Here is a 65,346-nt window from a genome sequence, read left to right as displayed (position 1 = left end):
CTCAGTCTGCATTGTGTCGTCCCTTTGCGTGCGGTCGATAAGTCCGCTATTACTGGGTGAAGCAGTACAGTAATTGTCTGTTAATATGTTGAACACGCAACGAAAACAATTGGGAGTCAGAGGAACTGTCTTGACCACGTGACAGTGTGGTGTTACGTTGGTTTGACCATTCCAGAAATAAAATAATAAAATGAAAAAAAAAAAAAAAAACATTCACCAGATTCCCAATGGACAACTCTAATGCTTTAATTTCATCAGCAGTGGCGTCTCTAGGGCGGACCAGAATGGGTACCAGCAGCAAAACCAACACAATACATCCTATTTCAATTCATGAACTCGAGCGTTTTTAAATCATAACTCGACATCATTCATATTATATGAGTTGCTTTTATTGTTCTTTAGGTTACAATGCAAACCGAGCCTGCTTGCTATCTGGGCAAGGCTGAACAAGTTTGTTACATCTAGAGTCTGACACATGTCACTCCAATATTTTAAATGGCCGATTTCGGCTTTAGGGCAACATTGACCGGGCTCCCTGACTTTCTACTGAGAGCGGTTAAAGACACTACAGTTTTGGTGGCTCTTCACACACAACAAACGCCCAATTTGAGTCACAGTTAGAGAAATTGTGTTTGGCTTTGGTAAAGCCTTTGGATTATGCAAAAGGCTTACAACACAATTGCCTTGGTAACATAATTGGTAGTCATAATCATGAATATTATTATTCACGATAAAATATTATTGATAGATTATTACTCTATATAAAGAGAAGACTATTATTTTGAGCCTGCATAGTGCTCCAGCAGTGCCCCCTAGTGGGGTCAGGCCCCACTGGCCCCAAGGGCAGAGACTGGTCATCAGTAATTCTATTTCTTGCTCCTTTTACTTGACCTTCATTTCCCCCTTCACTTGCATTTTCATTGCCATGTTTTCTTTCCCAGCTTCATTTTTACTCTGCCCGCTTTTCCTGCTCCCTCTATTTTACTTCACACGCACAATTTACCTTTGGCTTATTGTCAAAATAGTCTAAATTATATCCATGAATGCAAAGCATATTTTGATCATTTGAAAACTCAGTAAGCAGTGCATGTTCACACTTTAAAAGTGTTAAAAGTGTACCCATTATGCTTAGAAAAAGATATGGTTTAGGGAAAGGCATCACTAAATTCTTATAAATATCAAAACAAAAAATTATTAGAACTCCCACTCCTTTTTTTATTAAATGATAAAAGGTCTTTCTATTTGTATTGACTGAAAAATTGTGACTCTTATTCAAATTGGTCACAATCTTACCAGTTTCTCACCTGTTTTAAAATGGCATTATTGAATAAAATCAGCGAAACAAAAATCGTGTTTCGATGACGTTTTTTATTATTATTTTTTTTTAAAAACATATATATTTTTCCTTCTTAGCACCATGGGTACAATTTAATTTAGGAAAAAACAAAACAAAACTTCAAACTAAATTTCAGACCTCCAGAACTGAATAACACTAATATTATGCCTCAGTCATATGATCAAACTACATTTCTCTTACTTTTATTACAGCTTTTCATTCTAATTTCTTAACATTCCAGAAAAAGATCAAACTTGCGTTTATGGTAAATTGAGCATGCTCACTGAGGATATGCATCTTAATAGGTAAAGAAAACAAAACAAAAAGGAGCCCAATAGACATGTAGTCAATGGTCGATGTTGTCCATAGCTCGCATTAGTTCTGGTGTTGTAGGGGAGGGACTGGAACCAGCTGCTGTCTCCAACATATACACGCGCACACACGCACGCGCGCATGCACGCACACACACGCACATGGGCATACGCACACACACAAGAGATTGGACGACCATTTTTTCTATAGTTGATGTTATTGTAATGAAAATCTAGTCAAGTCATTTTTGAGTCAAAGTCGATTGATCAAGTAAACATATCTTCCTAATGGAGTTTGTCCTGGACTCATTTTCAAATACTGGTAGATTATGATAGCCATACACGCTGATGGCGAAAGAAATGGTGCAAGTTTCACACAGTTGTTGTCCGTGTATTGTTGGCCATAACCAGTAAAGGGATAATTGACCTATTTAGCAATTTTCAGCAATAAAAGAGCAATATTTTGTCCATAATTAATTTGATGACATCAATATTTTATGTACAATGTTTCCATGGACATATTTTTCATGTACATTCATTTCCTTTTTGTCAAATTTTCTCAAGTAACAACCAATCATGACATCACATGACCAAAACCTGAAAACGTATGCCTGTGATGTCATTTTCAGTCAACAGTAAGTAGCAAAAGGTGGTTTTTAAGGTATACATTGTACATAACTGAAAATGATAGAGCATCACTTTGTGACGCTGTGTCTGGTATGACCATGTTAGGGCTAGTGGTGAATGAAGAACCAACGCTCACAGGGCGAGCAGCTATTCTCACCACAACCAGCGTATTTCCATACTCTTGGACTCCCACGGACAAATGAAGTTGGTGTTGCAGGTTTGTCCCATCATAAGCCCCATTAGAATAGAATAGAATAGAATAGAATAGAATAGAATAGAATAGAATAGAATAGAATAGAATAGAAGTTATTGCTACCGAAGGATGGTACTAATATGGGCAAGGCCGAAAGGGGACATTTTTTTCTTTGGTCTCAGTTATAATGGAACAAAAAACATTAGTAATAATGACAATTATTTGTGAACGTGTGCGTTTTTGCCATTTCCGTTTACACTCTGCCAGGTGCCACCAACACACCAGGGAGGTCCCAGGGACCAAATGAGACAACTGGGGGCCAGTTCTAAAAATGGCACATCCCTGATGAAACAATGTGATTTTGTGGACTGCTATTATATGTTAAGCAAATACTTAAAGAACCTTTTGGTCATGGTAAAAAAAAAAAAAAAAAAAAAAAAAGACAAATTGCAAACATGGGAGGCAAACCATTATTAAAGGGACAATGTGTAAGATTTAGACCGTTTTTCATTATGGACAGCAGGAGGTGCTGAAATGACTATTGTCCATAGCGTGGCGGTCGGAGGAGTACCACCCCCCATGTAATATAATTTAATAATAACTAGACCTACGGTTATATTTATAACATACGGTTGGTCATTAAAACACATTTATTTTTAAGTTAAATCTTACACATTGTCCCTTCAAGCGACACTGGACCAGAGCAGAGGTCAGAAAACTATGAAGCCCAGAGACTCGATACCCTACTTGGAATATCCACATTTAACAATAGAATTGTAGAATGTTTCTACCAGTTGCAGTATTCTCTAATTTTTCCAGTGATATTGAGCTGTAAAAGCTTAACAATTATTACGTCAATATATAGTGCCAATACATACTGCTTAATCATTGTAAAAACGATTATTAGTCTTATTGTTGATACAATTAATATTATCACTTATATTCACTCTTACAGTGATGCGAGGTGTTTATATTGACAGAAAGGTACTGTACAGTAACCCGATTACTGGTGAGGACTGATTGGATGCTATGGTCATGTATTTGTAATCGTCATCTTTTCTCTTAATGATAAATAATTTGTCAAGTCAAGTTAATATCTTTATCACCTTTGTCACATAACTTGAACTTGTGACCGTTTCCTTTAAAAAAAAAAAATCCCCTTGAAGTAATTTGATTGATTGATGTATCAGTTTCTATGCAGTTGCTATGGTCCTTTAGTTTGCTTTATTTGTTATACAACACCTGCCCAGTTATAATAATAATAATAATAATAATATGATGATGATGATGATGAATTATGATGACGTGTTTTTGTTGATATGACATTAATTATGAACATGAATTACTGCCTTTTAACTATCAAATAGCAAATACTGAAGTTGCAAGGAGCTGCGTTGAGAATGGAATTAATGTTACTAACGGTACAGTGGGTGCTGCATTTATCTATTTTTTTTATTGTATACGGTGCTGTTTATGAGAAAACTTGTAATTTGCAAAATAGAATAAACCAGGGGTGGCTTGGTGGCATGGTTAGAACGTCCGCCTCACAGTTCAGAGTCCCAAGTTCAATTTCAGCTTGCTCCGGCCTCCCTGTGGGAAGTTTGCATGTTTTCCCCGAGCCTGCGTGGGTTCTCTTCGGGCACTCCGGCTTCCTCCCACATTCAAAAAACATGCATGATTATTGGACAATCCAACTCGCCCTTAGGTGTGTTTGTGAGTGTGAATGGTTGTTTATCTCGGTGTGCCCTGTGATTGGCTGTCAAGCAGTCCAGAGTGTCCCCCGCTTACTGCCCATAGACAGTTGGGATATGCACCAGCAAACCAGCGACCCAATAGTGAGGATAAGCGGCTGTAGAAAATGAAAAAAAAGGAAAATTAAACCTTCTAATACACCACTAATATAATTATATCAGTGAAGGAATGTTCTAAAAGCATGCAGACATTGGGGTTGCAGTGGAGTTGTCAATCATGTGAGGGGAAGTGTGCAGAATAAGTCAACAATTCTGGGTGGATGTGTTGGTGTTGGGGGTGGAGGGCAGCACGGCTCCCTGGGACGGCTCTCATAATTGGGAGGAACATCTGACTTTGTCCCGCACTGGCGGCAGATGGTGGGCTGCGGCGGGACCCAAAAGAGGGGGGGGGTTACACTGTCATTGTGTCCCGGCCACTGAGACAATAGGCTGAGGGGGAAGGAATCAGGGTTGGGCAAAACTTAACGAGAGGAAAAGGAGGAAATGAGACGGTCAGGGAGTGCTGTTATCTTGTAGTTTTTATTTCTTATTTTAACTCACATAAACACTTGCGTAAAATAAGTAGTAAGACTTTTGGACGTATTTTCAGCGTGTGGTGATCTGTTTTTTTTTTCTTTTCTTTCGTGTGAAAAGTATTATTGCACGGAATCAAGCGCATTTGTTCATGCATTTTGACCAATATTGTGCGTCTGGAGGTGTTTTGAGTGCGCAAAGTTACAAGGCTGACGGCGTGGATGCTGAATGTGGCCGCGGTCCAAATAACGGGACGCACTTTACACCAATGAAAGCATCCATCGCAACATATGGCACAGAGGCCCCTCCTTCTCCACGCTGCATCCTCGCTCATTCATGCTTCACGACAGTGGTTCACTGCAAGCCTCCTGGCCCTCGGACCAACTGTTAGGATACAGGGTGCTCGTTTGCACTGACAACCAAAAAAAAAAACTTGCACAGCAGATTGTGTCGCTGGAGTTTAGTTGCACCGAGCAGATTTTTTTCTGCATGGCGCTCTACTTGGATCATGATTGAGAACTGTGACGGAATCTATTTATTCACATCTTTGCACTTTTAAACTCAAGTGCGAGTGGATTCATATCGTGACACGCTCCAAAACATCACACTTTATTAGCAACTCGATCTCCCACAGCTCTTTTCCCCCCTTTCTTGCGGCGTGCGCCTCGGAGGAGCGCAGCCCCTATTTCGGGTTGTGTTTGCTCTAGCGCTTTGGCTCCCCGGCTGACTTTCTGAGTTTCCAAAAGTGCACCCGCCACTCAGGAGAGGGGTTAAATGTTCGGGATCCAGGAGCATTTGATGCGAGAAGTGAGCGGATTAAAAGAGAGAAGTCTTGGAGAGGAGATGGATCCAGTCCGCTCTTGGGTGCGAAACGTCGGCGTGGTGGATGCCAACGTCGCTGCGCAAAGGTAGGCATATTTTACATCATACATCATTATTTGTATTTGAATTATTGTTAGTTGGAGTAAAACGTCTTGCCTTATTTCTTTCACGGCAAGAGCCGTGAAAATCATGTTTTAAAATATAACCCATATCTTCTCTAAAAATTATGGGCCAAAATCCTGAAGATTTTTTTTTCAGAACAAGAAATACTTTTTGAATAATGGCAGCGTATGATAAATGTGCAACGGCAACTGATGAACACAAACGTATAGCTGCCAATATGACAGAAAAACGAAAAGTCGACTAGCTCTACAAACTGGAATATGAAACTCAAACGGCCTGCATATCTTTTTGGAACTTTTTATTCCTTACGGAAAAACGCGTTTTGACGCACCCCGTTGGAGGTAAAACAAATACATATAATCATAAAACAACAGAAACAACATTTTGATTCGGGGGGAAAAAAAACAAAACAGCTTTTCTTTGGTTTATATTCATCTTTTTCTCGTTCTATGTTTTAACACTTAATTTAGAGTAATATGAGTTTCTCTCCAAAATATTGAATAGAGGTGAAGAAAATGCATTTAAAGCAAAATCAAGCAAATTAAAGCAAATTAAATGCACGGTATAAAAAATGTTTACGGTAAAAATGATAACATATTTTTTAACCTTCATGTATTAAATGTTTTTAGACGTTAAAGGTTAAAACGAATATATTGTTAAATTGTTGCAGGAAAATGTATTTGTGTGAAATAAATCAAACAGAAGTATGCATTTTTCTTAAGGTTTATTTGGCAAATTATCATTATTTCACATTATTTTAATAAGATAACTAAAATATTGGATGCATTTGAATTCTGCAAGTTGAAAATTAGTTTTACTTTCTCCCCTCTTCCATGTTATTATATTTAACATATTTTATTATTTGTTATGTTTCACTTTGAGTTGGGAAAATCCGTTTTTAGAAAATTGACAATTTTGAATTCCTAAAAATATGATTTGGAAAAAATATGCGTTCATAAGTGAGAGCTGAATTTCTAATTTTGGAACTTCTTTATGAATGGCATATTGTGATGACTGAATATTAACATTTCTAAAGATTTGTTACTCACATCGACAGAAACTTCTATATGGAAGTAGAAGCTGTTTATAGACTAATGTTTGTGTGATATTTTAAGAATAATACTATAGGAAATCTTGGCTTTTATTTAAATTTAAAGTCCATCTTAGGCTTCATTTAAACACCTCTTAGTGTGACATAACTCGGATTAAAATTTCCTGTCAGTCTAATGGCTTGCACCTGCATGTATGTCCCATGCAGTGGAGTGGCCCTGTCCAGAGCTCACTTTGAGAAGCAACCTCCTTCCAATCTACGCAAGTCCAACTTCTTCCACTTTGTGCTGGCGCTCTATGACAGGCACGGGCAGCCCGTGGAAGTGGAGAGGACGGCCTTTGTGGACTTTGTGGAACACGACAAGGTGTGTGAGGGCTTCGTTCTTCAAGCATACTTACATGACAAGACACACGGACCCCTCAAGTGGCAACAAGAATACACCATAACAGATTTTATCCATACAAACCAGTTGCTCCTCTCGAGCTTCAGTGCCTGCATAAAACAGCTGACGGCTTCATGCTTACACCAACCTCTGTATACCCTCGGTGAGCTGATGATGTGGGATTGAAAAAGAATATCTAATGACTAATTAGCAGCTTGCCTCATTAGAAGGCCGGGGCCACCTCAATTTTTTTTTTATTTTTTCGTAAATGCAAATGATTCCCACTCCTGTTGAGTTATCCATAGAGAGCTAATCATCAAAGTCTCTTCTGAAAGCAACACTGTGGGGCAGAGGGCGAATTCTTCAGGTTGGCCAAGTAGGACATGGACGTGTGCAATTGGGTAAATTTGAAAATGGACTCTGCATGGCCTCATGTCCACCGTTGACAGACACTTGTGCCGCGTGTGAGCCCGTCATAGCTTCCGAGATCTTGTCGAGTCAAGTTTGCTGGGAATGTCAGGGATGGTGTGTGAGTTAATGCCAGGGTTGAAAGCTGTCAGTGTGTGCCAGTGGGTTCATTTTCTGCATGGTTACCCTGGCATCTGTTTTGACTTTGTAATTATGCAGAAGTAGAGGTGCCATGACAAAATCAACAACCCTCTGTTTATATTGAGAAAACCTAGAAAGGCAGTCGTCAATCTATCTGCCGATATTACACATTTGAGCCACCTCACTTGGCCAACTTATCTTCATGCATCTTAATTTGCCCTCTTCCTCTTTCTCTTTTTCCCAGTTGCTCTGCTCCCCCAGCTTTCTTGTTCTTCTCCCCTCGCTCTCATCTTTGAGATGCCTCCTGGGTTATTGGACCAGAGAGCATTCCTTTGAGACCACTTAGAAAGACCAGTAGAGGTAGAAGATGAGAAAGAAAGGGGGAGTAAGAGCGGAGGTGGGGGCTGGAGGCTGAAGTAGAAGCAGCGCGCAAAAGGAAGTTTTGCCGTCAAGGTCGACCGCTGCTCATTCTTACATGCACGATGGTCAAACACACTTGTCGCACACAGAACTTCTCCGGCAGCCAATCTCAGGACTACCGGAGTTTCTATGAGGCACGATAGCTCAGCCTCTCTTATGGGCCATGGTTAAGCGTTGAGCTTATGACAACAACACACACAATGTTGAGCCTTGTGATCTCAATGCCGCTCCCGGAGAAGGTCGAACTGCGGGATTTGGAGAGATTGGCTTTGTGTTTAATGGTGTCCCTAACGTGCTTAACTACATCCTCTGTGTTGTGTGGCTGTGGCGTGTGTATTTCCAAGGAGCAGACCGGGGAAAAGACTAACAACGGCACTCACTACAAACTCCAGCTCCTCTACAGCAACGGTAAGCGGCAGTGAGCACGGACCTTTAAATTGATCAGATGGGAATGTTTAAACGGTGAAGGTTAGTGTCGACTGTCGGAAATGGAAGCAGGCTCGGAGACCGTTTTCATCCCTCGACGTACAAGCCACATTATTGTACTCCGACTATGTTGCCCAAGTTCAAAAAATATGCCTTGCAGGGACTAAGTATGCACCCGTGAGATGGCCAGCCAAGTGACGAATGATTGTAGGCCTACGCACTTAAGTAAAATAAATGAAAGTGACTTTTTCTCCAAGTATGCTATTTCTTATTTCTTCCTATTTCTTCCAATAAGACTGGATAGGTATACAGTAGGCACAAGAACCCAAAATGCATTTAACTGTTTCATCACTTCCTATACAGGGTATACTAACCCAGTGATTAAAAATCAAAAAGGACTGCTTCACTTTGGCTTAATATTTTGGCAACAGCATGATAGCATCATTTGCCTTAAATACACGCTCACAAATTGCGGTGGAGTGTAGATCTCGTTGTTCACAGGGATAAGGGGTCACAGAGAGTGAAAAATTGCATATATACGTACATTCATTGAAAAATATAACTCCTCAAAATTATGAAAAAAAAAAAAAAAACTGCCAGTAAGCCCCTTCCAAGAAAAAAAAAATGTGAATCCACTTGCGTCAAACCAAGCCAAAGTAAGATCTACCCTGACTTACGACTGCTCCAACACAGAGGTTTTTCAAGTTATATGTGGTTGCTTGGTTAGTTTGTCAGGCCAAGTCCATGACGTCGCTCACTGAACTGTAAAAGAAGTTGTTTTTTTTCTAAATTGATTTTATTGAGATGACTGTAAAACCTTAATATGTATGAAGAAAATGCAAAGCTTAGTGTGGAAAATCAACACCATTTACAATCCACGGGCAAACGTTTACCCATTGAACACTTGTGTACGTACCTGACAGATCTCAGGGTTAAAATGATTGGATGTCTACTTGACTTTAATACCCTCCAGAGACATTTATCTCTTGAAATCAAATAATCACTAACCCCATGTGACATCAAATCTAAGAGGACTTATTTACAACCTGCCTGTCTGTTGCCATCGGCGGACCTTAACTCTGTGGAGCAGCGAACCGTCCGCCAACAAGGTGACACAGCCTTCAAATATACAAGTGTGTATGAAAAAAAAAATCTAGATTTGAACACCAAACTGCCTTGCCAGATTCGGCTAGTTTGAATGACACTTGTCCTAAAGGTTTCATACCGGTGTTTGTGAGCAAGAAAAGAAGCTTCATCTTTGTTGCCAAAATCTCTTTGTGAGAATTATTCACATCACTTGTCTTCTTTTCTTTCATAACAGTTGTCAGAGTAGAGCATACAGCTGCAAAAATGAGAATTAGCAAATTCATTTGCAAGTCCAACCTCAAAAAGCACAAGTAAAATAAATAACAGTAATACAGAGAATTGTTAGTTATTTTCGAGTCCGGTTACAACATGTTGCCATGCACGGACACTCCAGAACCCGGATATCTGATGATCTAATGACACCCTCAACCACACTCTCAATGTGTTTCCCACATCACATTAGAAATACATGTGGAAATTTGGCTCCCATGAGCCACCACTGCCCCTACTCTGCCATCGCAGTGGCACCCATGGGAGAGAAGATAAAAGGCATGTTCTCCAGCAACCCCCTTGTACAGCATCCGCACGCACGCACGCACACACACACACACGCACACACCAAGGGCACTTCCTCTTCATCCCCTTCCCCCATGTGATATCAAAGGCCTCTCAATAGCGACTACACATTTTGAAAGCGATACTCTCCAAAGTTGCTTAAATACAGTGTGTCTACTTCCCCATTAACCAATTTATTTTATTAGTCCTCTTTTTCATCTCTGGGATTTGCTGTCAAGATTTTTTTTTTTTTTTTTTTTTACAAAAGCAGCAGGTACGACTCTCAGGCTCCATTGACATGAACCTGGTCAAACTGGTTAGTGTTGTCCTACCTGATGTTGTGCACACTGCAGTTACATACTGCAAAGTCGCCAACGAGTCTTGGGAATATGTCATTGCACTTGATAAATTGTGAGAGCGCGGCTGTAAATTCTGTCCTCAAACAGAAGACAACTAATAATCATCAAACATGAAATAACTTCCAATCCCCTCAGAAACCATCGGAGAGAAAATATGAGATGCATGCCAATCGTATTTCTCCATGTTCCTTGGATGGAGTTCAATGTTGTGTAATTTTTTTATTTTTTTATTGCAGGGTTGACCATGGGGGATAAGATTTGAATCATAAATTGTTTCTTTCTAACTATCCCCAGTACAGTACAAAGAATGAGAGAGTTGATGTTTTATATCACTGTTTGGGTCAAGACAAATCTTCAATTATTATCTGGTGGTACACAGATTATTAGAGCAAAAATAAACATGTTTGTGTAGCTGTTTTAATTCCCCTTCCAATTTCCATTTCATTACATTTTCAACCGAAACAGTTTTCCTTAATTATTTTTGTACGCTTGGGATCAACTAGAGGAAGCTGTGTATATTGTCATCTTATGAAAGCTATATTGAAACAAGCGAATTGCGCCATTACATATTGAAAAAGATTCACAGTTGTTTTCCTGTACATGTATTGAGAACATAAGGAACATCTGAATGATCATTTTCTGTGCTGGCTACATAAATGTCACACTTTTTAAAAACGGCGTCTATAGTTATGAGTAAAAAAGGTCCGCTGCACCAAGATGTCAAACATCAACATCTGTTTTTGTGCAGGGGTCCGTACAGAGCAAGATCTCTACGCACGACTTATCGACTCAGTCACAAAACAGGTAAGTAAGCTTTGCTTTCCTGACGGAATTTAGTTTTCAAGGAAAGTACGCTAAAATGATTTTACATGAAACTGACATATCCTGTTGCTGGTTCCCCTTTTGTGTAGCCAATATCGTACGAGGGCCAAAACAAGAATCCCGAAATGTGCAGAGTTCTGCTCACGCATGAGGTCATGTGCAGGTGGGTGGTATGAACCTCTACCTATATCCCCTACACATATGCACACACATACTCAAATTTATAGAGAGCGGGATGTTTTGGGGATCTTCGGAGTTCAAAGGTTTTGAATGTCATGCCACGCAAAGCCCATTGGTGGGAAAAGCTGATCTTGAAATAAAATTTCAGAAACACAACTAAAAACGTCTTGCAGATTTGAAAACAGCACCGACGTATACTGTGTCCTATTTATCCTCAGTGAAGTGAAGTATCCTTGTAATATGCCCTTAATTTATTACTGAACTCTTATTTGTAAATTTATGAACATTTAATATCCCATTTGCCCTCAAACAATTAACGCTTATGTATTCATCCTTTTTGTTGACTGATTTTTACCATAGTAAAAATCATCCTCTTATCTCACGAGGGGCGAAAGTTGGGGAGTGTTTGCAAAAATGTCGCCAGAGGTCATCACAATGTCAACAGAGGTGGCCAATTATTCACCAAGAGTGTTTTAGTTGCAAGAGCGGAAAAAACAAAACAAAACACTTAATTAAAACTGTTTGTAAATGTTTGGCTACCTTTTGGCAACTTTTGGCAACCATTGGCAACACTTTGGCAAATGTTGGCAAACTTGAACACACCCTAATGAGATGTAAAGCGCCACTATGCTCAACTACACTCACCAAAGTTTGCCCCTCAGTGGAATAGTGGCTTTATGGTAATGTCAAACATCTTATTTACACTGATATATGTAGGTTTAATTTTTTTTTTTTTTTTTACAATGATATCCTCTACTGCATGTGGCCCCACTAGTCTGAACACGCTTTTGTGATTCATATTGCATTTGTGGAATATGATTAAGAAGAAATATGGACCTGTTTTTATCCATCGCAGTGGCGGCCATTTTACCACTTGCTGACAACTTCAAATGACATCACAGTTGTTCAGGGCTAAGGTGATAACCAATCAAAGCTCAACTTGTGAATATCGCATGACCAAACTCATAAAACAGGTAATCCATGATTGGTAGTTGACCTAAGTAACTCTGACGTCATTTTCAGCTGGCAGCCAGTGGCAAAATAGCTGGCACTGAAATGGATAAAAAATGGATGGACTTCATTTTCCAAAAAGGCAATATCCATGGGAACTCTGTGTTCAGACTGGTGGAGATGCAGAAAATGCATTTCCGTAAGGAAACCCTTTGACTTGATTTCCCCTTTAAAAATACTCACGCAAAATCAAGTATGACGCTCTAAATACAGTATCTTCATATATGTCCTAATGGATTTGCCTTGCCATCGGCCCATATCTGCAATTTTACCGTCTTGTATTTTTCACACGCTGCCAACAAATGGAAACCAGTAATATCTACCCTTTCGCTATAACCCTAAAGCAGTATGCCGCAACCAGCGCACTATGGTTGCGAGGGCGAGACGACAGCTGACATAACCAGAAGCGCTCAAGTGAACTGTTATCACAATTCCTTCATCAAATCGACACCCCGGGAACGAGCCGAGACAGCGTGTTTGAACTTGCTTGGCGTGCGATGAGTGACACATTCCGCAGATGTAGAGCCGCGATATAAGAAGTGTCAGCTTGACGACCCCACGTGTTATAGATAACAGGCTTTGGATAATCATGATATAATAATAGCGTGGTTTATAGAGGTAAATGGGTAAACATGGGTGTGCGCAGGGAGAGGAAGAGGAGAGATGAGTGGGCCGGTGACCCGGAGGTGGAGGGCAGCAGCAGGGAAAGGATGGGGGGCCGAGATGGAGTGGGCTCTGCCATTGTGCAGCCAGCAGATGCCCGAATGTGACTCACAGCTGGCTAATAACAGAGCCGAAGAGGCGGAGGGCAAGCGTCACAGCTGGGGAGTGAGGCCGTCTGACAGGGGGGCGGAGGGGGGCAGGGCAGGGCCAAGCTGGGACACGAGAGGGGTGAGGCGAGGTGTAGGGGTGGCAGATGGTAAAGGGTGGGGGCACTTTTGTTATGCAGCGAAGGGGACGTCGGGGGGGGGGACCAGCAGGCTCCTCGGACAGGGCTGCTGACGAATGGTCGTATGTGCATGTGTGTGCGTGCTCGAGGGGTGGGGTGGGGGGGCGTGAATTTGATTTCGGAATCAATGTGACAGATTGGTTGGCTGCCTTTTCACTTTTGAATGGTCTCTCACTGTTTGTAGGGTGTGTTGTTGTACCTTTTCTTCCTCTTCTATTCTTTTGTCCCCTCCTCCCCTCCCCTCTCATGCCTCTTTTGTGTTCTGTTGGATGTTGCTGGACTGCGGAGTCTGGGTCTGTGGACAAATGACGGCTCCCCCTGTTTAAATTGCTTATTTTCCTGCCTGACTTTTCCCTCTTGTTGTCTTTTCTGTCCCTTTAATTGCCCACTCAGCCGCTGTTGTGAGAAGAAGAGTTGTGGTAACCGAAATGAGACGCCCTCTGACCCAGTCATCATTGACAGGTAAGGAGCTCCAATACAGTACACAAAGCACTGACTCATACTTAAAAGCACATAGATTGTGCTTTTGTGTAGATATGGCTGCTCACAACCCGCTGTTGCATTTCCACGCTGTAAAACTTCATCAGGTTTGGGCCCTGTGTATGGTTGCGATGGCTAGAAGTTGACGTATTTGCTCAGGTTTATTTGTCATACTCGAAGAAGTGCATTGGCCGTGTTACTCAGAGCCAATACGAAGTGACGATTGCTTTGTGACTATAAAAACAGATCCGGTACAAGGCCGTTACAAAGATCAAAACCGCTCCTCAAGAATATTGAGCGACACAGTGTTCAAGGTATCCAATCAAAAATTTGTTTACTATTGCTGGCGGTAATTTTCAGTGGCGGAATTTGCGCTTTATCATTCTTTGTAGTGCACTGATAAAAAAATGATACATTGCAGGTCTAATTTTCTTAGCTCATATCTAATCCTAATGTAATGTTTCAATCTTTTAGTGAACTAACTAGAAAAAACTTTGTAGCTGAAAATTTTTACCGGTTGGGAGAACAGTATGATTGTAATTACGTGGTGCCTTGAGATACAAAAAAAACTTGTCGCTTGGTCGAATTATTTGCTTTGACTTATGAGCACAGACTTGATACCTGCTGTACTGCGGCAGTGAACTTACCGTAACTCACTTTACAGAAAAACACAGTTTGGCAAATCGGGAATGATTTTCCAAAAGGAGTTTGTTCAATTTATTGCTGCTATCAGTTAATTTTTTTCCGTCAAAGTAAACAACACGGGAGACGATTACTTTTTGTGTATTTAAAACAACCACAAATCTCAGCCTTTTGGTCAGCTAGCTAAATGCTCAAAATATGGTAGCATCTATGGTGCAGAGTTTTAACCCTTTAAGCAATGAATTGAAAACAAATGATGTACAGTAGCAATGCATGTTGACAGAAACTGAACAGTACCCACAATCATATTTTACCCTCTGTAAAGAGCCACTAATTAGAGTGCCATATCCTTGAGAAGGATTGCAACATTTCAATAAACAATATGTCCATCTGTCTTATCCTACCCCAGTTGGCTAAAGCGGTCATGCAAGAAAGAACAAACGAACAAAAAAAATAGCCATTCATTTGATGCAGTATGACAAAACTGTTTTGTTTTTACATCACCCTGATTATGCCACTACAGTACCTTTTTATAAAGTCAAATATTTTGAAATCTTTGTTTTCTTTATTAAACCACTTTTTTAACAGATTAATGCACATTCATTTAAACTGGAATAGGTGATTTAAAATTCCTATCTAAAACAAACTGTATTAAATGTCTTAATTCCAAGAAGAGCGTGAAATACCTTTCTGGCTTGTGCCAATCCAGAAGAGCCTTTTTCATAAAGCACTTGCATTGGAGCCTATTAGATTATGCAGGCGTGCCTAATAAAGTGTCCAGCGAGTGTGGAATTATGCTCAGTTCTCAACCTCCTTAGGAGCAGTTGCACCTGAGACCCCCCCCCCCCCCCCCCCCCCCCCATCCCCCCAACAAACATTAATCTTCACATGAGAAGCATGTGTATGTTTCATATCACGGCGCAGACTCACACATGCAGTCAATGTTCACCCTGACCACCACTTATCACACTTTAACCGCCGAGTAATCAGAGTGTGTGAAGGCCCTCACATCCGAGCGATTTGGACTTTTCACGCAGTCTGTCAGCGCAGTGATGAATGGTCATAAGCAGCAATACTTTGGTTGTGATGTCATCGACGCAACCTCCATCGGCTTTCCCTCCTGCTGCACCTCCTCTCCTTCCGTCTTTCCTTCATTCCCGCTTTCTCAAGAATTGTGGAGAAAACACTTACTTCATTTATGTCAAGGACCCTTTTCTTCCCCTTCTCAGTTCAAGCTGGCTGCCTGTTGACAGTATGTCTCATAGGAGTTCTGCTCAGGATATTTTTCATATCGTGGAAAAACTAGGCTGTTGTCTTTTCAATGTTCCCAGAATGCCTCAGAGCAGCTGCTTTTCTCATTTGCACATTATTCTCCCCATGTCCCATCCCATATACACTTCCCCCTTACATGTCTTAAACCTCAATTTTAAGTAACTTCACAGCTTGCTGCGGAGAGAGGGAACCAATCATGTATACAGTATTTCCATTGCGAGCGTTGCGGGATTTCAAGACGGATTTAAACTGAATCGTTGACCTCTGCTCCTTTCTAATCGCACAGGGAACATCCCATCCTGGTGGGGGTCTCTCCCTCTTGACTACCCCGCAAAATCCTCTCCTCTGGGAGCAGCCCATTAGGAGCTAGTTAATTTCTGATAAGACAAGAGAATATGGTGTGGTGTGTTTTATTTCCCCTCGTGCACATTCTCATTCCGCTGTATGTCTGGACGCCGCATGCTTGGTTGAAAACCAAAAAAAAAAAAAAAAAGAAAAGAAAAAAGAAAAGGAAAATGTTGGGAGTGTTTGAAGGCACAGAAATAGAGGTATGTTTCCACGTGAGTGTTTTTGGAACCTCAGCCATTTATTTACGCATATGAATGTATGTGGAATTGTATATGTGTCTCGGTGACCCCTACTCTGACCTTTTCCTCCAGTCACCGCTTGGATCTTAAATTATTCATGTGTGTGTGTTTGCGTGCATGTGTGTGGTGGACTGGTGGTGGTGCTGTGTGTGTGTGTGCAGAGGGTGCGGGGGTAAGTCTGTTTCTGTGGTTCCAGTAATCAGCCTCCTGCTTCCAGCCCCAACACCTGTTCTCCAATTAACATGCAATGCGTGGGGGCCGACTCGCGTCCATCGCCCCTGATGCTTTCGGCCCTTTTCTTCCTCCTTTTCCCTTGTCCCGTTCCCGCTTCTTATCTCCTGGACCCCAATATGTTCTTGTATATCAGTTCACCCCACTACCTAACTCCCTTTCTTTTTTTCCATTGAGTAAGCATCTCGGTAAACACCGCTCCCTTTTCTGTCGGCCTGTCTAATTTTGCCATAATTAGGCAGTGTCATTAGGACACCTACCCAAGCGCAAGGTAGTTTGCAATTCCCCAAATGGCCCAAACCCCCACTTTTTCTAATCTCCTTTCCATATTGTTTCAGTTTTCCCCTCTCCCCCTTCTCTTGCCGCCGCCGCCACCACACCTCCCGCCCCCTTCTCTCCCTAATCCCGAGTTGAGTGAAAGGAGAAAGAGATCACAGCCGATACACGAGGAGGGGTGAAAGGAAGGATAGAGGACGGAGGGAAGATGAGGGCACAAAGAGATGACTCTCGAGTTGTCCAAGGGAGAAGATGATTTAATAGGCCGCTGCCTGCTGTGTCTAATAGTTTTACATTTGTCTAATCTTAACTCGGGCCAACTCTTCTACACGCTTGTAAGTCCGCTATGACGTCTCTGTTTGGAGAGCAGCGCTTGTCTTTGACTGATAGACAGCGTCGCTCACTGATTGGTCCGAGGGCTGATCGATAGACAGATAGATAGACCGACTCCTTTGAACACATCACCATAAATCTTGCTAATTGTTCTCTCTGTGTTCTAAAAATGAATCATTCCTCACATCTTTTCTTTCTTAATTGAATTTGAGCCCCTTATGTAAGAAACTGTACATGCGGCGGTTACAGAAACAGAACAGATGCTTGCTAAAATGCCTGATTGTTCTAATATGTATCAAATACAGAGGGGGAAAATTAATGATGTAATGGGGCCACATCAGAAAGCAGAATGCGGACGTAGCGTAGATATGGCATCTATTCTTCTAATCGGAAGATACAAAATTAAAAGTGGTTAATGAAAATTCTAATATTAATTTTGCGCACCACACAGCACTGCATATTAGCTGTTCCTTCTCGGGACTCTTAATTCACACTATGTACAGAATACTTGTATGACTCTGTAGATGTGCATCCAGTATTATCAGGTTAAATGTTGATGCTCTTCCCTCCGCTGTGTAGGAAATGAGAATGGTGTTAACATGAGGACTTGTTTTTGCAAGTCTCTTTTTGGAAGAGTTTATAAAAGTTGCTAAATATGGCAAAAACTCTTGCCAAGTTGGAAAAACTGTGGACACAAGTTGTAGCTTTTGCTTGCTACCTTGCTTTCATAATAAAAGCACAATATAGTTCATGTCTTACTTTTCTACATGGTCACATTCTATAGGCGGACCAAACGTGACCCTCGGCCCATACTCTGCCCACATCTGATCTATCATGAGACTATTATGAATTATTCCTTTCTTTTTTTTTTAAAAGTAATGACATAAATCATCAAGTAAAAATAGGAAAATCCCTCTGGGGTCCAAGGCTTAAAAATAGTTTTCACCCCACCTTTGCGAAGCAGTGTTGCCAAACAAGGAGGGGTGCATTTCGGATTCCTTGCAAGTTAATCCCGGAGACTTGATGGAAGAGTATTTATTAAACAATAATCAATGTTGAAATCTTATATTTATCTATTTATTTCAAATATGTAATCAGCTGTTTTTATTACTTCAACTCATATTGTGTATTACAGCACAGTAAAATGTATTTCCTTCTCCAAAAACATTTTCAACGATGGAACAACAACGGGAGATGGTGCATCTTGCCCGTTAAACCTTTTGCGATGTCGCAGAAGTTGAGTCTCAGTTTTGCTATTCAATGTGTTCTGATGAGGTGCAAAATGCAATTTTTTGCCTTGCAAAGTGCAATGCAAATCGTTTTTATTCTGATGACCTGTCAGGGGGAGAATATAACACATTGAAAAGGTAAAAAATGATAACATTTCCAGTGTACAAAAAAAAAAAAACATTGTGAAAGCATTTTTTTGAATGGCAATTGTTATTTTTTAAACTCATATTCTTGCAAAACTCTTCGATTGTAAGGGATCACCGATCGACACAGCCCGATTCAGACCCCCTCACCCCTGGTCTGGACTTTGACTGTTCAAAACGTTTTTTCTTTTGCGGATGATGTGAATGCATCTTGGGATAAAATTCATCTTCGTTTTTAACGAGCAGACATTTGATTGCTCAGGGCCAGAATTGACTGGTATTTGGAAGTGTTCACAATCTCTCCCAGTCCCACTCCCAAGTCCCAGTTGCAGGTGAAGAAAAAAAATGTCTCAGACTTTCCTTAAAAGGAAAACATCTACATAGCCGTCAAAATTTAGTCCAAATTCATGGGTTTCCTCAAAGCATCTGTAATGCAAATATATCATAAGGGGCAATTAAACAAAAGCTCAACTTTTGGCCAAAACTCCAAAAGGTGTTTTTCGCATGAAACCTAACATTTAATAGTTTTTAACGAACTTCGTAAAATCAGCATAGTGTCACATTAACCAAAATCAATGCTGGAGCCTAAATGAATGAACACCAGTTACTTTTAAATTGAACCTTTGAAAGTTTGATAGCCAAAAGCTGTTTCTTTTTTTTTTTTTTTTTTTACCCAATTTGGCCACTTTTTATTTACAGTAGCCAAAACGTAAGGTCTCCCTTGCAGTTATTTTACACACACACTCACACATATACCTATATATCTATATATCTATTTATCTCTCTCTCTCTCTCTCTCTCTCTCTCTCTCTCTCTCTATATATATATATATATATATATATATATATATATATATATATATATATATATATATATATATATATATATATATATATATATATATATATATATATATATATTTGCATGTCCTCCTGTCAAAGGCTCCTTGGAATGAACCCGCCAGGATTTTTTTTAATGGCTGTATTATTGGCGCGATGACCTCTGAGCTCAAAGTTATATTGGTTGTGAGCCTAAGCTGACCTTTGTATTTATGAGTGCTGCGCTGGCTTCACAATGGAGACAAACAGATGTCAGTATTAGTATTAGTAAGAATGGCCTGTGTGCTTTGGATTGGAGAGGTCAGCATTCACTGGGAGGGCATGTGTGCTTTTATATTGGGCTAAAAAGCGGAGATCAATAGTTGGTCATAAGGAGTGTGTGCAGGGATCCATTGCGAGGCACCGGCCTTGTGTTGTGGGGGTAGGCGGGTGATCAATGGCAAGCACTATCTCGCTAATTGATCGTGTTTCTAAGAGCGGTCTTTTTTAACAAGCCGGCACTCTGAGAAAAAAAAGAATAATCAATAGGAATTTTCCAATCCTGTCAATATTGTTGTAGCCTCCCCCAGTCTCAAAATGAGCTCACCAAAGCTCATGTAAGGTCAGCAAATCTTTAAGTCTTCATTTTAAAAGTAAGAAAAATAGTACACAACAGGAGACATTTGATGTGTGTGATTTTTACAGGCTTGGTTCTGCTTTATAAGAGTTTCGCTTGCCATGTTGAGCAGTCATTATGTGTTTCATGGCTTGACTTCGGACGCTGGATTGCCAGTGGAATCCATTAGTCTTAATCTTAGCTTGTGGGTTGTATTGATCCATTTGTTGTCTTCTAGTTCTAGTTATGTACACGCACCACCATGTGTGTTTTGGACCAGTCCGGCTCTCCTTCTCCACAAAATTCATCTCTCTGACAAAATACCCCAGTGGACTGTTTATTAACGCCGATATTGTTTTCTAAATCATGGGTATATGCTCACAATGTGAATGTAAATCTGTTTTGGTTGGTGCGTAAATCTGCAGCCAACATTTCTTTCAATGGATTAACACTGTCTGGGTAGTTTGACAAAAAAGCTATTCAGATATCACTTATTGTTATATGTAAATGTCTTGCGGTGTCTCGGAGACCATCTGGTTCAATGACCGTGGCTCCACCTGCTTAAGCACGGCCGACGCGAACCAATTTAAGAAAACAAACTAGGCGTGATGAAGAGTGTTGCTTCTGAACTCTGATGTTTTCTCAGCAGTCATGATAGCGTACTCGTGGGCTTGAAACAGTGGGGCACACAGCTTCTTGACGCTTGCTTCAATCTCAAAGGAAAATACGATCATTCTTTGGGAAAGAACATTAAACTTTCATCCAAAGAATAAATGCAGCAACAGTTTTGGACTGTGTAGGAGGTCACATTCCTCCCATTTCCCAGATGTATACTGATGTACCACAATGCCCTGTAAGGTCAACATAGTACTAGCACTCCAAAGCTGAATGCGTGACACAACAATGTCATTGTGGGAGGTGGCGTGTCCTCTAGTCAAAGTAAAGTTTTTTTGTTTTTTTTTTAGCTTTCTCTACTGCAATCACTGTGGTAACGTCCAATTTGGAGAGACAGTACACCGTACAAAACTTTTAAATCTGTTCTGGATTTAAATATGCTGGTATGACAGTCCAACATTCCTCATGTACAAGTATACAAATCTAATGGTTTAACGCATCAAAACCACAATCTTTAAATATTTTCTTAACTTTAATGACCAATTAGCTGGCAATTCATCTTTAAGCACACAGTACATTTCCGTGTACATTTGACTCTAAAGTGATATAATTTGGTCCCAAACACAATAACATTCAAAAGTAAAAAGGTCTTTTTAAAAAAGGTAAAATTTTCAAGATACATTTAATTGTAAATTTTACCCTGTTTTAGACTGGTTGCAGTCTTTTTAGAGTTAAATTTGTAGGTGACTAATTCAAGGGGCCTGGATCAGCTGGGATCAGCCCCAACAAAGCCCAGCCCTGAATTCGCCAAGTAGGAGATTTTTGATTTTTGATTTTAATTTTTCAAGATAGGGCAATTGAGAACCGTTACTGGTTCGGAACCTTAAGATAGCATCAAACAACAGAGTGAAACAATAAAATAAATAGATGGGGTGGAACAAAAAACGTTTTAAAATAGATTTTTTGATGAAATAAAATAGATTCAAAGAAAGTGAGTGCATTGAATCCACTTGCTTTGAATTACTGCCGTTTGCAGTTGATCAAGATTTGTATCAAATCATTTTTTTATTGGAGAGACGAAAGAAGTAAGTGGTAAATACTAAATAATTTGTAGTTTCAAAACGTCAGGTATAAAAGTTTGTTAACCAGTAAAAAATAGTCAAAGAAAGAAACACACAATCGAGGAACAGTGGCATCTGTGGGTTTACCTTTGTGCTTATTGCTAGCAGTCACCCAACTGCCTTGACTTTCCAAAAATCATCTTTTTCTTCTCTTGATTCACACTTTCACATACACATTAATGGAACTTCTCCTTTGCATTTAATTCGTTGCAGTGATTAAACACACATAAAAGTCACAAAATTGAGAAATGTTATATCAGACGTTAGGATTGGTTGACTGCAAGACTTCTGTGTGCATAACCATCAATGCGCAATTCCATTTTGATTTTCTGAATATGAGCTCTTGACAAAGATTCAACTTTCAAATTGAAATTACAGCTGCTTCGAATGAACAAACATGTTTCCAAATCTCAGGTCTCATTGCTACAGTTTTTAGAATGGCCTCATAATCAATCAAGTGATGGATACTCTGTTGAATTTATGTCTGTTGTATATTTGGCATCTCAGCTATTCATTGTATTACTCACTGGAGAATTCAAAAATAGTTTGTGGAAAAAATATTTCTACCTCAACCATGGAGGTCTTGTTTTCACTATTATTAGTTTGCATGTGTCTTTATGATGGTTGGATGACATAAAACTTGCTGCTCTGATTCTCACCAAACATGGTGCGCAATACCTGGTATGAGTTAAGGGGAAAAAAAAATGTGTGTATATATATATATATATATATATATATATATATATATATATATATATATATTAAATTGTTGTTCAGTTTGCCTAAATAAAGTTTTTTAGTCAAATCCTTCTAATTATGTGCATACAGGAGCATTCTCTTACTTACAGTGTTGGTCGTCAAACAAAAACGCAGATACAGTATTTCTATGCACATATAAAGTCAGGTCCACCGGTCCCTCTGGTCCACTGTCACGGTGTCTCCCTGGTGGTCGAACCCCGGACTCTGTCTTCACACCCCCTGTCAGCAAGTCTATCAGACAAGGGTTGTGGGGTGGGGTGGGGTGGGGGGGGGGTTCAGCCTGGCGACAGGGCCCCGAGGCTCCAGTGCACACCACCTCACTCATACAGACTGGACCACTGAGCAGCTGGCACAGGACCATGGGATGCCTCCTCCCTGGGGGCGATGCAAAGGGAAGAAGGAGACAAAGACAGACAGGGAGAGACCATGCATAGTCCACAAAATCACTTTTCTCTTTGACAGGTACTGCCTGAGAGCGCCGGTCAGACTCAGACTGCTAAAAGTTTACGGACCTTTATGTCAGGCTCGAACAAGAGCGAAGGGAAGGTGTCGTCAGTGGTCTAATGTCAGAGTTAAGCTTCTCTGAAAATATGTGATTGTTGCAGTAGCAGTTTAGTAAATGTAGTGGTTTTGATGAAACCATGAAAAACTGGAGCCCTGTCATTGTTCTTATTTGCTCGCATATGCTCAGATTGGACACTACAACATGCACGTTTTATTGTTTACAATGGAAAAAAAATACAAAGAAAATACGAAAAAAAATCCATTTTGAGTGCTGATCATGTCATTACCCATTCAAAACTACAACAACAACAGCAAAAACTAATTCTATTCTTTACTTGAGTGGTTCTCAAATGGACATGTACATGTGCCTGAAGGCACTTCAAGGGGGTAAATCAGATTTTAGCAGGGTTTCCACTGCTATCAGCAAATCAAATTTAATGCTTTATTAATGCTGTGATAGTCGTGGTATATATTTTCTTCAAATTAAAAGCAAATTAATTGGAACATGAAGCAAATTATTGCTAAATTATATTAAAGTTACTCCTTTGCAAAACATTGTGAAGTTTTACATGGATGCGCTTTATCAACACTGACACACATTTCCAGCAAGATAAGTTAGTTGCTGAATAAAATATATAGGTCTAGAGCAGCGGTTGTTAATCTTGTACATACTGAACATGCACATTTTTTTTTTTTTTTTACGTAATATCTAGTTATCAACGCTAAAAAAAGATGAATTGAATATGATGAATTGAAAAACCGCATTTATAAGTTTTGTGTTTTTAGATATAAAGGATTTTTTTTTTAATGCTTACAGCTGTTTTTTTCTTTGACTGGCTCTTGACACAAATGATTATTGTCATCAACAAAAGTCAGTTTTCATATATAAGGCCATGAATGAAGAACACCTTACTCTCCCACTGTAATTTTTATGCTACTTGATTCATAGTGCTTCATGTTGCTGCATTTTTTGTGTGCGTTTACTTACATGTTGTTACAATTGCCATGCCAATTTTGACAAAGTACACTGATTCACTTGTAAACGTAGGGAGAAAAAGTAAAACGCTAGTAGAAAAATAAATACTGACCTAAAAAAACATAAACTTGTAAAACGTATTTAAATAGAGTTTAAAAAAAAATAGTGATGTTGTGTAAATATTCCATTAACTGTGTGTAGCTTCCCGAGAAGCAGGGGCAAGCACTCCCATTTATCTGACTCCTAATAGGGTTCACCTTTGCTTGAGCAGTGTGGAGATTAAAAGGGGGTGCTGAGAGGATCAGAAGAGGGCAGATTAGCATGATTTAGAGGGCACTTCAGATTGCAAGCAAGTGAGCGCTGTTGTTTTGCAGGCGTATATACTCTTCCGTTCTGTGGGTTTTGCGTTCAGGCAAAATTCTTAGCCTCAACCTTTTTTTTTTTTCTTGCAAGCTGGTCTTGTCATATGTGTAGCATAATCAGCCTCTTGTGTGTGCTTGTGTGTGTGTGTGCTCTGCCAAGTCATAGGCCAGTTAGCCGTGGTATTTAGGAACAAGGGTTGTTTTCTTTAGTTGGACACACACACAAGTGTGGTTGGAGTGTGTGTGCGTGTCCGCGTGTATTTTTGTGTGTTTGATGGAGCCTGGTCATCCTCCTGTGTAAAGGTCTTAAATTTCACTAATGACTTAACAATGCCCCCTGGTGCTGCACGGACCCGACAAGCCTCCCAAGTTAGTTTGTTTGTCTGTTTAGCTGCAACCTGGACAGACTATCTCTCTCAGGAGTCGAATTTCACATTTTTAAGGAAAACATTCAGGAATGCAAATATTTACACTTTAAAAAAACCTAAAAGAGTTTTATCTTGAGATTCCTGTCGGTTAATGCCAGAACTGATTACTGATTGCCGCCCTTTGTGCATGAAAAAAAAAAACCCTCGTATATATATATGTATGTAAAACCCTAACCCTAACACATGTTAAACTAAATAATAACTAATTTTATTGTAAAAGCAAATGAAGATTAAGAAATACTTTGTGTTTAGTTAACAAAGTACTATGCAAAGCAAAATGTCTTTCCTGAAAAGGAAATTGATAAAAGCTCCGACTTTTTTTTCATATGTTCATTTCAACTGTGTCTACAAAAGTCAGTTAGGTTGCTGTTGCTTGAAGAAGCAGGAGGGGTTACTCGATGGGATACTAAACTTATTTAGTCATTTTCGGCAGCAAAAAATAAATATAAATTGTCCGGAATCTCAATTACTTTTCACGTACACTTAGCACCTTTAAAATATAACGATTCCATTTTCTGTCAACTGAAAATGATACCACGTGAACTCGAAGCTTGTGTAACAAACAATCATGGTTCAGCTTGAATGTCACGAGCCCAGAAAACAAGTGTGTCTTAATTGGTTGTTACCTGAGACTTGAGCACATGTCATTTTCATTCAACGGCAAGTGGAATTTTTTTTTGAAGGTATTAATTGTACACGAAAAACAATTTAGTAATCCAATTATTTACAGATAAAATATAACCTTGGGATAGGCTTCAGCAATCCAAAATGGATGGATAGAAATGGAGGATTCTTTTGAAGTCAAGCGTTTTTTACGTTTGTCTGTACTGAATTGTGTATTTCAAGTAACAAAGTCAAATGTGACTTTTGGTAATGACTTCAGTTTTTCTTTCGTCATCAGGCTGTCAATTTTTCTAAACAGACATCAGTTCAAAACGATCAGTTGTGCACACTAATGGTGTGCCTGTAGAATCATCCCTCACGCAGCAGATGTTGCGTAGTGCTCTTCAAGGAGGAGACGCAAAATAAGCGTCCGAATTGAACTATCTGAATGTCACAATAAACCTTTGGGCGTGTGCGTGTGTTGGTAGCAGCCCTGATGAATCTGTCAGCGCTGAGGGCAGGGGGGGCACGCTCCTGCTGACAGGCTCCCAGCAGGCCTGCTGTGAGCCCCAAAAGTTGGCGCGCCCCCCCCAACAAGACCCAGCAGGCCCGACCGGCGCTCGCCTCCTCTTTTCCTCTCACGGTCCCGGCACGGACCCGGCACATTTGCTGCGTATTAGCCACAGACAGTAAATTACAGCACCCTGGACCTCTGAGCGATTCCATTCTCGTCTCTTCACACGTTTCCTCACCTCCCGTAGGACCATTAACCAGCACACCTCCTCGTCCATCCACCTCCCCGTCTTTCCTCTCATTTTGATCTGTTTTCCTCTCCTCTGTCTGTCAAACTCATCCTGGCTTTTTAGACACTTTCAACCCTGTCAGATTCCTCTCCCCTGTCTGTCTGTCTTCCTCCTCATCCTCCGCTCTTCTATTGTGTCACGCTACACGGCATTCCCCCCCTCACGCGTCTCCCCCTTCACTTTCTTACAAGCAGGTCCCTGTTGTGGAGACTTCACAGGTTTCCCATCCGAGCCCCTCCTTCCCCCCTTCTCTGGCTTTCAGGAAACAGATGTTGTTTGTCAGATCTTATCATTACTGGCTAATTAAGAAGACATCTCTTCTTCTGTCGCTTCTCCTCTTCTCTTTCCTCTCCTCTCTCACTTGGCGGCACCCATCCCGGATCCGCGCTTCCTCTCAGAGAAATGTTTGGGTCGAGCTTTGATTTACGCGTGGCGGCGGGGAAACTGATTAGCGGCTGATTGATATTGAAAAAGCCCGACTAGTGTTAGCGTATTGCACATGACCTTCTGGCATGTTCAAATCTGTTCAGCTGTAAAGGAGGCTCCGTGTCACCGTTTGACAGTTATGAGAGTATATTTTGAATGCTTGTCCCTCAGGAGGAAGCAAACATTCTGGGAGAGGTCAGGCCACTGATGGGACTTCTATTCCCTGTCCTGGTTGTGAATTCACGTTCTCCCGACTCGGAATATCTTTTCCTATCCATCTATTTGGCAGACCGACCGCTGTCCCACGCGGTGACACTCTTGGTTAAGCTCGGGCGGCTTCAAAGTGAATCCAAGTCAAATTAAAAGCATATTTACAGCAAGTAAAAGCATGAAGCAACTCGACGAGACACCTCATGTTTATCCTTCTTTTCCTCTCTGCTACACGTGCAAGTTTTACAGCACCACCAAGCTCTATAAATCAGGACTTGTGCTTTTAAATGTATGCTTTTGTCACAGTTCTCAAGTTTAGAGGTGGGTCGGACAATTCTGGGCTAAATCTGGAGGGACGGGGTCGGGCCGGAGCTTCAAGAATGCCAAAGTCGTTCGGCTCGCTGACCTTTGATTTTTCAAACAAAGTGTCCGAAGTTCTCAAAATAAATGTTTTATCGGGTACTACGGTTCAGGTGGAGGCAGAGTAGATCCTAGATACGGTCCATTTCACACAAATGATTTTTGCGCAAGTCAAAATCAGTGGAGTGTTTAGGTTTTCACAAGTACCAAGGAATACAAAACAAACAAACTTCAATCAAACTGGACATCGCACTTCGCTGCAGGTCAGAAGAACGATGTCAAGCAATGGAAATATAATGCTAGAAAATATATTACACAGGTATATCATCGTTATAACTGTAATTTAAAAAAATGAGAACAAACAATGCAATTAAATATATTTGTAGTAAATAAACAATTACCAAACATTTCAAGTTATGAGGTCAAAACAACAATCAAGTATTTCAATAGAAAACAAGGTGCATTGAATATGTCCCGTGTATTTTTTTTTTCTTTTCTCATGAATTCTTCTACAATTGAGTGTTCATAGATTTGCACAGTCCAGAGTTCAGAACTTTTTCTGCTGGGATTTTCGCATGTTCTTCTTGTCGCCATTTGGGTCAGAACATGCGCATTTGATAAACCGGAGACTCCAAATTTCCCATAGGTGTGAATTAGAGTTTACATTGGTACAAGAGCCTTTGTAATTTGTTCAGGGCAACCCTCCTCAAGAGCTCGATGTCACAGGGCTCGAAAGGTCTCCGTTTTGGTGGTTTCAAGCATGGACAGCCTTGTCCAAGTCAATAAAACACACATTTGATTTTGTGCAGAGCCCATGTGAAATGAGGAAAGAAATAACAAGGAGTCCTGTTGGCTGTGAGAAGCCGATGCCAGTGATATGGCTGTATGTTTTAAGAGGGGAGGTGTGTGTGTCGGAGGGGAGGTTGACTGGAAGGCTGGTGTGAAAGGTCCTGTGGTGGTATGCGACAGAGGGTGTATCAGTTCATTGAGGGTTTTCTGTGCCCCATTAGCAGTGTCAAAGGTCATGTGCCCCGGGTGTTAACCCTGGTGACCAGTCTAGCTTCCAGTCTGCCAGGGGACTCAGGTCCAGGGGTATTTATTACGGTGCCCCTCCTTCACCCCCCCAAACATAGCTCTCCACACAGAAGAAAACAAAACATCTCCAACCCTCCCCCTTGGCCGGTCCTCAGCCTGGGCACATGTACTAATTGGATGCATATACATACACTGATGCATGACGAGCCATCTGTAGACTTGTGTCTTTGCGTGAAACGAATCCCAGGTCAACATAGCGTTATCATGATTTACACCCAAAGTCATTGCTTGCAAAATAATTTGGGTCTGTTATCCACAACATTTCCACATGTATTGTGTAATTGTCACAAATGCGTCATGAATAGCGTGTACATTTATTGCTTGCAAGCCTATCTTGGTCTTGCATATTTTTCGGACTAACACACACATGTAGGTGGTCTATGTGGCCTTTGCTCATGTGATGCATGCGTATATATTTGTGGGCCTGCTAGATGACTTAGTGCTCCCTGTGTGTGAGTGTGGCAGAGGAAGGCCCACAGCATGTCAGTATGTTTTAATGCTTCACATCTGGTTTCCTAATTTCTCCCTCACCATGTCAGGACACCGCTTTTTTTTGTTTTTTTCTTGGTGGTGTGTAGGTTTGTGCGTGCATTTTTGTGTGCATTGAAGGTGGATATTGAATGAGTGATAACCTCGAGTACAAGACATTAAGAAATCTTCATTTTTTTCTGCTTTTTTCTGCATTATTTCTCTGCTATTTCATTTCTCTCTCTTCATTTACAGTGTTCCCTCACCACTTTGTGCTTCATGTTTCACGCCCTTGGTGCTTTGCGTTTTTTTTTTTTTTTCATTAAAAAAAAAAAAAAACTCTATTGTGGAGTAATGCAATGTGAAGGTTTCCTGCATGTCAATATGACACAAATGACCCCAGGGAAAATGCTTTGTTTTTGTTATGTGCAGTGAAATTGCACTAAAATAGAAATGTTCCTCTTTTTTCACTCTTTTTCTTTCAGGCACTTTGAAGCACTTGGTTATTTTTTTCTGTTTTAGACTAAGCTGTAACCCATACAAACGCTGTAATAAAATAATGATCAGTTTTTGAAAGTGGATTTATATTGTTATAATACAGGTTTAGGTATACCTATTCTATTTCTATAGATAATAATCTTATTAATAGTCTGCACGTTGAGTGGGGGGGTGTCTCTTTCCTTCAGGGGGCCTTGGTAAAATTTAATTGAGAAGCACTGCTCTAGAATGATATATAATACAGGGAGTTAACCGCAAAAATGGGCTGTTACAGCAAAATGAATGTTGTCTTCTTTTGAGAAAAAGAAGTCCCAGTAAAATTTGATTGAAGAATTTTGTGTCACAAAATAGTTTGCCATTTGAGTTTATTAATATTTTATCATGAATATCTCAAATGTATCTGACTACAAAAATAAAAATTAAAATGCTTTGATGGTGCAAAACTTCAACTCAGTACAAAAGGAGCACCTTAAGTAATTTCAATTGCAATTCACGCCTTATGGGGCTGTGGTAGGACAAAATCATCACTCATCAATCATCAATGATCTTTTTGTCTTGGAGGTTAACAGTGTTAGGATTAGATTTTATTTTCATCCCACTTAGTACAGCATAAAGTGGCCTTGTTACAGTTGTGTGCCTTGGACAGTTCATTTGTCACTGATGTAGGTGGCCATGTCACGAGAAAAAGTTACATGAAATGACTAAATCAAAATGTGATCAAAATATTAAGTTATTTACATTTTTACATGGTATCACCACATACATTTAGACAGTTTTTCACATACTCTAACAACATACTGTTGCTATATCTTTTTAATAGGAGGTTCTCTGCTCACATAAACACATAAACACAAGAGAGGAGCTTCCTTCTCATGTTTGTGACATAAGTTCCAATAAATACATTGAATTGACAGTATAAATAGACTTACAGAAAGAAATCCTGGATGATGAATAACTATATTTCGTGAGGAGGAGTGGTCATTTATGTTCATGGATTGCATTTGTCAGTGTCCAGCTCCTGTGACGACGTTGTAAACATATGTAAACATATTGAGCAACACAGTCATACCTAAATTTCTCACTTTCATGGTGAACCTGGTACACAATGACAATAAAGGCATACTTTCGCGTTCTATTCTACATCAGTCTTTCGGTTGATTTCGTGCTGGAAGGTAGTATTATGGTTTAGATTTTAAACTTTTTTGCAAAGCATTGTGCATTTATGTAAAGAAATCAAATTTGAGGTGAGGACCTCGGGCTTACTTGTTGATATCTTTACTGGGATGAGTTTGCTTCCTAGTCAGATGAAAAATTTAACTAATCTTTTATTTTGATATACTTTGATTACAATTTTAACCCTTTTGCTGTCGAGACATGAAAATATATACCATATTGGTATTCAAAATCTCAAAATCGATACTTTTGTCCCAAAAATTTAAAACTGCAATTTAGGCAAAACTTTAGCTGCCAACATGTGGACCCTTTGGCCAGAGTGGGCAACATATGTATTTATGAGTACTCTTATAGAAAAAAAAAAGTGAATAACATGTATTGTTATTCAAAACTAAATACATGTAAGAGGAATTTATGATTTATTTTTCTGATTCTAATCTTAATGCATCTTTCATAAATCAGGAAGTGCACTAGCTAACCTGGAGCACAATTTACTTGGATACATTTTTTTCACCTTATGGCCTATAGAATTAAAAAAAAAAAAAATGTCAGGCCCTATCTGTCCATTTACAACAGCTCCAGCTGTTGTGTCGTGCTTCAGGATTTTGTTAGCACTTCACAGACCAACCTGCCTGGTGTTCTATTTTTTTCTTTGGTCCATGTTAACACAAGTGGGGATTGCAAACCAAGGAACGAAGACCCCGGTGAGTAGAATAAAGTAAGGCTCCTATAATTCTTTGCATCACATGCCTCAACAGTTGCTCCAACTTGTAAACTTTCATTTACAATGAACAAAGAGGATGATTAGACTTTTATGTGAAAATGCAGTTATGTCAACAACCTTTAGTGTTGATGAATACCTATGAAAACTTTGTTGGAGGTCATGTGATGCTTAGGTGCACCGCTATTAAGGCCATATGGAATACATAGTAGGTTGCCAATATGTGCAACAGATGCGGCAATGGATGGGAATGTAAAACAGAAATGAGGAGAAAAATAGCAAATTCACACTTACACTTCTATTGGGTGATTGTTAGAATTTAAGATGATCAAGCAGTGAGCATGTGGATCGCGACTGCATGCTGCGAAGCTCATGTTTAGTCTTGGGAACTGAAACAGATGCAGACAAAAGGGGTTAACAGAGATGTAGAAGTGAAGACAGAAAAGAAAAAAAAAACAGACTCCCCATGGCTCCAGAGTGGAACATGAACCCTCGGTTTAAGACTTTTGTCTTTGCTTTGTTTGTGTCCACTGGTCTAGGTCCGTCTGCGCAGAGACGGATAATAAAGAAGAATAGAATAACAATAATAGAAGAATAAAGAAGATAGGACTTGGTTCCATTGATTGATTTCCTTGCATTAAGAGGTTTTCCGTTTTCCTCATTGGCTTTTACTTTTGTCACTCTTTTCACCATACCATAGATCCTTAGTCTCCTCACAGTGACACAAACTGTAGTCCACTGTAGGCCTGCTATATAATTACTATAATATCTAAGGCTAAAACGGATCATCAGCAGACAAATATACAGAAAATATCCTTTCTCTAAAATCCCCCCACGGCACGAAGATCACTTCCACTTCTTTGTATGTTCTCCGCTTCATCTCTTCTTTGAGGATGGGGAGGTGTGTGGGTGTATTACATTAGCAAAACAAAAACAAACAACAGCAATATTAAACTTTTGAAACCACAATAGAGGAGGGGATATAAAAAAACAGAGGGTCCTCGACTTCTTATTAATTATGCAAGATTAGTCTAATTATAATTCAGCAAATGAATGTGTGGCAGAAGGTGCGAGGCGAATGGGCTGGGAGATTTGCATGTTAAGTGGGCAGGGGAAAGCAGCTAATACATGCTAATATATGCGTCAATGTCTCGCTTTAATTTCAGCATTTGCAGCTGTGTGCGTCCGAACCGAGGGGGGTGAAAAGTTGACTCAATGGTTTTTTTTGTTTGTTTTTTTTTTTTTTTCGAGGAAGGGTTCTGGGGGGCGAGACAATGGTGGGGGTGTCAATGAATTAGAGTGTGCATGCACGCATGTGAATATGTGTTTGTGTGTGAGGCATCTGGTGTCATACAAACAATGAATGATGAGAAGAAGTCAACAAACAAGGTCAAGGGCCCTCTCAAAGTGTGCAAAGCCCAACGTTGTAGACGATCTTTCCTTCAGTGACTGGACTGGCTGAGTTGACGCCATGAGTGACAGTACCCACTTGAGTAAACCGTACAAGTTTTTTTTTTGTTTCAGAGCGGTCCTAATGCTGCTTTTTGACAATTGACGACACACTTTGCCGCAGGCTGGGCTGACAGGATATCTCATGCTCAGGACAAATAAAGTTACCAACCAGTGAGTTTAGCGCTCAGCCCAATCCATTAGTCCAATTCACCAGTATGCTGCTCTCAAATTGGATGGCCAAACTTATAATATTCACTCCCAACAACGACATTGATTGTCCTCTGATGTAACAGCTCAAATGAAGATGTTGTGGATACACAATTGGAGCTGGAGATATGCAAACCAGGCAGTTCTCACAAAGGAGGAAGTTGGAGAGAGTCATTGAAGAATTCTTTGTAAAAGACGACCATATGAAGGAGAGATTAGAGTTTGATGGGTGTGTTTGAAGCTCAGGGACTAAAATGAAGTTCCTCCACGCTCCCTGAAGAAGACTTTTATTTGCACAGAGCACAGTGTGGGTGGGGGAAAAAACACTCTTCAGCATTGCCGTTGGTTTTATTGGAAGACTAATGGTGGTGTTTTTCATCGGCAAGTTGTTCCGTGAAAGGAATGGACTTTTGAAGGGTATTTTTATTTGACAATTGCCATTTCAAAGAATTTTATTTTGATTTGGCTCACATAATGTGACTAATTGCCGTGAGACTAATGTGTTCTAACCCCCCTCTCCTCCACATACACCCAAATTTCCCCGCATCTCACCTTGCAAAGCATCTCTTTTTCTGTGTTGGAGTGGTACAGGATGCGTTCATGTTGTTAGCTTCTCTCTCGCATCGCTGTCTTCGCCTCTCAGCGTGGGGACTTTGGGATTGCGGCAGAGCCGGGTTGCCATGGTAGCGGGCTATGTTGCCGAACTGCGTACACCTGGGATTTGGAGTCTCTGCGTAGTCACCCTCTCGCCTATTTATCCTGTCTTTTTCTCTGCTTTTCTTTGGTGGAGAGGCTATCAGCAGTCTTCTCTTTGCCTTCATGCAGCCTTTTTCCCTCTCCAAATAAACTCACATACATAATGAAACGCATGCACCTGCCAGCAAAATTCATGTCCATGCCACTGCTACGGTCTCCGTCACTACCTTCCTCTTTCTCTGTACTTCGTATCCCAGTTCATTCCCATGTGGCGGTTCAAATATGGCATTGTGGGATAGGGCTCTCCCTTGGGTCTGCAGGCATACATCACTGACTGTAGTTGACTTTGAAATACAACAAAGCTTTTGGCCGGACTCGACTTCTCATTTTCATCACTTGGTTTTGACTTTAATAGCATTGACTTAACAGACTATAAACTTAACTGCTGGGATTGATGTCGGAGCTATAATCAGTTAGATTTGCATCGACACCTACGCAAAGCTGCACCCAACCACGACTGTCTCTGAAATTAATGAACGTCTCCTTTGACTCTTCAAGTGTTGTTTGTGAGAGCAAAGTAATCATATACGTGATCTTTTTCATGTTACTCCTTACTTGCTGTAGTTCTGCAAACACATGTCCTCTTATTTACCTCTGCAGGTTCTTCTTGAAGTTTTTCTTGAAATGCAACCAGAATTGTCTGAAGACGGCAGGAAACCCCAGGGACATGAGGAGATTTCAGGTACCGGCAGATGAAAAACAAATGCATGTTTGTAGGATGAGGGCTGGGATGCAGAATAGAGCATGTTTGGAAAGCATCTCATTCAACGCATAATTCAGAGCATAACTTTAATGAGTTGTTTTCTTTCTTTTTTTAAATATACGTTCAGTTGATTGTTGGCGTTTGGTAAAACATAAATCACAATCAAGTATTTGTAAAAAGTCTATCAAGAGGGAATTGAACCGAAATCGATAAGGACAACTCCTCCAGACGAAAGAAAGTATTTATATATTTAAGAGAGGCTTCTGGGATGCAGGAAATAGGTTGAGGTGTTTCAGGAAGTTGTCAAGAATTGAGTGATTGGCTCCAGATGGAAAAGGTCACACTCCGTGACCCAGGAAGTGGTCACCGGGGACACTCCTGCCTCACTTGCATTGCCATCTTTCAGCACCAGCGGCCCCTGTCTGGCATTTTCTTTCTCCCTGCTAACCCCGTCCCCTTTTCAGTTTTGCACGTTCCTGCGTGTTTGCTTTAACTCCCGGGATGTGACACATGCTGAGAAGTTATGAGCCCGCAAAGACGCTCATCTCTGGGTTAAAAGGTGCTGGACACAAGTCAGCTGCTTGATCGATAATTTACAGTTATTTTTCTAAGAGCTACCCTCCCTTTCTACCACCTAAAGCATGTGCTTTTCCCCCTCTTTTTTCTTTCCGTTGCTTTTTCATGTGCAAAATTATTACCATGTGTTTATTTTCAAACAGTGGTGTGATTTTCTAAAAACCATCGAAAGATCAATGTGTGTACTAAATACACAAACAATATATTGAGCTAAAATCCACCCCTTACGTAAGCTCTTTTTCTTTTTAATGTTTATCATTTTTTAATAAACACATTCCCAAAGTGATTAGCACTTAGACACGCCACAAGTGTCCTCTCATTAATTATGTCCGTGTCAATCTTGCATGGCAGATGTGTGATAGAACCCACACATGGTGTGTCCAGATCAAATTAGGGACACAATATATCATGGCCTGATTTAACATCCAGAGAGGTAGGAGATTTGCTCCATATGTTTGCTGTCATTGAAGGATCACGCAGAGATGATGAGCCGGCTGCATGCTATATGAATCACAAAGTTAGCTGAGGCCATATGGAAACCCAAAAGAGGAGAAGAGGGGTGCACGAACGCCAATATATTATCAAGTTCCCACAAATGTCACACTGCAGACTGAGAAATCATATAGCATCGGCCCTGCGCCGAAACAAATTGTTTCACTTGAGGCATTTGCCGCCTGAAACCAGAGCTCGAAACTCCCAGCACGCTGTCCAAGTCATGCACAGAGGCTCATGCTTCATTTCCTCCGTGTCAGGTGGTCCTGTCCAGCACCGTGAGCGTGGATGGCCACGTCCTAGCTGTGTCTGACAACATGTTCGTCCACAACAACTCCAAACATGGTCGGAGGGCCCGCAGACTGGAGCCAGGCGAGTCCGCTGAGAATACCATGGAGTATGGTGAGAAAACACTATGCTATGTTAACATCTACTTCTGCATTTGTGTCCAGGAACATACAGCGTATTAGCATGTCCTCGGGTTATGCAGCTGTCATTCCTAATTATGTAGGAAATTGATTCGTTTTGACACTGACTTGAGTCATTGGGCAATTAATATACTGCTAATGCTTTGATTCCTATAATAAAGTTATTTAGCTGTTATTTTTATGCAACATTTTGCCAGTTTATTCAACACAAGTACTAATGTGACCGTTTATAAAGTGAAGAGCCATATTTGCTTGCTAAAACATGTTCAAATGAATGTCAGATTTACTTTTAAGGCCAGGGATCCATAACCAAAACTTACTATAAATACACAAGTTAGAGTCTATATTTCTACCATAACATAACATAACATAACATAACATAACATAACATAACATAACATAACATAACATAACATAACATAACATACTGTAATATAATATTATGTGGCATTATACTGTTAATTGTGTTCACTCTATGCAAATGTGTATTTACAATTTAGACATTTTTTCCCAAAAGTTTCCACCGCCACATCTCAAAGTAAATTCCTTTTTTGCCTTTCTTTTCAGCCACTCCTTGCATCAAAGCAATCAGTCCGAGTGAGGGCTGGACAACAGGCGGGGCCATGGTTATTGTCATTGGGGAGAACTTTTTTGATGGGCTGCAGGTGGTGTTTGGCAGCATGTTAGTTTGGAGCGAGGTTAGAATGAACATTTCTCATTTCATTACCGTGGCTGACGTTTCACATATCCATCCGGTCTACATGTATTCCTATTTCTACTGACATAAATTTGTGATATTCCCACAGCTAATAACGCCGCACGCTATCCGTGTCCAGACTCCACCTCGTCACATCCCAGGGGTGGTGGAGGTCACTTTGTCTTATAAATCAAAACAATTCTGCAAGGGAGCTCCCGGACGCTTCATCTACACAGGTGATCATGCAACTGATTGGGCCTTTTGCCAATTAGAGGCGGTGTTGTTCATAGCTGGAACTTGTGAGCGATGTTTAAAGCGGCCTGTCTATTTTAGCCCTGAATGAGCCGACAATAGACTATGGTTTCCAGCGGCTTCAGAAAGTAATTCCACGGCATCCGGGTGACCCTGAAAAAATGGCTAAGGTGAGACTGTCACAATTTCAAATGTACGGTCACGACAGTATTGCAAATACAGATGTCCCAGTACAACCTTTTCATTTCTGATATAATGCTGATATTGCAGTCTAGAGCACTGTTCAATACTGCTATCGATCCGATTAGATATCAGCTGGAATAATGCATGCTTCAAAAAAAAAAAAAAAGGATGAAGAAGAGGCTTTTCAAACAAATAACAATTGCCAGTAATAGTAGTTAGGAGATATGATCCATTGACTCCAAAAAATTGGATTGTATAAATTTAACCTCAAATATGTACTGAACTTGAATAAAATAACGTAAAGGACCCTCATACATAACACTAATAAAGTCAATAAAACATATTATAGTTTTTGAAGTGTAAGATAACCATTCAAGCTTGCTTCAGTACATTCGATTGTTTTTAATATATTTTTGGACTGATATCAGACTGGTATCCTAGATCGGTATCGGATCAGGACACCCTAATTGCAAAGAAAGAACACATTTAATACATCTTTTAAAATGTATTTAAAACAATTCTTGAGCACAATCTGAAATATTAATATGAGCAACTATTTGCAGGAAATTCTGCTTAAAAGAGCGGCGGATCTTGTGGAGGCACTGTATGGGAATCCACACAGTAATCAGGTAAGAAGCCAAAAACAAACAAAAAAATGAGTCTACTTCTGTGGAAAATGACTTGACTTTCAGGCACTGTGGCCAAAATCTTAACCACAAACAAAAATGCCTTTCACATGCTCCTTGCATTTTTGGATCATTTAACATCCACTAATTATGCTCCCAATTATTGCCGGCATACAAATCCGAGACGTGAAAGTCCTCGTTGTGGTGTGCGCCTCCTGTAGGACATGTTGCTAAAACGAGCAGCCGACATCGCGGAGGCCCTCTACAGTGTTCCCCGTCCTCACAGTCAGCTGCAAGCACTGCCCAGCTCACCGGCCCATGGCAGCGTCATGGGCTTGGGTTCCTACCCTTCCCAATTAGGAGTCAGCATCGGTGAGCCTGGACAGAGCAGCCAAGGTGAGTGGAACAGCTTGTAATGTGAGTACAGCGAAAAAACAAAACAAAACAAAACAAAAAAACAGCTCATACCGCCCAAACTCTGAATATTTTCTCCAGGTTACATTCGCAACTCAAGCAGCTTATCGCCAAGAGGTTACCCCTCAGCTTCCACACCTCAACAGTCAAGCTACGGAGGCAGCGGGGGTATGACGGGGGGCTACGGAACCGTTCCTATGACCAGTCTCGGGGTTCCCGGCTCACCTGGCTTCAGCAGCGCTTCCCCCACGGGATCACCCTACAGTAAGACGCCCGCGACTTTCCAACACGCTATCGTGGCGTCGAGACTCGCGAGTGACGTCGGGCTCTCGTCCACAGTAATGCCCTCCAGCCCGACCATACCCGGAAGCTCCAGCTCCTCGTCGTCTCTGTTGCCTTTCTCCTCTTTCCCGTCCGCCGCTAAACAGAAGAGTGCTTTCGCTCCCGTGCTCAGGCCCCAGGGCTCCCCATCCCCCGCCTGCCCCGCCTCAGGGGGGAACAGCTTCAGAGGTAGCCATCCCACTCACTATCTGACCCCGCTCTCTGAACTTACCAATGCAGTCTAACCCCTTCCTCTAACCGTGACCAGCTTTGACTGAGCGAGATAAGCAACGTTGCTGGATGCGCAGTACATGAATGCAAAATTAGAATGATAGGTTTTGCATATTTTTTTCTCTCCAGCGATGACGGGCCTGGTTGTCCCTCCGATGTAGCAAATCTACCCCCGACCACTGCTTCACTTAGCCCCTCTTTTTGGCACTAAGAGGGCAGGGAGGATGGAAATTTGATCGATAGCAACCGTGACTAACTTTGCTACCTGAGCCCATCCCGCCCTTTCTTAGTCCTCTTTTACGCAGGTGGATGAACAGGCAAACCTTAGAAATGATCCAAAGACAAGACATTTTGTTCCAGAGGTGTAGGAGATCACTTCAACTTTACTACAGGCGGGCAACGTTTCTTGGCGAGCCAGACTGGACCATACCACACTGTGACATGAAGAGAACCACGTGGTCCTAATTGAGCCGCGAGCTTCAAAAGCTACGGTTTGCTCTGGCGTACTCACCCGTGCCAGATTCTCCACTCATCCGTCACCTGCCCGATATTTTGCCAGAGATGTATACATGAGCACTGAACATTTTGGAATGATGAACAGCTCTGATGAAAGCAGGGTGCTATTCGTCTGTGTATGGACACTTTAAACAGCATGTGTGTACACTGTCTGTGAGTTAGCAACATGTTTTTGTAGTAGACCTTTTGAAGACAATTTACATTCCAGAAAAAAAAAAAAAAACATAGACCCTTTATTTTTTGTTCCGATCGCTAAGATTTTACAAGTGAGAATTCTTCGTCTCAAGGGTTATTACTAAAGGAATTCATATATTGATTTATTTAAGTACAAGCAATTTAACTTATTATAGCTAGTTTAGGGAATAATATAAACGCGTTTTATAAAAGTGATCCTTTTTCAACCGTTAACTGGTCAACAATTCCATTCAATTCTTAGTTGTTTTTTTTTTTTTTTTTACAGCGTGCGGATATCAGCAAACAATCGGAATTGCATATCTGCAGTGTGCAAGCTCTTTGCATACCTAGGATTAATTGGCTGCATTATGAGTCATGCCATTAAAGGTTATTGTCCTTGTAAAGAAGGAAAAACGTTAGTTAGCCTTATTTCACGTGTAATGCATGCTTTGTTGAATCAATGCGACGCTGTAATTATGTCATCCTACATTGCGAATTTGGCACGATAGCATAACATTGAGATTTTCAGCTTCATTCAACCCGTTTCTGCAGAGCACATGTTAGTTACTATGCAGTACAGTAAATAAAAGCACAATAAAAGACATATGATATTTAGTTACAGATATAAGACCATAATCCAAATGCCAAATTCTCAGGATGCGAAAAAAAGAACACACAGAGTTGAGGACATTTATAAATTTGTTTTTACCGTTTGGTTAACATTATTTATTTAAAAAAATAACAATTTTAATATTGTGTTTTGAACCCATCTTCCTTTAAAACGGTACAAACATGGTGCAAATGTGATTTGTATATCGCAAGGTGTAATATTTTGTGCTCCAAATAAAACAATGAAACAAATCGGCATCTTTGGTTTGGATTTGTGTTAGTTCTTACTGCATGAATTTGAATTGATCAATGACCAAAGAACACTTTGAGCGCCGTTGACGCCAAAAGACGCTTATTCTAGTGAGAAGTATCATCTGTTATGTTTTGGGGAGGTGTGGCTGTTTTTTTTTCTTTCATTTTATGTTGTTTTTTTGAGTTATAGTTTTCCTTTCATGTTCTGGGTTTGTGTTTATTTTTGTTCCTAGTTGTTCATGTTTTCCATCGTTGGTTTGCTTTTATTCACCTGTGCTCGTCTGCTCATTTCCCCCTATTACCCAATCACCTCCCCGCACCACTTGTCTCTTGGCCAGGTGTCCCTCGTCGATTAATCAGTGTATCGCGCATGTAGTTCGCAGCATGTCCTTCAGTTCTTGTCCAGTCATTGTTGGTGTTTTACTGTTGTTGTGTCCGTTACATTTCTCTTTTCTTCCCCAGTCTGTCATCAAAGATTTTAAATGTATTTGGGGTATTTTTGCTGTGACTGTCAATGTTATTTTTTATTCTGTTTTATTGACCCAGGGGTCCCTAGTTAAATTATAATTCTGAGTGTACCACGCTTCTCGGCCTCCCTGCCTCTTGGGTCTGCACCCTCTCCTACCATGTCCGATCATGACATCATCGACATCCATTAACGTCACTTTTTTGCAAGTGGAAAATAGGCTGCTCAGTCAGAATGCACAAAACTTGCAGGCGGGGTCTCTTTAAATACGACCGGCATTCAAAGAGTTAAACAGGCCATTAATAATTTCCTAAAGTGTGTTGCGGGATCTGTCTTTAATCGGTCGATCTGTCACCTGTTTGCTTGCGCAGCTTTTATTTTGTATACCTAGCTGATGAGCCGCAGCATCTTAATTGTGATGCGAGTGTTACAGACTGAGTGGAGCATGTCAAGATAAACAACAACACCCACCTCCATCCCCCATCGTTTTCCCTTTCTCCTCTCCAATAAGCTTGCTTGTCTCTGAGGACTCAGCCTCTGGGGGCCCCAAGTGAGCACCACATGAGTCTCCTCCAATGCGGCCTCCTTCTCACCATCTTAGCCCACCTCCATGCGTGGCGTGCTTTCCTTGCTTTTTCAAGTCTTTGTCTGGCACCACTACATCACCGCTTTGGTGCCTGTATCTGTTTTGTTCTCCTGGAATGGCCCTTGTTCGCTAATGTAATTAGCACTGGTAAAGGAGGGCAGTTAATTACCCACTCTATTTTGATCGTGTAATTAATGTAATGCCAGGAAACGGCAACTGTTTCATTAACATAGTGCTCAAAGCACTAAGGGGGCAGGGTAGCATCCGTGCCTTTATACACTATAATTTATTTATGAATAAACAATCAACTCTGGAATATACGGAGCTAACCCACCTGGCAGTCAGGTGACTCCACAGAAGCGCCACGTTTGCAACCAAAAAAAACGTCCTATTTGAGTCTTCCAAGCTGTGATGTGGCGTTAATTTGCTGAGTTAAAGTCATCTTTGTTCCCGATGCCACAGCATTCATCTTACTGAGTGCTCCTCCTGCCCAGCGGTGCGCGAGCCATATGCTCCTTCTCCACTCGACTGTTCTCACTGTTGCCGTTGTTGTGGCAGCAGCATCAGCGCCATTTATTGCCTTCTGATCACAGTTTGGATAAAGACAAGATGAGATGCCACCTGCTACAGAGGCGTTACACATCACACTGCTTGCACCGCTTGGGAGAAAACCCAGCATCTGCTCTAATGAGAGCGAAGACCATGTTATCTTTCATTATTGATACTGCATATGTATCGACGAGTTTCCAAGATGAAGCCACGGTAATGTCATGCTCACAAAAAAAAAAAAAAAAAAAGAAAAAACAGCAGACATCCACTCTTTAATCTCAGGGGAGGTGTTTGTGTTTATATACCCAATTAGCCCTCCGGCCACAGCATGGCCATGCATTAGGCTGACATTAGCCCCGGGTGTATGCAATATGCGTGTGTCTAAAATATGCAGCACCCCTTTCTCATTTCAGCCATGCCTTATTAGGCAGTATGAGCTAAGCCTGACAGGGGCGGCCTACTGTTTTGTCAAAAAGATTGGCTTCCACGCACAGCCAGTGTCCTTTGACTTGAGCCGGTCAGTAAAACCTGCATTGTTGCCCATTAGACCATTGGACCCCAATTCCTTTTTCTAAAATGAATCCCCTGCCCCTTATGCCATTCCCCTGGGTGTCAGTAGAGTGGGGTGGCAGATGGGACAGACACAGAGCTGCCCCATGAGACCTTCCCCGCTCTCCTCCACTAAATACACACATACACATACAAACACGTATAGGTGCACACACTCAGACATGCATGTATACACATATGCATAAGTAGCATGTGCGCGCACACACAACAGAGCGCTGGCAACGCACAACTTCCCTGCCCCCAGACACAAGCCTCATCTGTCAGCCTGCCTCTTTTGTCCCGAGCACAGGAGGATGTTCCGTGAACGCTGAGTAACGTCTCTGTCCCTACCTTTCAATCTGCGCTCTGCCCACTTATGCGTGTGTGAGCAGGGCTCAAAGAGCTGAAAGGTAATCATGTCTTTTGAATTACGGTCTAACGTGGTATTAAAGTAATTTATTACATCATCTTGCCCTTCTGACTGTTGGACCCATGTGTTGAAAAACGGGGCCGGCGGACCGCATGGCCTGTAGTAATGTTTGTGTGAGTACCTTTTCTTTGAAAGGATGATAATAAAAGAAACCTCGGCAGTGCGCAGTTAATACGGCCGAATGGTAGGTTGTGGACTGGTCCCAAGTCACCGCGAAGGAAGCAAAATAACTGACCAAGACCAAGTCAAGTATAAAGTTGTTCACAATAAGAGGGCCAAAGCGTCTGTCTGGAATCATTTCGGCCTTTAAAAGAGAAGGCCTGACAGCAGCATCATGGATAAAGTTGCTGTGTTTTCATTGAGAGCGTACTGTATGTGGTCCTTCAAGCGGTGAAGAACATAGTTGACAATGCACATGCCATGTCATCATCCAGCCACAACAAGCTCGTCCGAAGTGGAATCCAGCAAGGAAAACCGATAAGGAAATTTAAGGAAGTGCTACTAGCAGCAATCAACCGTCCATAACGGACTTGTGTTCAAACACTTTAACTAAGAAGTATGATAGAATGTCAGCAAATGCTCAGGCGCTGACCAAAAAGGTCAACAACATTTTCCCTTCCATAATTTCTATATGTATTTACTATCACAATTCTGGCAGTCAAAAGCATGCTTGAAATAAAAATAAAAAGTGGACATGCAGCTATTCTTGAAAAAATATTGTTTGAGTGCTCAGAGATTCCAATGATGTGCTGCTTCTGAAAAAGAATGTCATAAATAGAATTCCCCTACTCTATGAAAATGTCATTAATTCATATGCTATGTATGATATCTTTTTTTTTATTTATTTACCAACTGATATTTTGCAATGTTTCTGGAATATATCACAATGCACTTTTAAACCCCAATACCCAGCACTAGTTATAACTAATATTTTTATAGTGCGGCAATATTGGAAAAACATCAGATAAGCACTCTGGTTGTTGCATATTTCAATGTCAATATTATTGCAATGTTCAACATGGAACTAAATAAATTACATTTTTACTATCCACTGAAATATTTATTTCAAGCAGAAAAATAAGAAGGCCTGATGCATGTTCTTATTTCATTAAGTTATTTAATGTTAGAATGCACCTCGATACTGTTTCCCTTTTGGCTGCATTGAAGGTTGCACCTGATTGGTCAAAGTTAGATTAAAGCATACCATTCGATCCTGTATGAATTTATTGCGTCTCTTTTACTGCACTGCATGTGGCAATGATCAAAATGGCGATATTTTTCCAATAAAATTGGGAAGCGGCACCACGGTGGAAGAGTGGTTTGTACGTGGGCCTCACAGTTCAGAAGTCACGGGTTTGTTTCTGGCTCTGGCCTCTCTGTTTGCATATTCTCTCCATGCCTGCGTGTTTTCTTTTTTTCCGTTCCCTCCCACGTTCCTAAAAACATGCATGGTGGGTCTACTGGACACTCCAAATCGGGTGTGTTTGTGAGTGTGAAATAGTGGTCGTTCGTCTCTGTGTGCCCTGTGATTTGTTGGCAAGCGATTCAGCGCCTACTGCCCAAAGACAGCTGGGATAGGCTCCAGCCCTCCCGTTACCACTGAGGATAAACCGGCTGAGGAAATAGGTGGATAGATAATCTGGAGCCAAAATTTGAAATATGCCTCCTGTAAATGGGTACAAATAAAGAACAATTGATCTCTTTTGAAATCTTACTTTTTAGTTTTCTTCCTCATAATTGTCTTCTCTATTATTTGTTCCCAGGTCTCAGAAGGAATTTTGACAACTTTGCTAATGACCTCAGAGAGCATTTTTTGTGTTTTCCGTGCCCGTGTGAGCGTTTAGATCTTCCACTTTTATTAAACCCTGAAACTTAAACTTACGGGTTTTGCACTCTGTTAACTTGTTGGTGTGTCATCACTTTCCTCATCTCCGAAACATAATCGGGGGGCGAACTGAACATAGCTGTATTTGGATTGTCGAACTGGTACAGTAAACACACTTCTCGGTCCGGTGATTTCAACCGCAGCGGTCAAACATAAATGAATGAGCAAAAGGGATGACATGTTGCTTGCTTATTCAACTGGGGCTTTATTCCACCCCATTTCAGAAGCAAACTTTTTTTTTTTTTCATTGGCACTCACTCACTTTGTAAGCTGAGCGCCCCTGTTGCACGCACTCATCGAGGCCAATTCCAGTATCAGTCACCGTTGCAAGTACCAATACCGTAAAGCAGCGGTCCCCAACCTTTTTATCACCGCGGACCTTTCAACGCTTTGGATTTATATTGCGGACCGGGGGAGTGCTGACCACATCATCCTTCTCACTATGTATGTAATATCAACAGCGGCCAGAAGCGGCGCCCAAAAACAAAGATCAAGCACAAACGGATGAACTGTTAAACTACTAAATCATTTCCAAAACATAATTTTGGATGCAGCCCACACTGCCCGGTACCAGTTTATCTGCGGACCGGTGGTTGGGGACCGCTGCCGTAAAGCACGTCAAATAAATGTGATGTGTTTTGATGGACATTGGCATATGTTGGTGATATTAGTTTTGAGTTATTGACAAAAATATGAATTTTCCTCAGAAATGTCTATTTTTAGATTTAGGTCTGGACTCATTTCCCGGCAGCCAAAATTTTTATATTGTAAGCAAGTGTATGAACATAAGAGATTAGTAGACCATGCGCAGTGTTGCTATGGACTCTTTTAATCGGACAAAGTTGGATGAAGCTGCCACTGAATGACCCTGAGTCCCTTTCATGAGCACGTTTCATGAGTCACATTTCTATAATTTTAGGCTGCACAGAGGGCCTTTTGGGTCGTTCCTGTAGAATTTGAATTTTGCCTTCACCTCTCAGAGTTTCTTCCAAATTTGAGGTGTGGTTGGAAATAGAAGGAAAAGACTACACACAGTTTTGTTCTAAATTTTAACGGGGACTGATACAATCAGAGATACCTCTTGACTTTAAACATATTTGAAAGGCCAATAATTAATAATGGACTTAGTCTGCAAAAATTCTTATTTCTCTGAAAGCGTAAAAGTTCACTCTAATTTGAGTGTTTACAAAGCAGCCTTACCACATCATCAAGTATCTAAGTTGTGAGAAAAAAATGGCTTTTTTTGGGACTATGAAAGGTGTTTGAAATGATACAAAGCTCCCAAAGTTAGGGTTGCTTCAAAGATTATCGAGAGCTTATCTTCATGTTTATGAGCCTAAATCATTCCAATATAAAGGTTTAAAATTAATACGTTTTGTGATTTTCTTGGTTCTTGGCGTTTTGAGGGGGATTTACATAGAACAGGGGTTTCAAACTCATTCTTATCGAGGGCCACGTTGCAGTTACGGTTTCTGTCAGAGAGCCGGGATGACTGTGATAAAATACATTTTGGGTGTATTTGTCACACTTCCAACTAGTTTTGAAATCAGAGAGAGGGTGAGGGAAAAAAAGCCCTTGCTTTTTCTCCCAAACAATTTCAAATTGACTTACAAATGTGATATTTTGACCGGAAACTTGAATTGGAATGGGCTTTTAGCGGGCCGCATGAAATGATGTGGCGGGCCGGATCTGGCCCCCGGGCCTTGAGTTTGACGCCTGTGACATAGAATGACAATTTTGTTTTGATTTTGCCATCACTTGAGTTTGTTATTTACAAACTACTTGTTTACTAAAGGACCAAATAGCAAAGGTTCTAATGACTAAATATGCTTGCAAAGTATTTTTTTATGATTTTACTCTCACTGATTTTACTTTCTAATCACGTCAAATGTTTTGGTATTAATTAGGGCTTCTCTTTGTTTATAAAAATATTCTCTGAATTGTTACATTTACCTAATTGAGTAGGGTTTACATTAGTGAGTTCCTGGCTCAAGATATGTGAGGTATTATTTTGTTTTATTTTTATGTGTGGTCGGTTCACGTTTTGCTTTGTAAATGTCCTGGCAGGATATCTTTGTCATGGTTAGTTTTACAATATTTAGAAAATGGGCTAGTTAGGTAAGAGGGTTATGCATTATACATGCGGTCAGGGGCGCGTTTTGTTTGAGGGTGCGTGCCCGCGGCAGAGGTGAGGGGAGCCCGCGTGGCGTGGGTGGGTGATTAATTACAGACTCGGCGTGTGACAGAGGTGAACTCCGTGGTGGTACTGTCTGCTGCCGACATGGAGGGAAAGTCTGCCTGGCTAATTGACCTGGCTTCTGTAAGGCCATCCATCAAGCTTGGCCCGAGTGGCCCCGTAAGAAACACATTATTCAGAGGTAAGTTAGTTAACCGACGCCGCCATTCATTTCCCGTGTTAGCTTCTCTCCGTCTGTCTCGGCTAGCGGATTGTGAAACTCGCAACTCCAATTGAATCAGTTGGCGTCACAACACGCACATTTGAAAATCTCTCTCTCTCCCTGCCTCTCTCTCTCTCTCTCTCTTTACCTCTCTCGCTCTTTGAGGCTTATGATGCAGTTTCAAGTCATATTTCCCTCATGTAAACACCTAGTGGGAAATTCCAAGGCATTAACAAAAAAACAAAACCTCTCAAGTCAAAATTACTCTGGCCAAGACCTGAAAATAATATGACAGAAAGTCATTTCTACAAACACCAAACTTTTGTACGGGGAGTAATTGTCAATTATAGGTGCAATAGAGACAAAAAAACAAACAAACAAACAAAAAATCAAGGCCAATGTCACGGAAGAAGAAGAGCTCACAGTAGAGCTTTTAAAAAGAAAAACAATGTTTACTAGGGGTGTGCAGATAATTCAATACGGGTTTCAGTAAGTGGTTGGTGAAAAGATTTAAAGAATATTATTTTAAAATAGATTCAGGTCAACTCATTGGGATTGGAATGCAATTTGACAAGGTATGACTCAGTTCAAGAAGTTGTGCAACTAGCTGAAACAATTTCTGGTGGAATTGTGAGCAAAGGCTAAAAGTTGAAAGGAAAATTATGGAAGGATGTAATATGAAATGGTTTGGAATCATTGAATATGATAGATTTGGAATAATATGGAATAATAGTCAACAATGTGAAATCCTGGAAAAATAATGAAAAATACGAAATTATGAAAAATCTTTTTTTTTGTTTGTTTTACTTTCATTTAGAAATTTGGGGGAAACTGTGGTAGCAATAAATTGAACAGTTAAAAGTTAGAAGGATAGGAAGGAGTTAAAACAAACATCAAAACTGAGATTTTGACATTTTGACATTTTGAAAAAATATGGTACATATGAATTGAGCTTTTCAAATTTGGCCTCAAGCACTCCTCTCTCAATTGCATCATCGCATCATCTCATGGACACTCCCACAAAAAGCGTGATTGGCTTCCATCACAACATTAACTAAAGAGGCCAGGAGTTGTAATCCATTCTTGCCCTCGTTTGTTGATGTTGTGCTGGGAGCAAATCACACGCCTTGTAGGAGTGCTTGTGGCATGTGCAGTTACAGTCAAATTATTTTTCAGGAGGGAACAATGTATATATAACTGCGGAACGGATTAATCTCATAAACTGGGGCCCACACATACGCACACACACACATATATATATATATATATATATATATATATATATATATATATATATATATATATATATATATATATATATATATATATATATATATATATATATATATATATATTTGTGTGTGTGTGTGTGTGTGTGTGTGTGTGCGTGTGTATGTGTGTGTTTATGTACCTATTCTTCTTAAGAAACCTTTAATGTGATATAAAGCTGTATTGATCGTGATGAAAGAGGGTGAACAAACTAATTTTAGGTAGGACTGTTCAACTGTATGCAAACTTTCAGCTCTGTGGGTGGTGTGCTTTAGGCCCCCAAAAAGATGGAGTAGCGTGAAGTTGTAACTCCTAAACCTGGCCATGGCCCACATGTGCTTTCACTCCCCCACTGATAGGAAAATATATTAGCGTTTCGTGGAGGCAGACGAGAGAAAGGATTACTCATCCCCCAAAGATGACTTGTCATATGGTGTCTCCCTGCTATTGAAGCTCAAGGTTACAATGGATGCTTAGTCAGTAGAGATGAATCCGTTATTACAATGTTATGAATAAAAACCATCAACAAGTTCACCTTTATAAAAACTAATCCATTTCAAACTGAATAAAGTATCTTTAAAAAGATCAATTTAAGTTAGACTAAGTATGCAGGGGAAACTTAAAAACTGAACAGAATCTGATCAAGGATCCTGGTGATCTTATTTTTTTGCCCACAGAAAATACTGGATGAAATGTACTTCATTCATTTGTTAATCTTATTCAGAGTTGCCATAATAAATTCTATGTTGTTTGTTGAATTGAGGCTTAAGGAGGAAAATAAAATAACGTAATTTTTCAGGAGTTTGCGAACTTGCATCCAAATTGCTCTTAAGGTGTCCTCAAGCAAAACTGATCTTTGATTGGATTCAGAAGAAAAGGCTTTCTTGCCAGGGACAAATGGTAAAAGTCAAAGAACACCGTTTTTGAGCCTGACAACCTTGACAAGGTATGAAATGTAGGATAGAGTGTAAAGTCCTTCTAATCGCCTCCAAATCTGTCTTCTTGAGTCTTACAACACCAACTGCTCCCTTATGTCCTCCATGTAGTACCCACGCATCACAAAACTAAAGTTGATGGATTCGTCCGAGTCGGGAAAAAATGTGGAATAATCTCACCACTTCCCTCACACGGCTGCTGACTGGCTTTCATATTGATAGCTTTAAAATTGGATTTTTAGAATTAGACAGAAATATCCCATTAACATACAGGCTCAAAGGAAGATTATATAATTTAAATTGAATATACCACTTCTTAACACAATCCACTGCAGTTTGACTGGATCAGGAAAAAAAAGCAAACTTTGCGATATGGTGCAGTCCAGGTTACACAACGCAGACTGCACTCATAATTACGGTAAGTGTCGTTTCTGTTTGGCTCTGTGTTTTGAAATATCTTTTAATTCCTTCTTTTTGCGCATATGTATCTAATGTTACGGGCAGTTGAGAACAACTTTTGAGAGAAGGTTAGTGCAGGGGACCTGTGGCGATCAGCCTCAAAGCGCCACCTACCTGTGAGTTTGTTCTTTTCACCACCCCTTACGTTTGGTGGAAGCGTTTAATATTTTGTTACCACTATATATTTTTGTCAGGACACGTGAGTGAATTGATATTCCAACCGAACACAACATCATGAGCATTTGCAAAAATATACAAGAGCTGTATCTAATATATTGCCTTTACAGTGAATATATGCAGTTTAGATTAGAAAGTTTATTGAAAAAGCTGTTGTTTCCACTGTTGAAGAGTTGTACCTACTACATACTGTACGTACTACATACAAACCTCATACTTTTTTATCAACTAAAACCAACATATTAGTTTGCTTTCGTGTTGATGCAGGACAACTTTCACCTCTTTGAGGCAAAGCCACAATAACAAGCAAATTGTTTAAATAATACTACTTGGCCAAAGTCCATCAAAACAAAACATTATTTTATGTTTAAAGCTTATGTCAGCAGCATTTGTAATTAGCCCCCAGAAAAAGAGTCTCTAATACTTGGTACACAAGTATCTTGACGGGCTTTAATTAAAATTATATGTTTGACCCTAATATAAAAAAAAAATCATAACATAAATTTAACATATCATAACATAACATAACATAAATTTAGTTTTCTAAAAACACAAAGGAAAGCACACTCGTTCTGTATCGAAATTTCAACATTTGGTTATCACATACAGTATACACGTCACTTACATTCTTCAATTTGAAAACAATCATTTCAAAAAATAAAAGATTTGGGGATCGCTGAAAATAAAAGTGTGCTTGTTGATGCTATATTGGTCAGTTCTTGTGTTTTATGACAGTTGATGTTGGAGCCATTCTCACTGGATGGAGTTCATATTATTGTCTTCGCAAATAAAATGAATGGTTTCTGAGTGAGTTTTCATGTAGACAAATATATATGAAGATTGTCCCTTGGTTAAAATTCCTTTGTGTTGTTGACGTCGACCACTGCATTAAAATTTATTTTGGGTATGCCCCCCACAGGCTCAGTATAGCTACTGCATTTTGAGATATACACTCTATGCCAAGGACAAGGCGGCCACCTTAGTCATGTGAGTGTGTCTGGACAAGCAGGCCTCTTGGTTAGTTGAGGTTTTTCAAAGCATTATTTGAAAGCATCACTTGACATAATACGTCTTTTCAAGCTTAAAAGGTCATTATAGTTTAGTCAATGTCAACTCACTTTTGACCACTTCGCCTGAGCAAACAAATAGGTTGTGAATGCATCAAAGCAAGCCTCGCTTGAAAAATCTGCATGCCTTTGAATTGAGAACATTGAAACGTTGGAAAACTGGCACAAAAAGATACTTTTCAGCACCGTATATTCAGTGTAGATATATGCACATACAACACGTGTATAATGTGATTGCATGTTTGGAATGGTGTAATGAGCAGCGGTGTGGATGTGGCATACCAGAACTTGCAACACTGTGATGATAACCATTTGATATGTCCCCTGTATACCAACATGCTTGAATATGCAAGAGGATAACTAATCAAATAAATCCACTCATTACGAAGGCTGCCGGTATTTCTGCTTTTGCATTAATTATGTAGTCATTAGCATATCAATCAGAGAAATCAGAGATCATGTAATTAAGGTTTAACCAAAAGCACCTGCTGCCTGTGCGTTGTGGTGGGCTTTGTGTGTGCTGCGTGCATGCGTGCGTGCATGTGCTTCAGACCTAATCTAATCTGGCCTTTGACAAGATTCTCCCTCATCAATCCTGAGCTGTCGGAGTTTCAGTTTTTTGTTTTGTTTTTGTTTATAGGGTTGGGTGACGGCGTATGGCAGAGACATCCTGCAAACTGTTGTCATGGTGATCAAATTGATTGGCAGGGAAGCCTGATTAGAAAGGAAGAATAGAGGACAGGTGGAAGAAGGCGGGCTGTACATCGACTTGCACAGATTGGGACAAAGTGAGGACTTGGTGTCACCAGTGGATTTTGGCTCTGCTTACACCATGTAAAAGACGACCAGTAATTGCTCAAATGGTCTGCAGAGAACATTGATGTACTCTGAACCTTAAACAATATCACCAGATGTTCCGGTTCCTGGTTTGAACTAAAATTGAGAATCATGATCAATCAAGAATTGAGTATATTTGAACTTGCCAAAGTGACAGATGAATACATTTTATTTCTCCAACAGTAACTTTTGACAACCCCCTACAAATTCAATGTACAAAATTGCTTTTATTTGAAACTCCACCATTGTTGAGCCGCATCATAAGGAGCATCTCGTAACATTGTAATGCTGCCGTTAAGTATTACATAGTAAAGTGGCGGTTCTGATTCAGGGTGTGCTCGTTTGGGAGTGGAGCTTGACCACCTGTGGGGGGGGAAGATTGATGGAGCTGAAAGGAGGATGAAATAATTTGTGCAGAGGGAAATCCAGAGGAAGCCATTTGTAAGGAATCCATGGAAGAAAAAATACACAGAGGAAAAGAGACGGTACGGGAGAAGAGATGAGGAATGAGAGCAGGGAGGAGCGAGAGGAAGGGAATGGGACTCGGGGGACTGAGTCTCAACTGTTTGTGGTGACAGCCTCCGGCCTCTGGCCTCCTCCCCAACACTTCCTGCTCCATTTCCTCTTCTTTCGTTCCTCATTTTTGTCTTACTTTCTGAATTATTGCTGTTTGGCCTGCTTGTGGTCACGCCCAGGTTGTGTCACTTTCTCCCATTCTTGTTAAGAACAAACATATGGCCACTCCGCTTTAATTTTCACTATTAACTCTGCCCTTTTTTTTTGAGTAATCAAAGTAAGAAGTGCTGTTTATATCCCACAAGCTCATTGAGACGATTCAATGTATTGATTTTTTTTTTTTTTTTGCCTTACCAATCTGATAATATCACATACAGTAGATGATGCAGACTTTTCCACAATGTAAAACTTGAGTTCAAGCCCATCCCATGATTATATTGATCTCTAGTGAATGCATAGGCTAGTTTGCTGCTGTGAAGTCATTCTTTTTTCCAAGTTCAGGCTACAGCACATTTGCTTTGGGATGGTGTATCGCCAGATTTTCTCTATACATCACATTCCCAGCCTTAGTCTTATTTCAGAACGCTGGTTATCAACATTAAGTAGTATAAGGTTTTAACAGAAATGCTACACTACGCTACAAGTTGTGTTGGAAACGTTCCAGGGCTGTTGCCACAAAAGATATGTTTCTTATCTAAGGTTTTCACATAATACCCCTGGTGCCTTTTGGGTCACATCATGCAGTATTGGAAAGATTATTTCCAGATCCTATACATCCCACTTGTCATGCCATCTTGATGTCTTTCACATTTTCAAAACGATCGCTTCGACACCATTAAAATTTGGAAAAATGAAAGAAATGTTGGGTGAGTGTAGGTTGGAACACTTGGCAAGGGAGTGCCGTACATAGGCCCGCAGGCCTAAACATGGACATTTCTTCATAAATGTTTTTAAATAAGATGATTCTCCCTGGTTTTTTTTCTGTACGACATATTATATCAGCTTTTTTTTGCAATGCTTCCAGTGCTATTTATTTAAAAAGTTGGATCAAAACCTTTTATCCAATCGTTTTTCACCGACGATGCCAGGGGGTGTGGCGCAGATGACTCCAAGGAATTAAAAGTTAACATTTGCTGAGGGTTTATTTATATTGCTTTTTTTCATGTGTTAAAGTTAAAAAGAAACACATTTAGAGATATTTACTTTTTTTTGTAATAGGTAATGATCTTATTTATAGTCTCCACGGGTGGCGCGAAATGTTTTGTCACTCTGTGGGGGGAATGGAAAATTGAATTGCGAAGCACCGCCTCATACGGATGGAGAGATGAAAACTTGTTTCACGTCATACCCATATCCTACCACTAGAGAGCAGGAGCGAATTGGCTTTGAAATGGTATCACGTCATTTAAGTCAGTTTGTAAAAGATGCATCCATTATCTTTAGCCACTTATCATCACTTGGGTCACTGGTTTGTGGCGCCTATCCCAGTTGTCATCGGGCAGTAGAAAAAGAATCATAATCTAGATTTTAAGAATTTAATGTGCTTTTGTCTGTTTTCACCAGTGGGTAGATATATATATATATATATATATATATATATATATATATATATATATATATATATATATATATATATATATATATATATATATATATATATATATATATATATATATATAAACACATTCAAATGCACAATATCATACATATAATGAATGGCATTGCACAGCTAAGTGGATTCCAAGAAATCAAACTTTTTTTATAGTCAAGCTGTTTTTTATGATATTTGAATACACATTTTTACATTACATGCATGGATTCGTTTTCAAAGAGCTGTCAGCAGATCCTGTGCTGCACAATGAATTGAATACCGTTTAGTGACAGTGGTTGCTAAAATCACAGTTGTATTTGTAACGATTGGCCAAACGTTGAAAGGGTGACAAGGAGGTGGTCAATAAGCAATATCTTCTATGGACGCAGATTGTATACCTCTCAGCCTTAACGCCTACAAAATAGCAACAAACTTACTGTCCTCGCAACCTTCTGCCCTTCCCATACCACACAGGCACAAGTGCATCCTTAACTTGTACTATTGTGTCAATCAGATGATTCCTGCTCATGTTCACTGCTAACGCCGACACCAACAACTTTTCAGATGACTGAGCTGCAGACATGCCATTGCCATGCAATCTTTTCAGAGAATACAGAGTAAAACAGGCGATGTGGCAGCATGCCTGAGCTGTGCTACAGTTTGGACATGGAACCTGCCTTTGCTTTGTCATCTGCCTTATGGCTCATCTCTATCAGAACTCTCACTGTTGGCATTGCAGCGTAGATGGAGCAAGCGTCTTAACTGAGTGCCTGCAGACCAATTACCATCTTTGCATTCTGTCACAAGGCCTGTTCTGTCACAAAGGGGGTTCTGCCACAGGGCCTGCAATTCATAAAGCCCGTTTTCTGCCACAATGCCTGTCATCGGAAAAACTCACTTTAAAAAAAAAACAAAAAACAACCTTTTCCCCCGTTTTTTTTTTTTTTTTATGAACAATGCTTCTTAACCCCTCTGGTTCTGTAACCTACAGCAGCAATCTGTGATCCTGGTTCCTCTGTGTAGTACCGCTTATGCACCAGCAGAGAGCGCTTGTTGACCTTTTATCCAAACTAGCTATTTGTCAGAATTCCAACTGATCTCCTGCAAACGCTCAATGAATGTCAGTTTAACACGTCTAAAAGGTCCGCGTTGTGATCCTTTGAGCCACTGAGGATCTCTAAAAGTCCACAGGTTTAGCTACCCTGTGGTAGCAGAAACAGAAACAAGGCTCGTACAGTACATCATTTCCCAATGCTGCTATAAGAACTCTGCATCAAGCTGCACTTGATGGTGCAGAGGATGTTGCAGGCCCACACAGATATGTAGTAGGCCACCGTAGGTTGTGGCCCACTGCCAGCTAACGCACTGGAGACGTTTGCTATCAGAAAATGTCTTGGCTGATTCGACATGAGCAGCATAGTAAACATTTGGCTGAGTGCCTGCTGTTGTCCAATGCGCAACAACAAAATAAAGCATTTGTCTTTCACTTCACCCACGTGATCCATCTGTGACAGGACTAGATCCAGGGCAGCACACTGGAAAGTGGTTAACACTAATTCAATTATCCAATAATATTAAGTGGGAAAGGTGATTTGCCTACACTGTAGAAGGGTCCTGTTGGCCAAAGGAATAGACTCTAGCTAACCGGTGGTAATCCCAATGAGGGCAAGCAGTATGGGAAACAGATGAAGATTAGATCATGAATTTCAGAACCGCAGTGACAAGTTTATTTTTGCTTTCTTCATGTTAATGTACATAAAAACAAAATCTGATAACTCCAGTAGAATCCACTCAAAATGATACTCTGATTATTTGACATTAGATAGCTCTGTGTTACATTCAGTGGCACTGGATGTGTTTGGAGCAATCGCTTTTCAAAATGATTTATTTTACATATGTGCGGCTTTCATTTTATAGGCACACTGGAGCAGGTAATGGGCATCATGGTGCAAAACGTGTTGGCACATGCGCTTCACGGTTCCGAGGTCCGGGGTTCAATTCCAGATCGCCTGGCCTTCCTTTGTTGAGTTTGCATGTTCTCCTCGTGGTCATGTGGCTCTTCTTCAGGCACTCTTGTCTCCTCCCACATTCCAAAAACATGCATGGGAGATGAATGAGATGTATTGGACACTCCATATTGCCCTTAGGTGTGACCCTGAGTGTGATTGGTTATGTTTCTGTGTGCCCTGCGATTAGCTGGCAACCAATCCAGGGTGTCTGCTGCCTACTGCCCAAAGACAGCTGGGATAGACAGCAAATGAAGTGAGGATAAGTGGCAAAGGATGGAGCAGGTAATATGCTGGCAAGGAGCTTGACGTCACTCAAGTTAGCATGTGCATTACCGCATGTGCCCCCCGCCCATACCAACAGTTCAATCTGCCCCTTTCTGGTTGGACCAGCTCAGATCATTAACATTGTACAGTATTTTGAAAGCTGCACCTCCAAATGCAATTTAAAACTATCGCTCAGAGTGAAAACCTTACTCCAACTATACCCCAAAATGCCCTTAGATTTTCTGGGCCTAAGCAGATGAACTGGTGCAATTTGAAAAAATTATCTGCTGTCTGATGAGTGAAAATTTGAAATACTGTTTGGAAATTGTGAATGCCATGTCTTCTCGTAAAAAAGAGGGAATGGACCATTTGAATTGTAATTACTGCAAAGTTCAAAAGCTTGTCTCTGAAAATGTGAAGACCAAAATGCAATAACGGATGCCCTAGCAACCGCAATTGCGAGAAGCAAGAATGGAAAACAATTTCACCTAAAAAAAAAATTCAATAATTGGTGTATTCGGTTCCCAAACGCTTGAGTGCTGTGAAACAGGAAACATGCTGAATGAGCCCGTCCCGCCTTCAATGGAAAGTGTTACAGACATAAAATTTAAAATGAGTGACTATTTGAAAAAACAAAAACAAAAATAAGTTAGTATATTTTTGGGAAAATCAAAGTCCTAATCACATTTTTATGACTCTTGATTTCACAGTGATGTTTTTCATGGGATTATTGTGGAATGGCAAAATTATGTCAAAACTCACCTTCCTGTGGAATTTGAATCCCTTTGCTTGAAGCTTCCAGGCTTGTTTGTCTCTTGTCCTGTATTTCGAAGTTGAACAGTATTTCATTGCTTATTTGCAGTTCAAGATTCAGGTTTTATTGTCATTTGCATAGTAACACTACACAATGAAATTCTTATTCTGTTCACTTCCCTGAGCAGACTTACATTCCACACAATAGAGCAATTGATAAAGCGGACAATAGTAGGCAATAACAACAGTGCTAGGGCAATGAGAGCAGGGATAATGAGGTACAAATATAAGACTCACATTCTGAACATATGAAGTAGATGGAGTGGAAGAAACTACAGTATGTACATATGAGGATGAGAGTGCAAAATATTGTGTAGTGTTGTAATAATCTTTTATTTAGGGTTTTATTCAGTTGGAACGCAGACCACTCTGTAAATTCAGAGCTTCACCTTTCGCCTCAGCTCCTTTTATTTTTACCATGATAGACCAAAACAGAGTTGGGTATTGTTTGAATTTGACAGTTCCGATTCCGAATCAGGATCTTCTGTTCAATTCCAACTACTGTAGTTCTCTGTTGCAAGACTATTAAAAAAAAAGAAAAACTAACAAAAATAAGGAACTTGACACATTGCGGCATGGCGCTGTGAGGAGGTGCGGGGTGTGGGAAAGGTGAAACCCAAAATTGCAGAACTGAGAGGGATGACGCTCAAATAATATAGGTTAAATCACAGAAGGAGGCAGGAGGGGATGGAACAAAAAATATAGGACAAAGTACAATAAAAACCTGAACAAACTCACTGGGGCAACTAGGAAATTGAACAAGGGGGGTGAAGCTTCTCAGGAAACACAAAACAACTGGAGCGATGTGGTGGCTAGACAGCGAGAATAAGATAAAGCAATGACCCGACAAGATCCGAATGCAAAATGGGAACTTAAATAAACTTCACAATTAACGAGGAGACACGACACAGCTGGAGGGAGACGAAAGGCAGGGAAAGCTGATTGGATGACACGAGGAGGGCAGATAAACAGGCAGGTGGACAAGATAAAACTAAGGAGACACCGGAAGGAAAAGCAGATGCAAGGGAAACTTAAATATGAACTCAGGAACATGAACAAAACCCACACTATTTAAAAAAAAAAAAAAACAATCTCCAATCAAGCGTGACAGAAATAACTAGTTATTTTTTAAACAATTCATTAGCAGATTCACACTTTGAGTCTTGATCCGCAGAAGTTACTGTGGTGTCAGCCGAGGCAAACCGCCGAGAAAGACTGACCTCCCAAAGGATGACTGCTCTCACAGCAGGTCCGGGTCGCGGTTATTCAGGAGATCAGCAAAAAGGGCTCCGCACATGTCGTTTCTCTCTGCGGTAGAGCCCCTACGGTTCCGAGAGAACTTAGATCCTAGTTCTGGTTTCTATCAATATCCAAATCCCTGGTACCCAACCTTAACGATAGAGAGTCTGCATCTGAGCAGACACAGCCCCAATCTGCCTGTCAATCCCCTGCTCCATTCTGCCCTGACTTGTGAAGGCACCACGATACTTGAATTACTTCACTTGGGACAGGACCTCATTTTTGATCAGGAGAGACCGCTCCAATTTCTGACTGAGGACCATGTTCTCAGCATTTGAGGTGCTGATTTAAATTTCATTCGCTTCTGGAAGAAGCAGAGATGCAGTACTGAAGCCATCAAACTGAAGCCCCTCAATGTGTCTTCTGCGATTGGAAATTATGTCCAATTAAATTATGGGCAGAATTAGTGACAAAGAGCAGCCTTGGCGGAGTCCAATCCTCATCGAAAAGTAATCTGATGTATGTTCGGCACTGCAAAGCAAACTCTGACATCGGTATTACGAGGACCAAACAACACGTATAAGGGAATTCAGAACTACCGTCCAAAGATTTAATTGTGTGACAAATGTCTTCTCGAACTCCATAAAACACACTTCATGTGCCCTGAGGGATCCCGCATAAGGTGTATATCTGGTCACTGTCCTGTGACTGGAACAAAAACCAGTATCCTCCTACGGAAAGAGATTCCCCCTGGTCTGCCAAGCCAGAGGCACTGTCCCAGATTTCCATGCAATATTGTAGAAGCATGACAACCAGAACGACCCCACGACATTACCATAGCCCTTAGAAACTACGTCCGCATCCTGTATATCTCTGGCGCCTTGCCAGAGAAGAGCATTTTCACCCCAGAGTCAAATACCGTAGATGTATGTATGTTTCACAATTCGTATGAGTATGACTTTCACAAGACATGCGCATGTGTAGAGCAGAAAAAAAATGGGCAAATTAAACGTAAACTGAACGCCAAACCGAAGCTTTCAATCGGCCATCAGGCTTCAAATTTGGATTTTTTTTTTATTAATGCACAAATTAAGCTTTTATGGGCTATTTGTGGCCATTTAGGGCCATTTCTTTTTTTTTTTGGACAACATCTAACTGCTGGTGACCTCAGGGTTAGGGTTGGGGTTAACCCTAACCCAGAACCATTGATTTGGAAAAAGCCCTTAGAATTGGCCTTGATGAACACACGAACGCTGAAATGGAATTCAACTATGAATTAAGATTAATAAATTAATTACAAATAAAGATTGTTTACATATTTATTTACTTTTTATTGTCGTGGTTGTGAATTGTCTGTAAATTAATCTCTTACTAATTTATAATCATGATTTTCAAACAATATATGGATTTGGAGTTACAGGTCATAAGCCTGTCAGTCCAATTTCATGAAATAATTTACGAATAAAATGGACATTTATGTTGCAAACAATAAGCTGTTGATTTATGGAGTAAGATCGCTGTCAACAAGATGTATGCGTGTTGACTAATGAATGATTTACAGATCGACTGACTTTGCCTGATCGCTTGGCGTGACCTCATCTCAATTTGCATATTCAAATCAAACAAAGGATCAGACTCACGAATTTAAAGGAGAGATTCACGCAAAGACGTGAAGTCATGTCTCGCGAGAGTCGTACTTGTACAAATGGTGAAACATGAATACATCTTTTTGAAACATGGATATGAATGGTGAAATACGCAGTATTGATGGTGCTCTGCTTTGTCCACCTGAGACACACACTGGATGGTGGTTGTCCAGGAGTCATTTACCATGGTCTAGCTGAACTCGCTGAAATTGACTTGACTTGACCCCTTCACAAATTTTGCCTTGGCAACCATCAAAGCAGCATTCCACTTCACCACCTGGTACTTTTCAGCAGACTCCTGAGTCCAACGTTCTAAAGAGGCCCTTTAGGACTCCTTCAATTCCTTCAGTTTGACAGCAATTTTTACTGCTGATGCTCGACAAACACCAACCACCAACCAGCTAAGGGCCACAATTCCCATCAACCTCCTTAACAAAGGAGGCGCAGAATATGATCTACTCTGGTTCAATGTTGCCCTTGTGCCATGGGGGAAATTTTGACAGAGGTGGCAGTTGATACTGCTTCTGTCAGGCGACTATCAGATGTTCCCAGCAGACTCTTTCAAATACGTTTGGGTCTGCCAGGTCAGACTGGCATCTTCCCCAGCCATCGGAGCCAACACACCACCAGGTGGTGATCCGTTGATAGTTCTGCCCTTCTCTTTACCCAAATGTCCAAAACATGTGGCCGCTAATCTGATGACAAGATCACAAAGTCAATCATGAACCTAGAGCCTAGGGTGTACTGGTACTAAGCACACATACAGTGTTGTTTAAAAGTATTGGCACCCTTCCTGAATTCTGTGTTTTTTTTTTTACATGATCATCATTCGCAACAAATTCATTTCCTCAAATCAGTTTTAATCTAACATTAAGATATAACAAGGATATGGGCGGCTCGGTGGCGCAGTGAATAGCATGCCTGCCTCACAGTTAAAGGGACCCGATTTCAAATCCACCTTGCAGTGCCCTTCCAGTGTTGAGTTTGCGTGTTCTCCCCGAGCCCATGTGGGTTCTCTCCAGGCACGCCGGCTTCCTCCCACACTCCCAAAACACATCTTACGTGTATTGGACTTACGGAATTGTCCTTAGGTGTGATTGGATGCGTGAATGGTTGTTATTGGCTGGCAAACAGTTCAGGGTGTCCCCCGCCTACTGCCCAAAACCAGCTGGAATAGGCAGTAACAAGCCTGTGACACGTGTGAGGGTATGCAGCTCTAAAAAATGGCTGGGAGGCTATATAAAATGCAGTTTCTAGATGTCAGTTTTATTTAACAATGAGTGTGGCTGGGAGGAGGCCCTGGGGACAATCCCGGAAGAGCTGGACAAATGTATGGGGTCCCCTGCTGAAGGTGCACCACAACACAAAGCCTTTTCTCATATTTGCCAAATAGAATCTTGATGATCGTCAAGACTTTTGGAGGAACACTCTGTGGACTTCTTCTGCTGGCTCTTGATGGAGGTGGATACTTTCTGCTTTGCTCCTCTCCCTCCCTTCCCCTCTGCTTTTGCTGTTTTTGTCCCGTGCTGTGTGCTGTGTCAACTATCATTGCAGTCTCCTGCAATATCCTATTCCAAAAATCCAATTATGGAAATGGTCAGTTTGGCTCTCGACTCAATTGACGAAATTTTCTCTATGAAAAAAGGCTGTGGCGGAGCCTTCCCGGTCCTCCTGTATATCCGTTATGGATACACCACCACAGAAGGGGCGGTATGTCTATCGATCTCGTCCAAAGAGGACATGGGGAACACCTACTTAATTGGAAATTTAATAATTGACCTCCACCAAATTGGAGCTGGCAGATATCTGATTCATCGTCAAGTTTCCCAGATGATTGCAGCTGGATTGGACAACAAGCTGTTGGTCATTTTTGGAGGCGTTTGAGCGAGCGAACAACACTCAGACTCATGTGGCGAGTGGATCCAACCAAGCGATGGATACGCTTGTAGAATCCCTGTGTGGAATGGCTGTCATCGCGGAGAAATTGGCGTTTTGTCTCAAAGTCAGTGATTGATAATTCAGCTAGTTGAAGCCGCATTCAGATTCTCATGCTATGGACTCAGGGCTGACCACATTTTTTGTTGACCTGCTCCCAAAACAACTGTTAACAGGACTGGATAGATTTTTTACAGAGACTACAAGTCTATCGAACCTTCTCCTACAAATTGCCCTCGGACAGATAAACAGACTGCACCTTTTCCAACTGGGACAGTATGCTTGGTGTATCAGCTGAATTACACTCTTACACATACACAGACAGCACATTGACCATCACAACTCAACACCTCTAGCGTTTTTGAATTCACACCCGTGATGTGACTGCTGCTTAAGGAAGTGTTGCACTTGGCCGCTGCTGGCGGGGCCACGTCATGGCCCTTGTTCCCTCACCACCCCTCCCCGAGTCATCTACATGTTGTGTGAAACATGTTCTAGTGTCTTTGTGTTGGGGCATGTGCGGGGATTTTTTTTTTCCAGACTTGAGCCATGTCCTCTGTTTGGGGCATGGGTAAAGACCCAGTTTTTTTCCCACCTCCTCCATCACCCCCACATCCACATGTAACCTTATCTCTGCTAAATTCTCGGACCTCAGCGTAGTGCATCCCCACGGGCCTTGCTGTCTGTCTCCCCCTTGAATGACAGGGGGCGACAGACTGCAAGGCCCGTTAATGAGCTTGAACTTTCCAAGAAACATGGAGGGTTCAAGTTCCTTAGGTCAAAATTCCATTCCATTTGTGCAGGTATAATGATAATAAAATCTATCTATCTATCTATCTATCTATCTATCTAGCTAGATAGCTAGCTAATGAGTCAGAAATGAAATTTCTTGTAAGGTGTGCAACCCGTTACAGCATTTGATAAAAAGCACACAAAACTCAGGTGCTCTTGGATCATGGAGCAATCTGAAACACACAAGCATGTCTACCTCAGAATGTCTCAAAAAGAAGAAAATTAAGGTTTTGGCTTGGTCAAGTCAAATTCTGGATTTAAATCCAATTCATATGCTGTGGTGAGGTCTTAAACAGTCAGTTCATGCTAGAGAACCCTCCTATATGGCAGAGTTGAATTAATTCTGCAAAAATGAGCAGCCCCAAATTCCTTCACAGCAGTGTGAAAGACAGATCACCAATTATTGCAAACTTTATTGCTACCAAATGTGGCAAAACTCGCTACTAGGCTCAGAGAGTAAAAGAAATTACTTTTTCAAAGCGGGACAGATAGGTGTGTTGGGAAGCCGCCCTCTCATCCACCGGTGAATCCCAACTTACAGCCGCCAAGCCTGGAGTCTTTCGGAAAGCCTACATCTGCTCTGCACCTCACATCACGGAGGGCATCATGGAAAACAGTCCAAACCCTGAGAGGATTGCTACCAGAGCCCAAGCTTTGTGTGGGGGCATGTCCAACTGTCTAGTAGGAACACTGCTTCGCACACCAACTTCCCTGCCAGAGAGGTGACATTCCATGTGCGAAGAATTAGCTTCTGCAGCTGGGCGATCACACCCTGTTTTGTCCACTGGCCAGGTCACAAGGTATTTATTTAGTTAAATCTGGATTAGATTATTTGGAAAACAACCTTTGCTGAGTGAAGGTGCCTACTTTTTATGAAAAAAATCTAACAGTAGTCAGTAGACACAAGTCCCTGTGAAAACAAACATATGACTTTTCACTTGGAGTTTCAATTGGGGTCGTAACTTCATCACCAGCCACCATTTGGTGCATGTATTTGGTGCATGTATTTGGTGCATGGAGTGGACACGCCTAACTCAAAAGCTTCTCCCAAAACCCTGGAGGGTTCTCCTGTAAAGCATTATTTGTTAACTGCTTTTTTTTAGTGTGTATGAGGTGGGTGAGTTTTCTCAGTGGCTGTATGAGAAGCATCAGGAAAAACTGGCACTCCAATGGTTAAGCAGGAGTGTACTATCTAGTTGGCTAAGCAAAAATGTGTCATTTTCATTGCAGCTAGTCACAATGGTAATCGATTTGAGAACGTTTCCCAGGAGTTCGATATTGTGATGAATGGTATTGCCACAGAGCTGCCAGTTCTTCAGTATTTGTGTTTGACCGTGTGTCATAGCTTAGCTATACATGTGAGTGATTTATGTCGTGACATTGCAGAACTGAAGGCAAAATCATCACAAGTCAATTCATTAGTATGCTGCTGTGAGGATCTGCTATTGGATCGGGGGATGCCAGGAGAGTAGAAAGAAAAAGAGGGAGACTTGGCTGTAGTACACTAATTGTAGTGTAGGCATAGCAGAGATTGCTTGCAGGAAGACCATTTTTAATCCCCAAGCAGCCAAGAAATCATAGACTGCATTTCCAAATCGTTACAAAAAGACCACGTACCACGTTTCCTCTGTGTCCTGTAGCATGTTATAGCATATTTGTTAGCAGGCTCCGCATCTTCCATGTATGAGATATAACGAGCCAGGAAAAAAATATGTTTAAGGATTTCTTTTTTTATTTAACCTGCGTCAGCAGCGAGGGAGACACTCAACATGGGGAGATGGGAGTGAGAGTACCAGTATACATGTGCGCTCTTTCGAAACTTCTTTTCATTCATGCATTAATTCCTGACACAAACATACTGTAGCTAGCTTTGAGCAGATATAGAAAAAAATGTATTGAAAAAAAAGTGTTGTGCTGGCCATGACATTTGAGACACCAGATGAGAAAACAAAGAGAAAACAAATCCGAATCGCACTTTCGGTCCCCAATATAAACTATGTAAGTCAATTTTCTCAACAGACTGTGAGCGAAATACCACTGCATAGCTCCGAGACGTTGCATACACAAGCACGCTGCACCAACATCCTGACTGCTATCTGCTGCAGTGCTTCGCCAGAAGAGCGGGAAGAGAGAGTATGGAAAAGAGGAGTTAACGAGTCAAAGGCTGTTTTTTTTTTTCTTCCTCCCCTCATGCATATTTTAGGTTTCTTTTATTTCCTCCGGTATCCTTGTGTGTGTTAGTTATGCCCTGATTGGGTGAGGTTTCCCTGCGCAGGAGCACAACATACTGAGAAATCAAATATAGCTCTGGCAAATGACCCAAAATCAATGTAATGTGGGGAAGGAAAAAGTGCCTTAGATTTCAAGCTGCTTCGTCAGCTTTGATCTCAGTCATCGGGGTGGATGGACACAGACAACGCGGTGTCGTATAAATAAAGAATAGGGGAAGCTTTAATTTCACCTTCTGAAGAAAGGTTCTCTTGCAGATGGACACTAGTGGCGAAGGCTACAAAAAAAAAATGAATTGAGGGAAGTGTACATTAACGATTGAGAGAGCGCCGTGCTGCAATTGCATCCCACAGCAGACGGCTGAGGACTGCCGCTGTGTGTGAGCGCATGTGTGTATGTTTGTGTGACCGCACTGCTGAAGAAGAGGAGGAGTAAGAGGCAGAGGGAGAACGCTCAGACTCCACAGGACCAGAGAGGAACGCAGCAGCAGCAGCGCTAGTGTTGGCACGCGCCGGCGAGAGGTCCCAGAACCGTAAGACCTGGACACGCTGACAGCACCCAGACTCCCTCGAGCGCCATGGCACAAGCGGCCAAACACC

General features: G+C 40.9%; 1 protein-coding gene across 4 annotated transcripts; it reads left to right on the top strand.

The window, feature by feature from the left end:
- Positions 1 to 5,096: 5,096 nt before the first annotated feature.
- On the top strand, positions 5,097 to 40,057 carry ebf2 (EBF transcription factor 2). Of its 4 annotated transcripts, none has more exons than XM_088415713.1 (16): positions 5,097 to 5,639; positions 6,935 to 7,091; positions 8,429 to 8,486; positions 11,253 to 11,308; positions 11,416 to 11,489; positions 13,860 to 13,928; positions 34,232 to 34,313; positions 35,663 to 35,804; positions 36,398 to 36,528; positions 36,637 to 36,763; positions 36,861 to 36,949; positions 37,526 to 37,591; positions 37,810 to 37,984; positions 38,084 to 38,266; positions 38,342 to 38,512; positions 38,684 to 40,057. In XM_088415713.1, exons 1-16 carry the CDS (start codon positions 5,506 to 5,508, stop codon positions 38,713 to 38,715), a joined length of 1,746 nt encoding a protein of 581 aa, XP_088271839.1. In that variant the 5' UTR covers positions 5,097 to 5,505; the 3' UTR covers positions 38,716 to 40,057. The 4 variants fall into 4 exon arrangements, with proteins under 4 accessions (XP_088271839.1, XP_088271831.1, XP_088271823.1 ...); XM_088415705.1 differs by having other exon boundaries at positions 8,423 to 8,486; XM_088415697.1 differs by having other exon boundaries at positions 38,342 to 40,057.
- The last annotated feature ends 25,289 nt before the right edge of the window (positions 40,058 to 65,346 follow it).

This window comes from Hippichthys cyanospilos, chromosome 1 (genome assembly GCF_059441005.1).
Source record: "Hippichthys cyanospilos isolate Australia breed blue-spotted pipefish chromosome 1, RoL_Hcya_1.0, whole genome shotgun sequence".
Lineage (NCBI taxonomy): Eukaryota > Metazoa > Chordata > Actinopteri > Syngnathiformes > Syngnathidae > Hippichthys > Hippichthys cyanospilos.
Note: the sequence above shows the minus strand (reverse complement) of the source record. Positions and strands in the feature narration are given on the sequence as shown.

Bases quoted from the DNA above. Each gene is read 5' to 3' on its own strand.
- ebf2 (XM_088415690.1), top strand. From the start codon at position 5,506: ATGTTCGGGATCCAGGAGCATTTGATGCGAGAAGTGAGCGGATTAAAA. The intron at 11,309-11,415 runs GTAAGTAAGCTT...CCTTTTGTGTAG, and splicing joins TCGACTCAGTCACAAAACAG to CCAATATCGTACGAGGGCCA. The intron at 11,490-13,859 runs GTGGGTGGTATG...TTGCCCACTCAG, and splicing joins ACGCATGAGGTCATGTGCAG to CCGCTGTTGTGAGAAGAAGA.